This window comes from Heterocephalus glaber, unplaced genomic scaffold, assembly GCF_053883595.1.
Source record: "Heterocephalus glaber isolate CG9 unplaced genomic scaffold, H.glaber_assembly_v1.0 deba00001608, whole genome shotgun sequence".
Lineage (NCBI taxonomy): Eukaryota > Metazoa > Chordata > Mammalia > Rodentia > Bathyergidae > Heterocephalus > Heterocephalus glaber.
This window is the reverse complement of record NW_028258379.1, coordinates 40,525,195-40,593,742: the sequence shown is the minus strand read 5'-3', so window position 1 is coordinate 40,593,742 and position 68,548 is coordinate 40,525,195. Positions and strand designations below refer to the sequence as shown.

The 68,548-nt window shown below is 60.6% G+C and overlaps 2 protein-coding genes across 17 annotated transcripts in view; both read right to left on the bottom strand.

Moving 5' to 3' along the window:
- The window catches only part of Kif26a (kinesin family member 26A), a 32,490-nt gene extending 10,468 nt beyond the window's left edge, over positions 1-22,022 (bottom strand). The window contains exons 1-7 of one of the 10 annotated variants that reach the window (XM_087195626.1): positions 19,975-20,383; positions 19,461-19,706; positions 15,897-15,933; positions 10,384-10,540; positions 5,283-5,470; positions 1,640-1,708; positions 434-623 (exon numbers count right to left, since the gene is read on the bottom strand). In XM_087195626.1, the coding sequence (XP_087051752.1) occupies positions 434-623; positions 1,640-1,708; positions 5,283-5,470; positions 10,384-10,540; positions 15,897-15,933; positions 19,461-19,706; positions 19,975-20,368 (1,281 nt within the window). In that variant the 5' untranslated portion in view covers positions 20,369-20,383. Of the gene's footprint in view, positions 1-433; positions 624-1,639; positions 1,709-5,282; positions 6,510-6,977; positions 7,155-10,105; positions 10,541-13,633; positions 14,898-14,920; positions 15,859-15,896; positions 15,934-19,460; positions 19,707-19,974; positions 20,384-21,839 lie in introns of those variants that run through there. The other 9 variants (XM_087195628.1, XM_087195629.1, XM_087195633.1 and 6 more) reach the window with 9 other exon arrangements.
- A 15,399-nt stretch (positions 22,023-37,421) lies between these two features.
- Aspg (asparaginase) lies at positions 37,422-55,065 on the bottom strand. 7 transcript variants are annotated; one of them, XM_021243694.2, is made up of 17 exons: positions 54,901-55,043; positions 53,050-53,153; positions 49,339-49,447; positions 48,671-48,833; positions 47,202-47,327; positions 46,468-46,551; positions 45,857-45,983; positions 43,442-43,554; positions 42,740-42,922; positions 42,526-42,639; positions 42,184-42,306; positions 41,226-41,321; positions 40,920-41,083; positions 39,373-39,459; positions 38,205-38,304; positions 37,966-38,028; positions 37,422-37,664 (listed from the first exon to the last, which is right to left on the bottom strand). In XM_021243694.2, exons 3-17 carry the CDS (start codon positions 49,398-49,400, stop codon positions 37,644-37,646), a joined length of 1,626 nt encoding a protein of 541 aa, XP_021099353.2. In that variant the 5' UTR covers positions 49,401-49,447; positions 53,050-53,153; positions 54,901-55,043; the 3' UTR covers positions 37,422-37,643. The 7 variants fall into 7 exon arrangements, with proteins under 7 accessions (XP_021099353.2, XP_087051763.1, XP_004836931.3 ...); XM_087195637.1 differs by having other exon boundaries at positions 48,671-48,782; positions 54,901-55,042; XM_004836874.4 differs by lacking the exon at positions 54,901-55,043 and adding an exon at positions 53,581-53,598.
- Positions 55,066-68,548: the final 13,483 nt, after the last annotated feature.

Here is a 68,548-nt window from a genome sequence, read left to right as displayed (position 1 = left end):
GCAGCCCCGGGAGCCAGGCCTGATGGCCCACACTGACCACCTGTGCAGTTGAGAGCCCACGGGGCCAACGCCCACTGCACAGTGCTGGGCAGGCTCAGGCAGCCCCCACTCCACCACTCCCAGGGAGAGGTCAGGGAAAGCCCAGGGCACAACCTCCACCCTGGCTGCCTACGCTCCCCAACACCAGAGCCCGCCTAATGGGCAATCCAGTTCCCCGCCATGCAGGACTCAGAGTGGGTGCAGATACTTCCTGTGCCCCCACATCACTCCCTACCATCTCCCCGCCCCTTGGCGCAGCTCCCCCACACCTCAGTCCCCCCATGTGTACCCATGCCGACTGTCCTGGAGAATGAACCAGGCCCCTCTGCCTTCCCCACTTCTCTGATACCCCAGCTGCCCTCCCAGGGCCACCCAGCCTCGGCGCTGAGTCTACCTTTCCGAAGCCACCTGGGTTGTCCTTGGCCTTGGAGGCAGCTCTGAGCAGGCAGGGCGGCACCGGGGGCGGGCACAGCTGCAGGGTGCCGCTGAAGTCGGTGGGGTAGGTGGAGGCACTACGGGACGTGGGGGTGGGCGCCAGGTGCTGCTTCTTGCGCTTGGAGGCCAGGCTGAGCTTCTGAGCAGCCCTGGGGAGGAGAGAGGCTCAGCGGCCTGCCACACCCACACATCCACCAGGCCGTTCCACCCCCAGACTCAGCTAGCCATGCCACAGATGCTCTAAGCAAACAGCCAGGACTGGGGCTGCCCAGTCAAGCACACTTCTCAAAGTAGGGTCCCCAGGGCCACCACCACGCCCTTGCCCAGCAGCTCTGGCCAGCACATGGACAGGCAGGGGACAGAGGCCGGCAGACAAAGCAAGCGCCCAGACCGCAGCAGCCACTCACAGGCAGCAGGACCTGCGCATGCTAATTTAGCCTCCCTGTGCCTCAGTTTCCCCATCCCTACCATAGGGGCAATGTAACTCTCAGGGGCCCTCGGGTGTGGCCCCAATGAGCCGAATACGTACAAGGCACTCAGCACGGCACCTGCACACAGGACCCTAATAATGCTGCTGTCGCTATGAGTGCTCCAAATCAGGGCAGGGACCGCCTTGTCCCCAGACCTGGGACCTCTGCTGGGAACACGCCTAGCTCCCAGCACAGGCTTGAGGGGATGCCACCCACCACACACACGCGTGGGCGCACACACGTGAGGTGCACGTACACACACAGCCACACGGGTTCACCTGCACATTTGCACACACCTAGGCCTGCACACAATCCAGCCGCCAGGTGTGGGGCCTTCCTGCACGCTGACCTGCTCTGCTGGTCCCCAGCCTTTCTCAAGGATCTGCCAGCCCCCAAAACGCTCCTTCCCGATGCATGGAACCCAAGCTCTCCCGAGAGGGGACCCAGGGACACCGCCCATGTGAAACACGCACCTGTGGCACGGCCCACCCCTCTCCCTGGGCCTGTCACTTGGTTCCAACAGAAGAGCCCAGCCGCCCCCCTCCAACCCCACACCCCAAGGTACCTGCCTCGTCCTCCCTAGCCCCGGGAGCCTCTCCAGAAGGACCGGCCATGGGGGGCTTCTCTGCAGCCCCCTAGGGCCCCAGGGCTGTGCCAGCCTCCACCCCGCCTCCCACCGAAGGGGCGAGATCTACCTCGCACTTTGCTTAACTCCTCTCTTAAATAGGAGTTGTCTTTTAAGAGGCCCCAGGGACGGCTTCCTTCTTGCGAGGTGTCATCGAGGAGAATAAAAATAATCTATGATGAGCCTTTAACAGAGCCGTGGCGGGCGCTCCTGTCGTGGGAAGGGCCAGGTGGGGGGTGGAGGTCGCAGGCCAGGAAGGTCCCTCCCTCCCTGGTGGCGATGGAGGTGTCTGCACCCCGGAGAGCTCACTGGCCATCGTGAGCACACAACACCCCCACCCCGCTGCCTGAGCCGAGGGCTGCAAATCCCACACGCGGGCAGGGAAGCCACATGCAGACAGGCACTTCAGCCATCGCAGCAGAGGAGTCGAGGGAAGATGGGCCCCCGGAAGTGGTATGAACCCCCACGGGGCAGGGAAGGGGCAGTGGGCTGCAGTGTGAGCAGCGTCGGCCCAGGGGCTCTCCCAGACCGAACCCCAGCTTCCCCCTGGCTTCCCCGGCAGCCTCTGCGGAAGAAGCTACAGGCGGCCTCAGGACGCGAGGATGGGCAGGGCAGCCCCACCCTGTCCACCTGGCACTGCCCGGGCTGGGACCCAGGAGCAAGGCTGCGTCAGCAGGCGGGAGCCCGCGCACACAGCAGGACAAGGAGGCTCCCCAAGGAGGCACCTGTCTATAAATGGGGCCACGCCTGAGCCGGGCTTCAGGAAAGGGCACCCTTCCCGGTCACCCTAAGGCAGCGGCAGGCACACCTTGCCCAGGCCTAGCTAGGTCTGGGGTCCGGGCGCAGCCCCCCATGGAGCAGCACCCCTTGCACCCACACTCCATGCCCCTAATGGGGAGGGGACGCGGAGGGAGGTCGGGAGGACCGTGACTGGCCAGAGGCACAGGGGACCAGGGCGAGGTCCAGGACAGTGAGGGGGCTCTGCTGGGTCGGCCACAGGTGAGACCACAGCCAGCTCCGCCCCCTGTGCCCCCAGAGCCAGGGTCTGCGCACACCTCAGCCACACCGGGCCATCCTGGGGCCCCGCAGCAGGCCCCTCTGAGGCTCGGCTGGCCCAGGGGCCGGCATGGCTGATTATGGGCAGGCATCCGCACACCAGTCCGGCCTGACTGAGGGCCTCCTCCCTGGCTGTAGCAGCCCCGAGCGAGCGGCTGGGCACCACCCGCTCCCCAAGCGCCCGCCTGGCCCTCGGGCTGCTTTGGCAGCGCAGCACTGGGCAGCACCCATCACTGCCTTCACAGTACTTCCTCCTCTGACGGAATCCAGGGCGTGACGCTGAGACCCTGAGACCCTGAGATGGACTCCGGACAGCCGGCAGCGCCCAGCTCCTCGGCTGCCAGGGCCTCAAGGACCTCAAGGGGGCCAGACCTGCGGTCCAGGCGCTGCCTCTCGGGCTGCAGACCTCTGGTTTCCGAGCCGCGAGGTGAGACAGCAAGGCGGGGTGAGCTGGGCCCTGCAAGGGCAGAGCCTCCCAGCTGCAGGGAACGGGCTGGCAGCCGAGCCGGCTGTACCCAGCTCCACCCACCCCGGACCCACGGCCGCAGGACCCTAGGCCTCCTCCATACCTGCTGGGACCTCGCCTGGAGGCCTCGAGCTGGCACAGACACAGGCTGCTGCTTCCGGGGCTCACCCTGCCCTGCCCCTCTGGGCTCAGCCGGACACCCAGGCAGACAAGACAGCTCCACTGGGGGCTGCTGGAAGGAAGCCCCTCTGCTCCCCACCCCAGCCTGCCCTGGGGATGCAGCTCAGCCAAGACATCCCGATTCCGGGTCCCAGAAGGGCAGAAGGGTGGGAAGGCGGGCAGAAGGGTGGGAAGGCAGGCAGCTGAGTGGGGTGTGGCGCACGGGACTGGGGAAGGTCTGGCAGAGCCACCCCACCCAGGCACTGGAGGGCAGCAGTGCCCAGCCGCAGTGTCCCCAGGGCCTTGGGAGAGGACTCGGCAGCACGGCCCTGCTCCAGGTGGGGTCCTGCAGGGCCAGTCCCAGCCCTGCCCCTGGCCTGCTGCGGGCATCCTCGGCTTCCCCACACAGAGGTAAGAAGGCCCAGAGGCAGTGGAGGACAGGGGCATGCTGAGGGGGCCAAGACGCACCCCAGGACCGCAGGGTCCCAGAACCCCAACTTCTCACCGCACCCCCTCCACACCTGCCAACCTCCTACCCTACCCTCAAGGCCCACTCCACAGCCCACAGCACCAGGGCTGACAGAGCCCCGTGGCCATCAAAGGCCACCCCACATGAGCCACCCCCACCTGGAAACCAGCACACGTGCAGGGCAGGGGCTGGGCCCCAGGCCCTTCAGTGGCCCCAGACAAGCCCCTCCTCCCACGGCACCGCTGGCCGCCACACCCAGAGAGCAGCCCCTAAGCTCCCTCACCCCTCCCCAGGGGCAAGGACCCTGGCTCTGGACCCCAGCCCAGGCCCACTGTGGGCACAACGGCCTGCCAGGTCACCCACCCCACCGGGGCCACGCACGCCCCCCACTTGCAGCGTGACTCGGGGCACCTAACCAGCTGGAAGTGACTGCAGCGGGCAGGCCCACTCAAACTGCCTCTCCGGCCCTGCTCTTGTTTCTTCGTTTCTATGGCAACTTCCCAAGGTCAGAGGCATGGCAGGCAGGAGCAGCGCCAGCCTGGCTCAGACAAAAGGGCTGCTCCAGCGGCTAATGAGCCGGCTGAGGGCCCGCCCTCCCCGCTGTCCTCTCCTCCCTGATTAGACCCCCTCAGGCCCAGTGTGGCCCCAGGGCTGCTTTCTTTCCAGAGGACCCCGCACTTCTGAGCCCGGGACTCTCAGGGCAGAGTTGTGGAAATGGAGACACAGAGTGGGGGACACAGGCAGCAGCTTCGAGGTCTCCCCGCCCCCTCCAGGACACCCTGCTGGCCACCCCCGTCCCCCAGAGGCCCAGCTGGCTCCCTGCTCCTGATTGGGGTGGTGGCCGAGACCACCCCAGTACAGAGCACGCTCGGCAGCGACAACACCCTCATCGCATGCCCAGTCACTCCCCAGTCGCCCACAGTCCCCAGAGCCCTGCTGATAAGCTGCCCTCCTCGCTGCTGCTGCCTGTGACTCAGGGACCAGCTTAGCTTATCAGCATCGCAAGGCTGCTAATGGGACGGTGACCCACAGCTGCGCTCACCATTACCACTCATTACCGAGATTACATCCTGTAATCCTCGTCCCCAGGCCCCTCAGGGTGGGGAGGACGCTGGGCCCAGGGGCTGCAGCACTGAGGACTCTGTCTGCCAGCTGCTTCCCTCGGCCACACGCGACCCCACCTCCCCACCTCCCCACCACCAGTCCTCCACAGGACCCCGCATCCACGCCAGCCAATGCCAAGCACTGGTGCCTGCAGGGCCTTGGGCCAGGCACTGGGGCCCCTGGAGCATGCAGACCATGGCCCTGTCCCTCCCGGCACCCCAGCTCAGGCCTGGGACGGGGGCCCAGGGGACCAGTCTGTCCTCGAAGGGTGCCCAGGAGGAAGAGCACACAGGCAGCTTTGTCGCCACATAGCACCCACCCCTCCACCAGGCAGCAGGCAGGGCCACAGTTCTCCAGGATGACTTCAGGCCAGCAGAGGCCAGGGCCCCAGGTCCAAGAGGCACCCCATCCCTGCACACTGCTCACCCATGCCTTGACTAGAGCCCCCTGAGGACATACCTCATGAAGAAGGAGGCTGCGGCCGACGGGCCTGTAGAGCCCCCTGCTGAGGTGCCAGGGGCTGGGGTGACCAGGGCCGATGTGCAGGCCCCCACTCGGCCCCACGCCTTGGACACGCAACCAGGGCCCATGGGGGCACCATCTCGGACAGAGTCTGCCACCGCCACAGCAGCTACGGCTGCCTCAGCCTGGAGGGAAAGAGAATCCACGTGAGGCACAGGCAGGTGGGCAGAGGCCCCAGTGCCCCAGTGCTCCCCAGTGCTCCCAGGCGCTCAGGAGACAAGCTATGCCCCCAGAGGCCACACACTCCCCAGCCCCAGGGACCCCGCAGGTGTAGCTGGGAAGGCCCCAGAAATCAGGGCCAGGCAACTGAGGCGAGATGCCAAGACTCAGCCCTCCGGCTCAGGACACGGGAGGCAGGTGGACAAGCCAGGGCCTGAGCTCCCAGCCCGGCCACTGAGGACCCAGGACACAGTGATCACAGAGGTCCGATGGACCAAGGGGGCCCCACACCCTTCTGCCAGGCCACCTGGCAGCCTCCAGAGGTGTCACTGGACAAGGAGCCAGAGTAGACATTTGGCCCGGGTGCTAACTGCCCTCAGTTTGATAATGTAGGATGCTCCTGAGTCTGAAACACGGCTCTGTCATTTCCAACTAATTAGCTAAAATAAATCCCGGAAGGGAGACGCCTCATGATGAGCTCAGATGTAGAGAAAGCTCCCCAGGACACCACAAGCGAACTCCAGGCTGGTGTCCCTACCACACGACATCTGTCTGCCCCTTGGGGCTCAGACCCCTGGCACACAGGTGACCACCCCCTTCCCCAGGGCTGCTGGCCCCAGCCCTCCGAGTGCCCAGCTCCACCAGGCCTGGGATGGGTCTACGGCCAGGCCCAGGCTGCCCCTGTGTAGGTGGCAGAGGGGAGAGAGTCCAGGTCTAGTGATCTGGGGCTGCGGAGCCCAGTGTGCTCAGGGTCCCTGGGGACACGGCAGAAGCCCAGGGAGTACTGCAGCAGAACAAGCCCAGGCCCTGGAGGAACATCCTGAGGAGCCCCTTCTCCACCGGCAGCCGGCAGCTTCCCCCCTCCATGGTAGGTGTTGCTTTCTGGGCCTGTGGCCAGCGCCAGCTTCCAAAGCCCTCTTGGGACAGTAAGCAGAAAGAAGCCCGTCTCAGTGGATTCATAGCCAGCCCCAAGCCTGGGTCTGTGGGAGGCTGGCCCTCCTGGCCCTGGGCGATGAGAAGGAAAGGTCAGTTGCAGAAAAGGGCAGACCCACAGCTTGGGCAGCACACCATGTCCTCCGCCTGCCTGCAGGGCAGGAACCCCTGCACCTCTCTCAGAAGCCACCCTGACCCTGCCTCACCTTGCCCAGGAATTCCTTTCCCATCAACTCACGCTCCCCAGGAAAGACTAAAGCCCTGTGCAGAGCAGAGCAGCCTAGGAAAGGCTGAGTCCTAACATCACAACTGTAAGAACCCCTGGGTGCAGAGCGTGGCCGTACCAGTGGCTCGGGGCCAGGCCCCATCACAGTGGCACCTTGCTGCCTGCAGGTGCGCAACGGAGGCCAGAGGGGCCACGGCGGGTCACAGCCTCGCCCCTGCCCACTTCCCAGGCCCAGCCACCCGCCATCTCCTCCTGTGTCTCTGCCTCCAGCCCCCGCATGATGCCACCTGCGGCCCCGGGCCACCCGCACTGACCTGTCTCGGGAGTCCCGCACCAGCCGCAGCTCCACCGTCCCACAGCTCCGACCACAGGGACGGCCACTGCCAACTCCTGCCAGAAGCAGAGCCCAAGCATGCCAAAAGAAGCCATCCCAAGCGAGAGGCAGGGCAGAAGGGAGGGGACCACACACAGGACAGAGGAGAGGGAAGGTGGTCAACAGAAAGCGAGATGGAGGCGCTACAGCAGCAACGAAAGGAAAAGCAGGAGAGAGGACAGCGTGAGGCCGGCTGCGGCGGAGCCCAGTCAGGAGAACCCGCACCTGCTTACCGCCCCCGCCAACGCCACAGCCCTGCCTTGGAGGCCTCTCGATGCCAGCTGGCACCAGAGGCCTCGCTGGAACACTGGTCCTACGGGACCAGGCAGGGAGTCTGCACCAGCCGCACCCACAAATGCCTCACAGGCTCCTGGGGTGCTGAGGGGGCCAGGGCTGGGCCTACGGGCAAAATCACCCACTCACGAAGGCCCAGGCTCCTCACCCAGAGGCCTCCAGTATGGGCAGGGTCCCTGCAGCTCCCTTGGAGGAGGAACCATCCTGCCAACACCTACTCCACAGGCAGGGAAACTGAGGCCCACATGAGGGCCCCGGCAGAGGTCAGAGAGCCAGGCCCAGGCATGGCCAAAGCCCCCCCCCCCGGCTTCTCCCACCCCCACCAAGCCCTGGATGTCCGGCAGCCTTGCAGAGGCCCCCAGGCCCCCAGGCCGGTGCCACCCAAGTGCTATGGATGGGGACCCTGGTTCCTCGGGACCCTGCTGCCCTGGGGGTGTCCATTATGTCCCTGCCCACCTGCCGAACAGCAGGCAGTGAAGTGGCCTCTGTGTCACCCCCGCCTGGACATGCCAGCACCGACAGCACTGGGAGAAAGGGTGTCCCAATGCCAGGGCCAGGCCTGGGTGGGGGTCATGTGTCCCAGGCCTCTGTCCAGCATGGTCAGACAGGTGGGCAGGAGAGCCCTGCCATGCGACCCCAGGGCTGTCTGCACGCATAGGTGGTGGGACACCTAGAAGCCACCATGCTCTGCTCCTGGATGCAGCCATGGGCTCAGATTTGGATGGCCACGGACCGGGGCACCCAGACTGTCAACCCAAGGCCCCAGCAGGGCCACCCAGCAGCTTCCAACCTGGCTTCCGGCCCTGTCACCCGCCTCCCCTCAAGGACAGCCCTCTGGGCAGGCCTGGCCACTCCCCCTCAGCACTCCACTGGCCTCACGCAGAGGGCAGTGCCCACCAGGCTGAGCTACCACCACCTGCCGAGTCAGGGTCTGCCTGGGAGATTCCTGATGTTCATAGCGCATCTCTCCAGAAATATTTAATTCTAGACCAAACCAGGCAATATTCTAACACTCCAGGGCCACCTCTAACAATTGACATCCGGTCAGGGACATTTCCTCCTCTGAGTCCTGAAGTTCTATTTATGGTTCTAATAATCTCCCTATTGATTGCTAGACAGTTTCCTAATTACAAATCCATTCCCGTCTACCCAGAACACAATCGATGCACACACAAAACGGGGAGCGGGTGCCCTAAACACCTACGTTTTGTGGAATGCCAGCTGTCAACAGGGCCACCCCTGTGACCCCCAGGCCCCATCCTGCACCAAGACATAAGAGTGCCACATCAGCCAGCCAACTCCCAGCCAGACACGTGGCCAGGAGACAGGAGGGAGGGACACTTTGGGGCCAGTCTCAGGTCCCGGGCCCATCACCTCAAGGGCCCCTCTGGGCCCAGCTCAATGCCACCTCCCAGGATGGCACCGGCTGACTGCCCTGGCACACTCCTCCCAGGTAGCAGCGGTCAGGCCTCCCCAGGATGATAAACAGAGAGAGCTGTTCCGGCCAGGAGCAGCAGTGAGGCCATTCCCAGGGTGGAGCATCACACCAGCTGGAGGCCAGGTATGGTCAAGACTCCTCCCCAAGTTCCCTGCTCCCGGCCTGATGACAGTGGCTGCGAAGGCCCAGCCCCAGCCTGGGCAGGGTTAGGCCAGAGAGGGGCCAGCAGAGCTAGAAGCCAGGGCAGGGCCCATCCTGCATCTGGACTGCCCTGCACCTCTGCTCAGCCCCTGAAATGCCACCGGGCAGGGAGACCGAGGCCCAGGGCCCTCAACTCCTCTTAGAGGCTCCATAACCACAAGCCGGCACAGTCGGCTGCACGATGCTCGGAACGGGCACTGCCCACAGCCACCCACGGGCCCTCTGCCCCTGGGGCTCTGGGGGGCCATCCAGGGGCTTCTCCGTGGCAGCACCCGGCGCCCTCACCCTCAGTACCTCACACCTCCTGGCTCTGCCGAGGGTCCCTCTGACTGCTCACTCACCGACCCCAGACCTACAGCACAAAGTGCATGGGAGCCTGGCAGGGGGCACTGGTGGCTCGGCCTTGGTCCCCAGCCAGCAGAAAGCCACAGCCAAGGGCACAGTGCCACCTGGAGAAGCCATCTGAGCCAGGCGAGGCACGCACAGGGGGCTGGCTGGGCTCAAGTGAAGGGTGCAGGTCACAGCGGAGCCACCCACTCCCCAAACCCAAGCCACAGCTCCCAGCATCCCAAGAAGCCTCTTGGGATGGAAAAGAGGGGGTTCGGAGGACACTGAGGGGACCCAGCCTGCCACTCGGGTGAGGGAAGAGCAGCCATCTACCTGGACCCCTCCGTGAACACTGTGGGTCCCTGGGCAGGGCCACCGAGCTGCAGGGAAGTGGGGCCTCCTCAGGGACTCCTAGTGTGCACCTGGGGAAGGGAACTCCACTCACTGTCTCTTCTCCAAAGAGACCAGGCCCAGGGTGGGAGTGGGCATGAACCCCAGCTTCCAACAGAGGCCTCACCCTGGGCCCAGGCTCTGCCACCCACCACAGGCCAGTCTGTGCCACCTGGGCAGCGCCTGTGGCCCCCCGGTGCGGCAGGTCGCTCACAGAGAGCCCCTCCCTCCTGCCAACCCCGGCCCTCCATCCCTCCCTGTTGCACATGGTCCCCAACAGCAGCTCCCAAGGTCGCAGAGGGCCATGTCAGGGATCTGACACAGGGCCCCAGGAATGTCTGGGGACCCCGCCCGAGGACATCAGGAAGCCCCAGGCCCAGGAGGAGCCCAGTTCTGACCTCAGCGAGCCCAGCACTCACCAGGCAGGTGGGCGGCAGGAAGCTGCTAGCCCTCGAGACGTTCCACACGCCGTCCAGGCAGGGCTGTGCCTGGATGGTGACCGTGCTCAGCGCTCCGCCTAGGCCGGCAGGGGCCACCGACACCTGGACGCTGGGCCCGGCCGGCCAGGCCAGCCCCTTCCTCCTGTCAGGCGGGCCAGGTGGCTGTCTTCCCATGGGGCCAGGTGCATCCCTGGGGCTGGTCATGGCTCCGGGCCCAGGGGGTACAAGGCCTCCCCGGGAGACGTCAGGGTCCTCACCACTGGCAGGAGCCTGCAGCAGGCACAGCGCCTCCTGGGTGAGCTGGTGTAGGTGTGTGGCGCAGGCATCACAGTGGCTTTCGGCCTCGCGACGGCACGCAGGCGAGGCGCCAGGCACTGGGAGATTGTCCAGGAGCACAGCGGAGAGGCAGGGGTCCTAGGACACCAAAGGACAAAGGCACAGTCAGTGGCCAGCTGGGGCAGCCTCGGAGAGAGCCCGCTGTCCACGCCTCACCCGCTGCCACATCACATGGCCGCCCAGCTCCATCCATAACTGATTAATAAGCCCCACACGGCTTCCTCCACACGAGCCCAGCAGGAAAATAATTATGGACGCTTAGTAGTGAGGTTCGCAGTGCCCTGGCTAACCGCCGCCTCCCCCCACCATTAACCACACGGCTAACAAGGCTCCCCGACAACCACCCCTTGGCGAGTGTGTCCTGGGGAGAGGGGGGCTGGAGACCCTGCCCGCCTCTCTGGGTCTGCAGCCAGCCCTGGGTGGCCAGCAGGAAAATGAAACCAGGGGCTGCTGTGGAGCGCAGGAAGACTCCCCGAGGGGCAGCCTTCCCAAGGAGGTGACGCTCACGGGGAGGGGACCCCCGGCCACATCGGGCCAGCACTGCCCTGCTCTTGGAGGAGCCAGGCTGCAGCTGCGATGGCAGCCACGGGAGAGAGCACGTGTCCTGAGGTGGGGGAGGAGACCCAAGGAGAGGCGTGGCTGAGAAGAACTGCAGCTTCAGGGCACAATCAGAGCCCCCAGGTTACCGTTGTGGTCTGGATCCGAGGCCCCCGAGTCTCGGATTCGGAGGTGGGGTTCAGGCGACCAGGCACAGTTACAGGGTGGGTTTCCCTTTGAGGAAACTCGCTCCAGAAAACACTCCCAGCGCCTCAGGGAGGCACAGCACCTGCACAGGGGCCATGCGCGGCCCCAGCTCAGCAGGCGGCACCTCCTCCCGCTGACATGGTCCTCGGGAAGCCGGCCTGGTTACGTGGGCAGCAGCTCTTTAGCTTCCAGTACATGCAACACGCAATCCAGCCAGCCGCCGAGGGGAAGACGCACGTCCTAGGCGACCTGACTGGGGCCACCCCGAGACCAGACCCACTTCCAGCAGAGCCTCGCTGCCCCTCTCCACAGGGCCGTGCTGGCCTTGGCGTGCGCTGCTTCCTGCCAGTGCCCCACTGAGGGTCCTGCAGTTTTTCCAGTGACAAGAGCCAGGGGCCCTGGAACCCCCGTGGGCCGCGTGGGCCGAGGTCCCCAGCTCCTCTCAGGGGTCTCCTCGGGTCCCCCAGCCCGGGTCTCCCTCCCTCATTGGCTACAGGGGGTCCTCAAACATGCTCTGTTCTGCGCCGCTGAAGAAGCTGAGCCCACTGAGCCCTCAGGGCTCTCGGCTGCCCGGCTGCTCCCCCAGCCTGCCCTGTGGCCTGCTGCACCCTCCCCACGCCCAGGAGGCTCAAGGGGATGAGAGTCCTGGCCTGGAGTGGCCAGCACAGCAGGAGCCCTGGCCGCCTGTGGACAGGGCCCTCTCTCCTGGTCTCCAGCCCCAGCCCCAGGGATGCCAGGTCACGTGACAGGGTGACCCTCCTAGGCCCAGCCTTGTGTCAGCTGGGGCTTCACAGCGCCAGCTCCAGAGGCCTGGACTCTCTCCAGCTCTGAAGCACCTGGCAGGTCTGGTCCCGATCAGCAGCTCCCCCGAACCCTGCAGGAATTCACCGGCAGAGGGGCAGAGGCGGGAGGATCCCCCACCCAGGGCGGACTCAGAAACGCCACAGGAGCCCCCTCTGCTCTGCCTCTGCAGCCCAGATCCACATCAGGCGCCCGGCTCCCTCCCAGACAGCCACCACCAGGGCCCCAGCCCGAGGGCAGCCGGGCCAGCTTCTAGTCGCTCTGATTGCAGTGCTTTTTCCACTCTGCAGGAGGCTGTGAAGGGGAAGGAAGTCCCCCCCCACAGCCATTAACCCGCCCAGAGGCCCGGCCCAGCCCCCACGCCAGCCTCCCGGGCCCCGCAGCCTTTGTTCTGGGGCTGCCGGACAGCCAGGGAACCCGCCTGTCCTGGGGACCTCAGGCACGGGGGAGCCCTCTGCTAGCCTCTGAGGCCTGCACCGCAGGAGCCAGGGAGGAAGCGGGCAGGAGGCAGGGCAGAGGCCCTGAGGACGAGCAGCAGCTGGCCAGGGAGGGCGAGGGAGGTGCCAAGCAGGCAGGCTGCCCCAGCCCAGCCCAGTCCCACCCAGGCCCATCAGCGGCCCTCGGGACACAGGCCTGCGGAGTGCAGGGCCAGTGCAGCACACAGGGTAGGGCAGCCCTCGACACTCAAGCCCCACTGGGAGCCTCACAGGCTGCCAGTCACCAGCACGGGGCACCCTGGCCAGAGACCTACACCCCGGCAGCTGCACGGGCTCCCGGGGGGCTGGCCTGGGACCAAAGTCCACTTTCTTTCAGTACTGGAAAACTGAACCCAGGGCCTTCACACTGAGTTACATCCCCACCCCATTTCATTTTTTACTTTGAGACAGGGCCTCACTGAGTCATTAAGTTCCCCAGGCTGGGCTCAAATTTGCAATCCCCCTGCCTCAGCCTCCCAGAGTGTTGGGATTATAAGACTCAAAGTCCATTTTTGGGACAAGCATCTGTCCTGGGACAGGACCCAAGCCCAGCCCACTCCCAGTGGACACTAAGCCTGATCCCAGCCAGGCCACTCCCCAACCCTGGCCACACACCAGGACAGAGGCCCTCACACAACCAGGCAGTCGCTGGGGCACAGCCAGGGACCCAGGAGGAAAACCACCCAGCCCACACCACTTGACCAGCACCTCTGTGGCCAAGACAAGCAGAGCCCAGCCCGGAGACCCACCCTGAGGGTCCGGCGAGGTGGCCCCCACACCCGGCCACCGGGCCTCCTGCCCTGCCCAAGCTCCTGGACCTTCTTCGTGGCTTCAGCATATACGGCGGGGGGGGGGGTGTGGGGGGGGGGGGACAAGGGACAGCAAGGGCCCTTTGGAGGCCAGGTCGCCATCCCGGCCCTCCTCAGGGCACCCCAGGCCACTCCCCACTCTCAGGACTTGAACCCCAAAAGCCCCAGCACGAGGCTGCTCCACACCCTCCAAAACCAGTGCCTTCAGAAAGACGGTAATTACTCCACTGCAAAATATGACTTTTAATTTCTCCTTTATGGTCTAATTAAACAGATATTTTACTTGCATCTGGAAAAATGTTTTTCTTAATTTGATTCAATTTAGCACCACGCAAACCCACCCATCACGCCGAGGGTTTTCGGGAGCCTCCCTACTTAGAAATGATGACTTTTCATTTCTCATTTCGTTGCTGAGGTCGCTGAGCTGCTGTAAGTAATCCTTCCATTTTCTCCCACGCAGGAGGCCACTCCGTCCTCAGAGGCAGGAAAGACGTCTTCTCCCGACCCAGGGTGCCCAGCCCCGTTCAGGGAACAGGACAGGCACAGCCCACTCTGCCCCAGTGTGGGCAGGGGTCCTGCACCAGCTCTGGGGGCCCAGACCCCACTGCGTCAGAGCCTCTCTGAGCCCACTGCCGCCTGTCTACAAAGGCGACCCTGGCACCCGTGTCCAGGGCCCAGCAGGACCAGAGGCCCCATCTGCAAGTGGCTCTGGGACCCGGGTTCCCCAACCCTCGCGAGCGTGGAGCCCGTGGTCGCCGCCCCTCTGTCTCATCCTTTCCCTTCCCAGACAAAGCACTCTGGGCTGTGCCCCTGCCCCACTGTTTCCGGAGTCGACAACAGGTCCAGGAAGGGGCTGGCTGCTGGGCCAGGACTTCCCGAGTCCCCTGCAGCTGGGGGGGGCGGGGCGGGGCCCAGCCTGGCTCTCCAGCCTGGAGACTGGCAGCCATGCCTCGATGCCCACAGCCCCCTGCCCTGCTGGGCATCTCACTGCAGGCCAGGGCCCCATCCTCCAGGCTGCAGCTCAAAGCTCCCGTCCACCCAGCACCACCAGGCACAGCCCGGCTGGGCCACGTGGGCACAGACCAGTCCACTGAGACCCGCCTCCCTCAAAGGCCTCCCTGTTCACCGCCGCCCAGCAGGGCACTGTGGGCCTTGGGGATAAAGGCACCCACTGGAGGTGGCCGCGGCTCACAGGGACCCCAGCACCCAGAGGAGGTACTCAGCCAGCCACACTCCACGCCAGGGCCCCCACCAAGCCCCCACGCGGCCTCCACTCAGCTCCAGGTGGGGCCCTCTTGGCACAGTGAACACTGCCACCGTGCAGCTCTTCCTGTCTCTGGGGAAGAGCTCTGCACCTCGGCCGCCCCTTCCCGCGCTGGTGCACAGACTCAGAGGAGGGATCTCCACAGAGGCCCAGCCTCGGGGCTTGGACGAGAGACCCCGTGCCACCCTCGTCACTCGTGGGGACAGCGGGTTAGCAGGTGCTGGTGGGCAGGACAGGAGCCTCCGTGGCTCCCCAGCTGTGCCGAGGCTCCCTCCCCCCAGGCTCGAGGAAAGGGTTCCCTGAGGGGACAGCACCAAGCCCGGCCCAGGTGCCGCAGGACCAGGCCAACGTCCCTACTGGTCACCTGATAGCGAAGAGGTGGCGGGCGGGATGGCCTTGCATTGCCTTGAGAGAAACACGCCACTGCCGGGCCCCGGGCTCCTGCTGCCGCTGGACACCTCCCTGCCTCTGTGCAGGGACCGCTCTGCTCACTGCTGAGGTTCGGAGGGGTTGAGGCGCTGTCCTTCTGGCACTTGGCCTGGGCAGCGGAGCAGAGTCCTGACACTCGGCCTCTGCTCCCGGCCTTGCCCCTTGCCACCCCACGACTGGTCCTCTCCGGAGTCCCTGAGCTGACTGGGTACTCCCGGCCCCACCCTCAGGAGCAGAACCGGTAAGAAAGCAGGAGCCAGTCCCCGACATTTACTGAGGCCAGAGCAGGCGTCAGGCCAGATGAGGTTAGTGCAGAGCAGGCAGGGCTGGGAGGCTCCGGGACACTCCCTTGGGCCAGCAGGCCACCACCAGGACTGGCAGGAGGGCAGAGGGCTCTGTCTGGGGGGCCAAGGCTGGGGGCGGCAAGACCTGGGGGCACTGGCCCGCTCCACACAGCACCAAGCCGTAGCTCGGCCGGTCCACACCCAGGCCAGGGGCCACAGCCCTCGGTGCAGGACCTCCTCGTGAGGCTGGATACCATGGCGAAATGCCTGGCGCCCAACACAGGGCCCCAGCCCCTCACCCCATCCAGCAGAAGCCAGGCGCCATGGGGGGCGGGGGGGGCAGGCACAGGGCCACGAGGCCCCAGGCTCACCCTGCCCAGCCCACCCCGGGCTCCAGCCCAGGGGAAAGGGGTGGGAAACCAGCACTGGGGCTCAGAGGCAGACCAGGCCCCCAACCCGCCAGGCCCTGGCAGCCACACCCGGCGGAGCTCAGGTCCCCAGTCCAGGGACGAGTGACAAGCATGCCACACACTCAGGTCAGCGGGACTCCACTTATTCACTCTTCTTCCACAAAGATCACACGACAGCTTCCACAACTATACAATACAAATTAAAAACAAGACTTACAGGGCCGGGGATGCATGCAGCTCAGTGGTTCTGGCACCTGCCTCGCAAGCACAAGGTCCCGAGTTCGATCCCCAGTATCAAAAAAAAATAAATAAATAAGACTTACAACTAGAGACAGTCACAGGAAAAACACACAGGAATGATCAGTTCCCATGAGATGCATGGGAAAAGTCCCATGCACTCTTCCAGAGCTGCACAATTAGCTGTGAGCTTCCTGGCAGGCAAAGGGAAAGGGGAACTAGACCTTCCTTGCTCTTTAAGGCAGGAACCAGCTCTTCCACCTCCCAGCTCACTGCAAGGTCCTCCAGGACGCCCCGAGGAAGCTTCGGCCTCAGACCCCACCCTCACCTCTCCAGACCACCACAGGCCCTGACTGCTCCAGACGCAGGGTGACCAGCAGGGCCACCAGGGGCAGCAAGGCCGGACCACACTCACCAGCCCCACCCCTCCCTCATCAGGAGCTCGTCCTGGGCACCTGGCTCGTGTGCCAGCACTTGCCTCTGCCCAGAGGCCACACCCACACCCCAGCCCAGGGTCTGTGTGGCCCAGGCCCGCAGGCAGGTCCTCACCCACCCCTCGTCCACCCGTGAGTCCAGCCCAGGTCCCGGCCCTGCCAGCCGCCCTAGGGAGCTCTGGCCCTTCTCAACCTCGCCGGGTGCCAGGGATCACCAGGCCACCTGGGCTCCACCCTGCAGCGCCTGAGGCAGCACAGCGCTTGGCATGGCGGGAGCCCAGGCCTGGCTCCAAACAGCGTGGGGGGCGCAGCCACATCCAAGGGGTCCCCGTCAGACCCAGGGAGCCGAAGGCCCAAGGCCACAGTCCCAGTGTGACCAGAGCAGGCCTCAGAGGAGGCGACAGGGAAGGGAGGCAGCCAGGGCAGGCGTGCCACACCCCGAGTCGGAGTGCAGAGCACAGGCAGTGAGTGGCCGGGCCAGCAGCCTCGAGCCAGGCGGAGGAGGCAGGAGCCAGAGCTGCAACCGCGGTGGCCCTGTCTGCCTGGTGACAGTCTGAACAGCCACCCGGCACCACAATGTCTTGGAGCTGCCAGAGGCTGCGAGGATGAGACCCTGCCTGCATCAAAGGCCAAACGAGGATGGATCGCTTCCCCGTCCGAGCCATAATCAATGCAGCACCGGTATCGACAGCTCAAATGTCACCAGGCCTCTGGAGGAGGCGCTGCACTGAATGACGAGCTCGGGCAGCAGCTGGGATGGCTTCCCCCTCGGGACCCTGCCTCATCACACCAGGGACCAACCCTTGGGGGCCATCACCTTGGGGACACAGAGCCAGAATCCATCCCCAGACCCCTCAGGGTCACTCAGCCTGGCCGATCAGTCATCCAACAAACATTTCCAGGGAACCTGGAGCCCAGCAGTGGGAACAACGTCTGTTAGAACTTGGTGGTCACCTCACAGCAGCAGATGAGAACACAGGACAAGGAGCGGAATGAGGGTCCAGAGCGTCTCAGAGGCAGGGGCAGCTAGGAAGACAGTGCAGGGAACCAGGCCGGGGTGACACCAGGGTCCCCCACCCAGGGACGCTGGAGTGTGGGGAGGGAGCCTTGAGGGCAGAGGCAGTGGCACCGTCCTCGGAGCAGGAAGGACAACAGGGCAGGAAGCACACACATGCTCCCCATGCCCGACACGGCCCAAGGAGAGAGGCGTGGAGGCCACAGGATGAGGCCCCAGGCCCCGAGGAGATAAGCCCACAGGGCCAGGAGAGAGGGGAGGCTCAGCTCTGGGCCACCCCACGGCCCCCAAGGTGCGGCTCCGGACACTCAACAGCAGTGCTGCACACAGGTGGCCCCGTGACACCGAGCGGGGGGCCTCCAGGGCCTGCCAAGCCCCACACCAGAAGCCAGCCAGAGCGTGACACGACTAAGGGGGTCCACAGGTCCCTCAACCCCTAGACCTCCCCTTGCCACTGAGACTTGGCAAGAACCTAACAGGGCTCCAGGGGCCAGGCCCGGGTCCCAGCCCAGCCCCAGGCCCACCCTGGAAGAGTTCTCTGTCAACCAAGGAGCCTGTGTCCCTGCGGCAAACATAAGAAACAGAGCCCTGGGGAGACCTCAGCACCCCAGCCCTGGATGCCAGCGGTCACCGTGGCCTTGGGGAACAGAGGTGCACCCACTGGGCTCCAGCCAGGCAGTCACCACAGTCCCACTCCAAGAACACCCAATCAGCATGGCCCAGCCCCACAGCTGACCAGGAACCGCTGGGGTCCCAGGGTGGCAGGGCGGCCCCCAGCCCTTCCTCAGCCACAGCACCCCAAGCTGGACAGTACTCGCAGCACAGGCCTGGGGGCCACCGCCCCCACAGAGGCACGCACAGCCCTGGCCCGGGACCTGGGTCTGTTAGTGCCAGGACAGCCAGCGAGGGCCTGAGCTCTCCACCCTGGGCCTGAAGAGCAGAGGAGTCAAAGCCAAGCTCAGGGCTGTGAAGACAGGGGGCTCCCCTGATGAGCTGTCTGCAAGCAGAGGTCTCTAAGACACCCCAGATGGGGACCCTGAGTCCACCAGAACCTGGACCACAGCTCTGCCCTGACCCCCAGCCCTGCACCCAGCTGCCCACACCAGGACCAGGCCAGGCAAAGCAGGGCAAGGGACCAGCTGTCAGTAAAGCCCCTGCACTCCCTGGCCTGTCTCAGCAAGGCACTCAGGAGCCTGTCACCAGGGGCCCTCTGGGGCCCTCAAGGGCCCCTGCTGTCTCTTATGCTGCCACCCAGGACAGGCCCCTGGGCCTCTCCCCTCCCGGGGGAGCCCTGGAGAGAAGCCAGGACAGAAGCCAGACTGGCACCCCACACTGCCAGCCCGGAAGGGCGCTCAAGGTCTCCATCCCTGGCCCCACACCCTCCTGGAAAACTGTACTCAGGCTCTGTAGGGATTCTTCTGACTTCCCCAAGCTCCCCTTGCTGGACTGCAGGCCGATGCAGGCTTCCTCCGGAGACCCCCGCCTCCTGGCCTGCTCAAACTTCCAGGGGCATTGTTCCCTGAACAATGGTGCCTGCTCTCCCAGCCGGGCAAGCCCACTGGCCGGAAAGCCCAGCACAGCCCTCTTCCACCAGCACCCAGCAGGCAGGGCTAAGCCTGGGAAACCCAGAGGCCACAGCCGCTGCCCACACTCGAAGCCCAGGTGGAAGGCAGCATCCAGGAACCATTGGGAACACCCCAGGGGCAGGGGGTGGCCAACTCTCCCTCCACGCTGTTTGTGGCTGGTGAGCCACTCACTGCCAGACACCTGGTTCAGGACAGGGGCCCAAGAAGCCTCTGGCTGGCCTGGAAGCAGTCCTGCCCTGGGAGGGGCCCTCAGGCTGGCTCCCCTCCCCCTCCCAGACCCAGTGTGGCTCCAGCTGTGGGACATCTGCAAGAAACGCCTGCCCAGACCCTCCCACCTGCAGCTGGATCCCAGGATGAGCGGCCCCAACTCACACAACAGTGCTAGAGGGGAAACTGAGGCCCAGAGCCACAAGCAGCCACAAGACCAGCTAGAACGCAGCCTCCCTCCAAGTCCTAAGGGCTCCCAAGTTCCAGCGCCGCCTGCCCAAGCCTGGAGCGGGGTCACTTACCCGGAGGGGAGTCCCAGGCCCGCTGACCAGCTTCCACGCCTGTCGCTTGAGCTCCACCAGTTTCGTGTGGCAGTGGCGGCACCAGCCGCCCCCGCCGCCCGAATGGCTCTGCTCTGAGCCGGCCCCAGCGCCCTCGGGAGCAGGGCGGCTGCCGCATGGGTTCGACTCGGGTCCGGCAGGAAGCCTCTTGCGCGGGGACACCTCCAGCAGCGACAGCTGCTCGCGGGTCGGGCCACCCTCGGCCACCTGCGGGGGTGGGAGTGCGAGGGCACAGTGAGCCAGGGCTGCCAGGAGCCGCCAACCCAGGCCCCAGAGCAGCGCTCGCGCCAAAGTTAGGGCCCGGCGCGGACGGCACCTCTCCCCGTGCACCGCGGGCGGTCCGGGGTGCAGAGGGCGCTGCGCACCCCGCGAGCATCCTCGGCGTTCCGGTCTCCCCAACGAGCGCCGGCCGATCCCGCCGATCCCGCCACCCGCCACCCACCGCTCGCCCCGGGCCTGGCCGGGCCCCGCGTACCCCTGGAGGCGCCACACACTGCGGGGCGCCTCGGCCGCCCATGGCCGGGCCGCAGGAGGGGCCGCAGGAGGGGCCGCGCGGGCTCCCGGACCCCGGGGCTACGTGATCCGGCCAGCGGACGCCCCCATGGCCCGGCGCGCGGCTCGGAAGTTGGCGGCTCGGGCGAGTGGCCAGAGCGCGCGGTGGCGGCGGCGGGCGCGCTCCGGAGCGGGCCGGGGGCGGGGCGCGGGGCGGGGACCGGAGGAGGGCCACCGTACCCCACCCCACCGGGCTGCGCGGGGCGGGGTCCGGCCTCCGCGGCCCCTCCCACCCCGAGGACCCCCAACCAGTTAAGTGAGCGCCTGCCGGGGGAGGGGCGCCGGGGGCCCAGCGGACACAAGTTACACATGCGCATGCGCCTCTGCTCCCCTCCTGGGAGACGCCCAGCCGCTCTGCACTCTGCAGGCGGGGAAACTGAGGCCGCGGGGGAAGGTTTGGCCCAAGGTCACACAGCGAGATGAGACAAGGAAAAAGGCTGGGCCGGGACCCCCAGACTCCCAGTCTCTTTCCCAGTACATCCCATGCGCTCCGAGCGTAGCTGCCACCCCGGACTGTCTTGAGTGGGTGAGGGTTGCGCGATCTGCGCCTCGGAAGTGCAGTGCCAGCGCTTGTTGTGTCCCCGGGTACCACGCGTGCCTTTGCAGCCGCCCGTGTGCTGAAAGGAGGCGTGTGCGCTGAGAGCCCGGAAGCGGAGGCCCCGGGGGGCACGCGCGGGACCTGTTGTCGGCAGGCTTGGCAGATGGGAACGTAGCTCCGGAATTAATTGCCTTTTTGTCTCCGGTTGGGAGGTCGCCCCCGCCCCAGCGACCAGTTGCTCCCGCCACAAGGAGCCTGGCCTCGTGTTACCGCCGTCGGAGTTCGCCAGCGGCGTGGGGCCTGGGCTCCGCGTCAGCGCGAAACGGCGGGGCCAGTCGCCCGGGCTCCCCGTGACGCCAGCGCCCCCTACCGGCCGCTGCGCGCGTGGCTTCCAACACGGAGACCGCTGGCGCCCCGCGTGCGGGACTGAGAGGCACGTGCAGGGGTCCGGGAGGCCCGAGCACAAGCCATCCAGGTGGAGACCCTGGCCCACGGCGCCCAGCGCGGGGAAACGCCTTCCCACGGACTCGAGCTCATCAAAGCGACCCTTTCCGTTTCACCCACCCTCTTTAATAGGACAGCCCTCCACTCCACGCAACCCCACAAAAGTGGGGTGTGTGATCTCCTCCTGGCTTTCTAGGTCGTCTACGACCAGAGGGTTCGCACGGCGGCGAAGAGAGGAATGGTGGGCAGCGGCTCCCCAAAGCCCGCAGCCGCTTTCCCCCCAGCTGCGAGCTAGGAATCCTCCCCTCCAGGGCTGGCTGGAAGGGGGGCTTCGGCCCACGCGGGGTGCAGGTCCCCACAGATGCCGCCCCGCCCGCTGCTGCCCTGGGAACGTGCCCGTACCCGGGAGGCACGGCTCGAACAGCCTCCGCACCCCGCGTCCACACACCCTAGCCACACCGCGGCCCGTCCCGCGCCGGAGGAGCCACGCGCGCAACTTTAGCCTCCACGCGCCGCGGGCTTCGCAAAGCAAGCGCGCCCTCGCTACACCGGGCTCCCCGAGGGGACCGGAACACAGCCCCCGGGGCCCGGGGGTGCACGGGAGCCGGGTCGCCTTGGGTCTCGGGACCCCCGTCTCGCCCACCCCGGCCCGCTCTGCGCTCCGCGCCCCGGCAGCCTGCCTCCCCGCGCTCGGGTCCGCGCTCAGCCCTCACGGGAGAGGGAGACGCGGGCAGAACCGGCCGGGAAAGCGAGGCCGCCAGTCCCCGCCAGAGTCGCGGGACCCGCCGCCAGGGCCCTCGGCTCACCTTGCCTCGCCGCCGCAGGAGGTGGCTGGTGAAGCCCAGGATGATCTCTGAGTCCAGGCACAGCGCCCCCATCTCCAGCAGGCTGGGCACCTTGCGGGGCGCGCCGCGGGGCGGCTCGGGGGGTCCCGGCAGCGCCATGGAGGAACCGAGCGCGGGCAGCGGCCCCGAGCGCCTCCTGCCGCCGCGCCCCGCCCGCCCGCGCGCTCCCTGGCCGCGCGCCCGCCGCCCGCCAGCCCCGGGTCCTCCGCGCCGCGCGCCCACAGCGCCCCCTCCGCCCCGGCGGCGAGCGGGACCGCGGACCGGGTGGGGGCCCTGCTCTCCGTGGCTGGGGAGGGGGCGCCTCCCGTGCTTGGCCGGGCGGGGTGCAGGAATGCGGGAGGGCAGCGCTGACAGGGACGGTCCAGCCCCTTCCTCCAGTCAGCCCTGGACTCAGCGCCTTGGTGTCCCGGTCCCTAAAGACACTTAGGGAGCGGAGTGACCTCGTGCTCCGCACAACGCACAGGCCGCGGGCAGCAGCCTCCTTTGGCCCTGACCTGACTCCTCCCGGCGTCCCCCGGCGTCCTGGGGCCGAGGGATTCTGGCCTCAGCCACCAGACGCACCCGGAACGCAGGGCGTCGGGGTCAGCCCGGGATGCGCTGCTGTCACCGCGCGCCGCTCCCAGCCCGGACACCCGGGCCAAGAGAATCACCTGGGTGAAGTGGCCCCGAGGAAGGCCTCCGGGAGGCGGGGTGCCAGAGACCTGCCCAGGGAGAGGCGACGGGACTGGACGACTGGGCTGCGACCCAGCCACACACCTTGCCCTGCGCCCTCCACGCCTCGGGACAGGACCTCGGAATCCCGGCCGCCCCTTCAGCTGCCGGCCAAATCTGCTGTCACCGGGCGGCCCCGACTCCCCCCAGTGGCTGCCGGAGGAGAGCTGCTGTTCCATTTGTCCCCACAGGCACAGCATAAACACTTCATTTGCGGACCGCAGGGTCCAAATTACACCCACCAGTCGCCTGCCAGCTTCCGGTCAGGAGGGACCCGGGAGCTGCCCCCTGCCCCGGCCCACTGCACCCCTGGCTTGGGACAGAGAGCGGGGCAAGCCAGCGCGGCCGGGTCTCTCCCCACTGTAGGGCGCTGCGGAGAACCAGCCTGCCCGCTCTTCCTCACCCTATTCAAGGCCCGGGAGGCGTCCTAGTGCTGGGGCTTCTGGGAGGAGGCCAGCCACTGCCATCACTGCAGATTGATTAAAGTCATTGTGTGGATTTTTAACATCTAATTTACCAGGCCTGTGGCCTCGGTCAAAACCATCCCTGGGGAAATCTAGGCCAAGGGAGCAAAACAGAAAAACCTCCTGCAAGTGAGCAGAGCCTCCTCAGGATTCATTGCCCCGGCTCCACTTCCAATCAGACCGTGCAGCAATATTTCAGGGAGGCTGGGACAGTCAGGTTCCTGCACTGGGCCTGAGGAGCCTGACCCCCAGCCCGCTGAGGAGGGGTCCCAGGGCGCCTGGACACAGTGCACACCAGGCCCTCACCCCAGCAGTCCCCAGCCCCAACTGCCCTCTGAAGGAAGGGGCACCATCCTGGCAGCCAGCACTTGGCCGGCGAGGGCCTCACGGGACCGTGAACTCTGGGGCTGCCGCAGGAGACGTACCCAGTGCTAGCACTTGCTTCTCCGGGACAGGGGACAGCAGGTGGGAAGGGGCCTCCTGGGACAGTGGCCCAGACGGACGACACGCAGGGACAGGCCATCCCCGTCCTTCTAAGGAACATTTGTGCCCCTGGAGGGGATCAGAGAAATGGGACTGTTGCCTGCAGCCTGGGGCCCGGGAGGCATTTCCTCCGGGTGACACCTGCTGGCTCTCACTTTCACAGCTTGTTTCAGCCGCTAGTTTTACCCCAGCAACAAGGCTCTGAGCCCCACACTCGGCAGGACCCCACTCAGCCTCAGCAGACCCTGGCTCTTCAAAAGTGTGGGGTGGGGAGAAGTTCCCCTCACCTCCATGCTTGCCCTGGGGACCCCCCACTCGCCCAGTCCCAGGATCACAGTGAGGACAGAGCCCCCAGAGGGCCGGGAGCCTCTCCCAAGGAGGTGTCCCTGGCCGCCTACACCAGGGCCCCGTGACGGTGGAGACTGCCCTCCAGCTCTTCAGGGGGTGTCTGCATGCTCGGGGACGAGCCTGTGTGCTGTCCCCTGCCGGCACCAGCATGTACCTTGGCCGGGTTCTCCTTTGCCCACCTGGCAGTATCCGCTCAAATAACCCTCGCCAGTCCCAGGAGGCAATGTCACTGACCCCCAAGGCTGGGCTCCTCCAACCTGGGGCTGCCCCTCTGCCCCCAGCACCTGGCCTTAGGACAGCAGCTTGGTGGGGGCAGGCTAGACCCTGACAGGAGGCTCCAGGTGGGGAAGAGCAGGACAGTGGGCTGTGGGCCCAGCTGGGACTCTGGGGAGGACACTGGAACACTAAGTTTGTCAAGCAGGGAGATCAGCATGGCCCGGCCACTGCCTGTAGCATGAGAACCCTTGCTGGGCCCAGCCAGGCCCCTTCTGCTCCCTCCCGGCCCCCACCTTCCCAGCTGGAGCCCCAGGCCCAGAGCCCAGGCGTTGTGCTGCACCAGGGCTTCAGCACCTCGGCCAGCGCCGGCCGGGCCCACAGTCCAGTGGTGGATGGGCTGGGGAAGGGAATGCAAGGCGCCTCTCTGGCGTCTCCATCCTTGATTTGCTCATCCACTCACCGATTCAGTCGCCCCCGACTCCTGCCCACTCCCACCTCCCGGTGTCCCATCCACCAGGTCCTCGCGTCCCTGCCACCGCTGCCATACAGTGGCCATAGTGCAGACTCAGATGCCTCTTTTGACGCCACAGATGTATTTACAGCAGTACCCCTACCCACCGGGGCTCTGAGTCCACCAGCGCCCCTTCCTCTGGTCTCAGCACAGCAGCCAGGGGTGCCCTTGTGGAGGATTCTTGCTTCCTTGGTGGCTCAGCTCCCCCACCACCACTGGAGGGTCAGGCTGCCCAAACCTCTGTCTGTGCCCCCAACACTCAGACCCTGGGTTGGAGTCTGCCCAGCTCAGCCACCTCCAGCAGGACACTGCACTGGGGGCCAGCAGATGGCACACCTTGGCCACGGGCCCTGTGGCCAGAGCAAAAGTAAGTGATTCCCTGGTCCTGTGTCCGTCCCTGGCCACAGTGAAACTGAGGCCCTGCCACCTGGGCCTAAGAGGGCTGCCAGCTGACTGCCTTCCTGCATGCCTTCCATCCCACATAACAGGCCTTGGCCACCCCTCTATACCCCTGACTCCTTTCCTCTTCCTGCTTGCTCTCCCTCTACCCCTCCAAGACTGGACTCGGCTCTGCCTGGAGTAGGCAGTGTCTGGGGGACCACAACAGAAGTCCCACTGAGCTCCTGGGCACCTCGCTTCAGAGTGCCGTCAGGGAACCCTTGGGGGCCCCCCAGTACAGATGCATCATCTGGACAGCACGAGCATAGTGTCAGAAACGGCCCTGCTGAACCTCACACACAAGGCCTCCCACCTCTCGAAGCTTCTTTGGTCAGGGTGGAGCTCTACTGAGCTCCGTGTGTGTGTGTGTGTGTGTGTGTGTGTGTGTGTGTGTGCGCGTGCACACGTGCTCGTGCGTGCTTGCATGTGTTATACCTTCTAAGAGTGCACACTACTGACACACACGCCACACACAGCATGCTGACACCAGGATGAGTGAAGATGGGGTGCTTTGGGCTTCAAGGGCCACTCACCATGAGCACAGCTGCCCACTTCAGGGGTACTGTCCCCATGATGTCTCCAAAATTAGTCCTGTGTGAAGCTATGGGGTTTCCTCACAGAAAGAAGGTACTGCTTTCCATGAACTTAGGTGCAGATGAAATTCAGAAAGCAATGAAAAACCACTTGGAAAAAATTGATAGCAAAATAAAATTCAAGAGAAGGATTCAAAAATCAAGCCAAAGAAATCTCCCAGAAAGCAAAGGAAAAATAAAAGGCATTGGGAACAAGGGGGAGAAAATATTATAAGATTAAAACAGAAAGTACAACCCAGGCATGGTGGTGCATGCGTAAATACCAGGACTCAGGAGGCTGAAGCAGGAAGATTGTTGTGTGTTCAAGGCCAGCCTGAGCTATACAGTGAGTTCAAGGCCAGCATGAACTAAATAGCAAGACCCTATCTCAAAAACGAAAAAGAAAGTACAATTTCTGATTGATACAGAGAAAGAACACAGGAAAAATATGACTCAGGAGGTAATGCAAAAAAAAACCCATGAAGATCTAAGGCTAGGGGCCCAGGGATGTAGCTCAGTGGCCCTGGGCCAGGCTGGCAAGTGCAAGCTCCTGAGTTTGATTCCCAGTTTCAGATAAGAAAAGATCTAAGGCGAGGAATTTTCAATGCCTAACACAAAGGAAACAAGCATTCTGTCATAATGGCACATACCTGTAATCCCAGCTACTCAGAAGGCTCAGGCATGTTCGAGGTCAGCCTGGGAAACTTAGTAAGACTCTGTCTCAAATTAAAAAAAAAAAAAAAAAAAAAAAGAGCTAGAGATGTAGTCACTGCTCCCTGGGCTCAATCCCCAGTATTGCAAAAAAAGGGAAAATTATGTCAACATCTTTACAAAGTTTCAAAACAATACCAGATAAACAGAAAGGCTTCAGAGAGGAGGGAGGAGTTCACCTGTGAGGGACTAGGAAGCATATTGGCATCAGACTTCTCCATAGTAGCAATGGGTCCTAGAAGAAGATAAAGCAGTTTCCAAGGCTGAGGGGAAATGATCCTGCATCTAGAATTCTATACCCAGCCAAACTATCAACATAAAAGTAGATAAAGACAAAAAGTTAGCCTTTGATTTTCCCCTTTCTTGAATTTCTTGAAAGATGAGCTCCCCCAAAACAAAACAAACAAACGAAAGCAAGGAAAAGGAAGACATGGAATAAAAGAGATATGACCCAACAAAGAAAAGACATGTAAAGGGCCTTTCAGGCTGGCGTGAAGGGGGTTCAGGGCATCACTGAGCTAAGGTCCCCAGAGGTCCACACTGGATCATTCAGAGCACTCTACAGGAAGGCCTTCAGGAAAAGGAACAAAGTAATCCTCCCTCCAAAAGCCTAGGAGTTACTCAGAATTATGACTGTTCAAATTTTAAGATGTGGTTTTTTTGTTTTAAACTACCAGCAAGGGATGGGTCAAAAATGCTACAAGGTTCAGGTGCTAGTTATCTTTTCACGGCTCACGTACTGATGTAAATTCTGGATGTTAATTGAATCAAAATGGTGATCAAGCTAAAAGTTATAGGGAGAATTGGAGTGAGGGGGGGATAGAAAATGGTCAGAGAAATGAAATCCTCAGCTTCTATACTGTGTCTCTAACTAGTATGTAAAACAGAAAAATAAAACTGCAGAAAAAGGTTATTTGAAGCAGAGAAGTAAACATCAGGAGCAGCAGCTAAAGGGGGTTGCTGTCAAAGGGAGGCACTTGGAGGGAGGGTATATGTTCTCAAAAAGTCTTATAATTATTTGGATTGTTAAAGTATATAAATGTTTGAATTCCTGTTTTAAAAATATTCACTTATTTTAACTTGTAGGTAAAAGTAAGTGTCACTCTGGGTAACTCCAAAGTAAATTTAAATGGAAATTACAAAGAGAAACTAAACACAATACATCACCAAAGTGGTTCTCAATAGAAAATTGAATCCGTATATGTGGTACTGTATTAGTTAGGGTCCGCTAGAGGAACAGGACCCCTAGAAAATGTATGTGTAATTATGCAAGCGGATTTGTGAGGAAGACTCACAGGACCAGAGGCAGGAGAGCCCACATTGGCCGCTGCACACTGGAGAGCAGGAGGACCCAGGAGCTGCTCAGCCCAAGAGGATGGAAGCCACAAAGCAAGAGGAATCAAGGACGCACCAGTCCAAGGTCCGGCACCTGGAAGCTCCCTGGAGAATTGCTGTGTGACTCTGTGCTGGAGGTCGAAGAAACTGGAAACCAGCATCCAAAAGTGACAGCAGTAAAGCATGCACCCACTCCAGAAAATGAGCTCTTCAAAACAGGCACCCAGCCGCTGTGGTGGGGCAAGCCTGTGATCCCAGCACTCAGGAGGCGGGGACAGAAGGATCTCCTCCAGTTTGAGCTCAAGGCCAGCCTGGACTACATAGCAAGACCCTGGCTCAATAAAACAAAACAAAACCCAAACAGACAAAAAGGAAACGCTTCCTTCTTTACCTGTTTTACTCCATCCAGGCTACGAGCCTCTTAGCTGGTGCCACCCACACCAGGGTGGTCCTCCCCTCAGTTTGCTGGCTGACACGTCAGTCGTATCCACAGGAACACCCAAACTGTGCTCTACTAACTGGCTAGGTGTTTTTGAGGGGGTTTGTTGTTGTTTGGCTTTGGTTTTTTTAAGACAGGTTCTCACTATGTAGTTCAGGCTGGCCTCGAACGCACCGTGATCCGTCAGCCTCAGCCTGCAGAGTGCTGGGATCACAGACGTGTGCCACCACACTCGGCCGCTAGGCGTTTCTTACTCCAGTCAAGTTGACAATCACAATTAAAACATTTCTGTACGTTGCAGAGGCAGAAAGTGTAAAGGCCAAAGATCATAGTACACAGTCACATATCACATAGTGACATTTCCATGACAGGTCGCACACAAATGTGGCCCATAACATTCTATCATTGAGTGACACCATAGCCATCTTAGTTTGGGCTAGGACAATCTATGATGTTCACATAATGACAAAATCACCTAGGACACATTTCTCAGAACATGTTCCCATTGTTAACTGACATATAACATATCCACTGAGAAAACATACAGAAGAGTTACAGCTAGTAAGAGAGCAAAAGAAAACATGGAATTCTAAAATATTCACTCAATCCAAAAAAGGCAACAACCAGAAAAGGAACTGGAGAGCAAAGAACAGATAAAACAAAGAGTAAGATAATAGATCAAAACTCAAATGTATCAATACTCCCAATAAATGTAAATGGCCTAAGCATTCTAATTAAAAAGTAGAGACTGGGGCTGGGGATTTAGCTCAGTGGTTTTGCTGCCTGCTGCGCAAGCGCAAGGACCCAAGTTCGATCCCTGGTACCAAAAAAAGTAGAGACTGTCTAATAAAGGCAAGACCTAACTATGTACTAAAGAACATGCATTTAATGCCTTGATTAACCCACTGTAAAACTGAAAAACATAGGTTGAAGAGAGAAATGGGTTAAAAAGAAAAGGATATAAAAAGAAACCCCCACTGACTAACAAAAGCAAGTGGGAGTGGCTGTATTAATAACAAAAGAAGCAAGTTTCAGAGTGAAGAATATAACCAAGGATAAAAGGCTTATCCAAGAAGAGAACAAAGCAATTATAAAAGCTTATTCGCCAAATACTAGAGCTTCAAAATACATGAAGCAAAAGTGGAAATAACTGAAAGGAGAAATAGAGGGATCTACGATTATAGCTGGAAACTTCAGGACTCTTCTCTTGATAACTGATACAACAACTGGACAGAAAATCATAAGGACACAGTGGCCTGGATGACACTGTCAGCCAACTTAGCCTCGTCCACATGTAGATCCTCCTTGACTTGTAAATCAGTCAGGGCTCACTAGGGTAACGGGTTGAATACAAAACTACATAGCTAGATGGATGGATAGATTGATAGACAGATGGACAGACACAGATGCATATGACTCGCAAGGGAGGCTTACAATAGCCTCCTGCAGAGTCTGGTATGGAAGAAAGCAGAAGGGCCATCTGAGGGCCGGAGAGCTGAAGGATCCAGGCAAAGGTGGCAGGGCTGGAGCGCACTGCAGAGTCCTGTTGAAAGCCAAAGAGTCCATGTTGGAAGCCTGAAGACAGAAGTCCCAAGGTGATGGTGAAGACTGGAGCTCCTCCAAAGAAATCCAAAGGAGACATCCTTCTTTCCCCTGTTTAGTCCATTCAGACAACACACCTCTTGTTGGGTGTCACTCACACCCAGGATGGATCTTCCTTCTTTAGTCAATCCATTCAGTCACACCTAGAAATACCCTAATCCAATCAGTTGGACGTGTCTTAGTCAAGTGGGCCCAACCGTTAACTACCAGAGCCTGTGGTAGGGTTCTGTGTGTTTTTAGGGTTTTTATTTGTTTTTGGATAGGGCCTGCCTTCCAGGGTGCTAGAGTACAGGTAGGCATTCCCACACCCAGCTGCCAACAAACTTTAATAATTCAAACAATGCACAAGGCAGTCTCTAAACATGATAGAATTAAAGAATCAATATCTTTAAGATGTTCCCAAACATCGTGAAACTAAGGATACATTGCTAGATAACCCAACTGTCAAAGAAGAATTCAAGAGAAATTAGCAAGTATTTTGGATGCAATGAAAAGAAGCTAGATTTAAAGTATTACTTGGAGGGAAATTTATAGCACTGAAATGTCTATAATAAAAAGCTCAGATATAGATGAACTCAGCATCTATTTTAAGAAACTAGAAATTTGGAGGATGTGGGCCAGAAATCAGTTTCAGTGGGCAAGAGAAACTGGTTCATGCCATCTATTCTGCAGCACGGTGACTGCAGTCAATAACAATGTATTGAGGTATTGAAAAATGCTGAGAGTGTGCATTTTAAGTGTTCTACCACAAAAAATTGTGAGTGGATGTTATGGCTGTGTCTAGATGCACCCCCAAAGCGTCATGCAGTCTCAGATGGGGCTTTTTCAGAGGTGGATGAATTAGAGTGTGAGATTGATTCATGGTACAATGCTAGACCCAAGGGCACTAGGGTTAAGGGTGTGAGTATTGCCCACCCTAAATTGTCTGAATAAGGTGAAAGGGGCAGGCAGATGCTGTTAAGGTCTCTAGTTGCTTTTGCTACCTTGTGGTGCCATGAGATGTTCTCCTCTGCCATGCCCCTCTGCCATGTGCCACTCTGCCTTGGAGCCAGCCAACTATGGACTGAACCCTCTACGAACTGTAAGCTAAACAAACCTTTCTTCCTTTAACTTTGGGTGTCAAGTATTTTGTCTCAGCAACAAGAGAAAAGTAAAACGAAGGGCTGAGGATTTAGCTCAGTGGTTCCACCGCCTGCCAGAGTTCAATCCCCCGGTTCCAAAAAAGAAGGAAAGAAAAGTAATGAAGACAGTGAAGCAATACTTATCCTACTTATCTTGATTTAGCTATTCCGCAATGTATACTGATTTTGAAACAAGTTATACATTACAAATTATGCAATTTTTGTCAAGCAAGTTAATAAATGAAGTTTTTTTCAGAAAGGAACTAGAAAAAGAAGAGCAAGTAAAACTAAGTATGGAGGACAAGGAAGGAAATAATAAAGCTTTGAGTGGAAATCAGTGAAATAGAGAACAAAAATATAGAAGAAAAACAATAAAATCCAAAGACTTTTTTTCAGAAAATCAATAAAAATGACAAAGTTCTAGTCAGACTGATCAAGGAAAAAGGAAAGGAAACACAAGTCATCTATATTAAGAATGGGAGATTCAGGGGCTGGGGATTTAGCTCAGGGGCACCCGTGCCTGCCTCGAAAGCACAAGGTCCTGAGTTCAATCCCCGGTATGCCTCCCTCCACGAAAAAAAAAAGAATGAGAGATTGGACATCACAAATTCTATGGCTATGAAGAGATAATAATGGAATATTAGGCACAACTCTATACCAATAAATGTGACAATGTAGACTGAATGAGCAAATCCTTAAAAGGCACAGTCTCCTAAAACTCACCCTAGAAGAGACAAATAATCTGAATAGTCCTATACCTAACAGAGACACTGGAATTCTCATCTAAAACTCCAACAAAGAAAACCCTGGGACTGGGGCGTTGGAGCAGGCGGGAAGAGATCACAAAGGACACTCTGCCCTTTCGGGGTGAGGAGGGCCTGTCCACGACCCTGACTGGTGAGCAGTGGCTCAGGAGCACGTGTGTGTGGCAGCGAGTTGTGCACACTGCACGTGTGCTTTACGGCACCGCAATGAACCTTCTGACTGGAGGGCCCAGGCCCTTCCCCGCCCTCCTCTCCCCTGCCTACAGCTCTCGGGACCCAAGCAGAGGCACAGCAGCCAGTCCCAAGGACACGGAGACAGCAAGGAGCCACCTGCTGGCCTGCAGCTTCCCTCTGACCACCCTCCGCTGGAAGCTAGAGGACGCAGTGGCCCTGGAGCCTGCCCAGCCCTCACCCAGACCAGGCTGCGCGGCCCTGCATGGACTCAGACACAGGGCACTCCTGGGAGGGGCCGAGGCTCGGCTCCCCTGGGCAGGGAGGCACTGCCTGCCTCCCAAAGCCACAGGTGCAGGGTGGGCCCTCCTTTCCAAGCTCTTCTCCCTTGCCGCAAGCTGCTGCCGAAGACAGGCGCAGATTCCAGCTCCTCCGTGTTCCAGCCTGGGCCTCTGCGTTGAGTGAGTCACCAACTGAGCATACTGGCTGAGCAACTTTAATGACGACCAGGAGAATCGGGCTTCAGAGAGACAGGCTTTCCTCCCATGGGAAAGGAGTTGGTCAGTGTCTGAGCGGGGAGAGTGATGTGCACCATGCGCTAGTCCAGGGTGAGGAGGCCCGTCCTCACAGCTCACCCAGCACTGAGGAGCTCCCCAACGTGAGACTTGCAGGGGAGCCTCGGCAGACAGCTGGCCAGTCATCCAGGGCCGAGTAGGCTGATGGTGTCCCGGCACCACGAAGAGGGGCAGAGGAAGCCAAGTACAGGACGTCGAAGCCTCCCCCAGTCACATCTCCTAGGGGAGCTGAGTCGGTGGGGGCGGGGGAAGTGGACCCTGGCCAGGGTCTCCCTGACCCAAAGGAATGGACATGGGACCTTCCCCATCTTCTGTCTGGAGAGACAGGGAGGCTGGGCGTGCAGCAGGATGTGGTGCCCGGAAGTTCCAGTCAGCTGTCTGCTGAGTAGGGGCCGCCTGTCCTCCCAGCAGCCCCAGGGACCTCCAGGGCTTTCCAGTTTGCTTCACAGGGATCCTCCAGGCCCCTCCCTACTGACAGTCCCACCGCTAGCTCTGCCCCAGACAAGCTCTCTGCAGCCCGTGCAGAGGAAGATGAAGAGGAAGAGGAAGGTATTCCCAGAGCACAAGGGACTCGCCAGTGTCACCTGCTTGTGGGTGGCAGGGCTGGGGTTTGTCCCACTGTGGGCTCAGCCCCCAGGACCAAGGCAGGGAGGGAAAGTGGGGTGAGGTCTTCTGCCTCTCTACAGCCCCCCCCCCCCAGCAGCAGCCCACAACCTCCAGCCCGGAAAGGGCGCACGCAGCAGGAGGAAGCCAGAGCCACTGGAATGGGGTCCTTCAGTGTCTGGCCCAGCAGCCTGCTCCTGCCTGCACCCCAGAGGTGTCCTTCTCCCCAGCAATGAGAAAGCTGGCGGCAAGAGCAGAGGGACCGGGCACTGGGGAGAGTCTGGGATGCCCTCACATTCCTGCTTGTCTGGGGAGGGAAGGGAAGGGAGATTGGCTTGGGAGGGTCAGACCAGGGGGACGGCCCCGGGGGAAAAGCGCGACCGGTCGCAGGAACACAGGTTGCTGTGGAATGTGTTTATCTTCATCACCCTAGAGTGTACATGTCCGCACCATCTGGAGAAGGGACACACCTGTGAACCCCACCCGAGCCCCTCGCCACGCCGGCGAGGTACAAGGACAACATGGTGTGAGATGAAAACTGCCACCAAGGGCCCACAGCAGCCTCAGGCAGCTGGGCTGCATTGCTGCTGAGACCCCTGGGCACCAGACCACCTGGCATGGGCTGTGCTGCCCACGGCCCCAAGCTCTGCAGCCAGCGCCTGAAAGGTGACCACAGTGGCACTGCCAGGCGATGGGGCACCTCTCCCTCCAGCTGGTGGCCAGCACCAGGCTGCCAGCCTTCCCCAGATTCTGCGTATCATCCCATGGGGTGCAGAGGAAGAAGGCAGTGGGAAATGCCCTAGCAGGCCTCAAAGCCAGGCCTGTCCCCCTGCCCAGGTGGCCCACCAGCTCCCCACAACACTGGGCCAAGCTCCCAGAATCCCGGAGGGTGCAGCTGGGCCAGCGGGCAGTCAGCACCACGCCCAGGAGGGCAGGACATGGCTTGCTGGTGGTGAGGATACAATGGCCCTTTGCTGGGTGCCACCCAGGTCCACCTGGAGCCCTGCATCAGTCTGTCCCAGGCCTCTCCCGTGGGAGCTTCCCACCTACCAGGGCAGCCGGCCATCCCACGAGGGACTCCGGCCATATCTGGTCTGCAGGCCTGCGGGCTCCCAGTGTCTCCTCAGCCCACCTCTGGCCCTCGGTGGGGTCCTTCAACAGCACGCGCTGGCCCCCTGCCTCCCCTGGCCGCGCGCCCCGCATCCTCGGCGACAGGAGTGGCTCCTCGGTGGATCCCCAGTCCTCTCCGGAGCAGGAGGGCGCGGCCGTCCCCAGCTCTCAGGAGGCCCGGGGCGAGGAGCTTCCTTTACCCCGCTGGGAACCCAGCGGAGTTTCGACAGGGGTGGGGCCCCGGGAGGAGGGTGACGAGGGCAGGCGTCTCCAGGCCTGCGACGCTCCGGCGTAGGCGATAAGGCGCCCCCGCCCCGCGGTTCCCACAGCCCGAGGGGCCACGCCCGCTGCGCTCTGCTGTGGCTCTGGCTCTCGGGCGGCGCGTCCCGGTGGCCTCTCTCCGGTGGCCTCTCTCTCCGGCGCGCCCCGCTCCGACCTTGTGAGCCGCGAGCCGCCGCGAGCCGCGAGGAGGACGTCTGGGGGCCGCTGTCGCCGCCGCCGGGCGCGCCGGGTCTAGTGGTCCTAAACATTTCACAATTGCGCTACAGAACTGTTGAACTGTTAAGAACCACTGGACCCAGCGGGCAAGTCGGCCGACCTCGGCTGGCGCTGTGGAGAGAAGCCTGTCCGCCCTTGGACCGCGTGCGTCGCGAGAGTCGGGGCGACCGCGCCTGCAGGGCCGGAGCGGCGCTGCACACACCGAGCGTCCCGCGTGGCCCGACGGCTGCGCTCCTGCGCCGGGCCTGTGAGGCTTTTATGCGCCGCGCCCGCCCTCCCCGGCGCCGGAATGCGCCCGCGCCGCACCGGCCCGACCGGTTCTTCCAGGCCGGCGGCTCCCGGCCTGCGGCCCGCGCGCGGGTCGTCCGCGGCCCCGGGACCTCTCGGCCCGCCCGCGCGGGGGTGGCCCTGACTCACCGCCCAGCCCTGCCCGGCGCCCCCGCCTCCAGCCCGGGCCTAGGCGCACCTGGCCTGGAGCAGGCGCCCGGGACGCACACCTGCCTCCTAGCCCGGCCCGAGGCGCCCGCTCCCCGCCGCCCGAGCCGAGCCGAGCCGGGCCCGGGGCGTCTGGGGAGATGAAGGCCGCAGCGGGCGGGGCGGAAGGGCGATCCGCCCTTCCCGGGTGCGCCCTTCAAAGCGGCTCCGTGGGAGCGAGGATGAAGAGAAAGTGAAACTGCAGGAGGGGCGGGAGCGGCCCGCGGGTTTCTGGTGCCCGGCCTCCCGCTGTGGGGAGCCGAGTAGGGTCAGCCGCGGGGCGCAGGGCCTCCCGGCGCGACGCGCCCCCGCCCCCTGGACCGGGAAGAAGAGCAGGCCCGGCCTGGGGGAGCCCCGGGCCCTGAGCGTGGGGGACAGCAGCAGGTGAGGGGCCAGTCGTGTGTGCTGGGGCAGCTTATTGCAGTAATGCGAATAGCAAAAGGTGCGCTGTTTCTCTTTGCAGTTGGGGAAACCGAGTCTCAGAGGAGCAGGGAGGCCTGCGGGGTTAAACCGCTCTTGGCAGTGGAGAGGGGCTGCGGGCCTCTCGCTCCCAGGGCCTGGGCAACCATCACTGGGAGAAGGCTGGGAAAATGGAGACGGGTGCTCTGAGGGGGAGGTGTTCCCACAGATAACCCGGCCGAACCCAGTGGCGTGGGAGCAAGGCCGCCCTGCATGAAACTAGCAGGTGAGAGCGACGCGGCCCTGGGGGTTCTGCACCCCGGGGGCCCAGGGCACCGCCCACGCGCGTCTCACCCTGTCCAGAGATGGGGCTGGTTCTGCCTGGGGACTTGTCACCTGCCTGCGGCGGCCAGCGTGGAACCTGGATGCAGGAGTGTACAGCTCTGCGCTTTGGTTTCCTTACTGCAAAGCGGGGGGGAAACCCTGAGGGGCCTCGTGGGGACACCCAGCCACCCCAGGGCAGAATGTAAGCACCCAAGTGGCCATGTGCCCGACGCCACTGCGTCTGAGGGGTGGGAGCCCCGCTCTGTGCCCTCTGTCCCTGGCTACTGTCCTGCGGCTTCTCTTGTGACTCGGCAGACAGGCCTGTCCCCAGGACACCAAGGTTTCCAGAGCCGAGCCGCAGCTGCCTGTGGTGACGTGCTGCATCCAGCAGCGCACAGACGGCCAGAGTGGGCTTGGCCCCGCCTGCCCAGCTGCCACGTCTCCCTGCCAGTGGCCCAAGCGTCTGCTGAGCCGGTCTGACCCACTTGGGGACAAGCCATTGCGGCCAGGGTGCTCCCTGGAGGAGGGGGTGTGGGCGTTCCCACAGGCAGGTCGGCACCTGCTCGGGAGGGTCCTGCCGTCTGGGGTAACGTGAGCCACCTGCAGCTTTCACAACCTCTGGCTCTGCAGGCTCGAGAAGTGCTGAGCGCAGCGTGGCCACAGCGACATCCCTGCCCGGCCCTCGGCCCCTCAGAGCAGAGGGGCACTGCCCGAGCTGCTGGGTAGGGGCATCAGGGTGGGTTCAGCCCTGCCCACCTCCTCCATACCCCCACCCGAGGGCTCACCCCACCCTCAAGAGCAGGCCTCTTGGCTCTCAGGCCCTGTGCCCCCTCCTGGTCCCTGTGCCCCCAGAGCCAGGGAGGTCAGGGCTCCATCTGGGTGTGGGGCAAAGGCCTCCTGGGCCCTGCCATCCTTGTGTGGCATGGCCTGGTTGTGCAAGAGCAACGGCACACCTGTGTCTGAGTGAGGAGCTGGGAGGCTGCCAGCTGCAGCTCCTTCGGGGGAGTCTGCACCCCAGGGCCCAGTCAGGGCCTGGGAACCAGGCTGAGGAGCCGTGGCCTGGCCACCTAGGTGCCAAGTGCTAGCTCTTGGGAAATGCGTTTGTCCAGCTTCCATAGGGCACGTGGCTTCATGCTGTGCCCTGTCTTCCCACGGCACAGGAGCCAAAGGCAGATGGACAGAGGTAGAAATCCTGGTGTGGCACGGGCTGGAGGGGTGCCAAGGCCAGGGTGGCAAGGGAGGCCAGGGCCACAATGGCAGGTGGCTCCATCCTGGGGCAGGTGCTGCCCCTGCTGGGTGCGTCAAGCTTGGACCAGGAGCTGACCTGGGCCCGAGCCCCCGACTGCAGCCCCAGCCCGGCTCTGAAAGGCAGGTGGCTGCCATGGTCCCCCAGCTGGCACCCTGGGGCCTGAGACAGTCGCCCTTCCTCCCTCCCCAACAGCAGCTGGCTCACAGTCGGTGGGAGAGGGGCCGGAGTGACCGTGGGCAGCTGTCAGCCCCAGGAGCCCTGCGTGTCCTGTCCTGTGATGACAGGGTACAGGGCCCTGGGAGGGTGGCTTGTCAGGGTCCCTGCCCTGCCCACCCACCCTACCGGTCAGCAGTCTGGGGTGACTGCCTGTCCATCTGACCCCTCCTCGCACACAGCCAAGTCACAGCCCAGACAGACCCCCAAGCTGGACTTGGGACCAGGAGGAGACTGCCTCCGCAGCAACTTTATTGCCATTCTGCCTGACAGACCTTCACGCTTCATCACTGAGACAGCCCGTGGAGCTGTCCAGCCAGGCCCGGCCAGTGGAGTGCATCCTGCTCAGGCGGGTAGGCTGGGGCATGTGGCCCCGGTCCCTCCAGCAGGTTGAGGCAGGAAAGCGGCTCCTGCTGCAGCAGGATGGCTGGAGGTTAGACACCAGGCAGCGCTTCCTGCAAACAGGCAGTCTGAGAACTTGTGCAGGCCCAGCTGTACCTGGAGGCCGGGCTGTGCCGCATCTCTGCCCTGTGCTATGTATGGCCCCACCGGGCCTGAGGACCCAGAGGCACCAGATGGTGGACAGGGCCGGGGCAGCAGGCTACAGACTGGACAGGACACAGGTCTGGGCTAGTGCTCCCCACCGCCCCGGGTTCTCCCAACACTGCAGCCCTCCCAGAACCACAGGAGCCCGGCCTACTTCAGCCTCCCTGTGCCCATGGGTGCTGGATGAGGGGTGGGGGCGGGGGGACTCACATGGCCTGCACCCTCCAGGCTCTGTAGCAGGGCCACCACCTCCAGGTTCCCTGCGGCTTCCGCCTGTGGGGCACATCGGGGCTGCTCAGGGACCCGGCCCTCCCTTGCCTGCTCATGCACACAGGGCCCCCACACCCCCCACGGTTCCGGGCCTGGGGCAGGGACAGCAGGGCAGCAAGTGGGAGGGAGCTGGGGGCCGGTCAGGGTGGCCATCCTGCAGGAGGCGGCCGAGCACTCACGACACGCAGAGCACTGCGCCCGTCGTAGCCCGGCTGCTCCAGGTCAGCCCCGGCCTGGCACCATGCCCGCAGGCCTTCTGTATCCGCCCTGGATGCCAGCCTGGGGGTCGGGGAGCCGTCAGGGCCTGCTGGCCACCATCCACCCATGCGCCCCTGCTGCCCACCCCTCCTGGTTCCACACAGCCAGCCCCAAACGCACCGCCCTGGGTCCGGAGTCTGGGTGTGGCTGTGACTCCGTCCAGGCTCAGGGTGCACAGGATCTGGCACACATGACCATGCCCAGTGCCCCCCTTCATTTCACAACGGGCCCTGGGGGTGGGAGGCGGGAAGGCCAGGCCCCTCGAGGCCCGTGACTCCGCCTCATCAGGAGGCATCTGTCTACAGCGGTAGACAGTGGCGCCTCATAATTTCTGGGTGAATCACACTGGAAGGCACCACCCGCCCCTCCCAGACCCCCACACACAACTCCACACAGCCGGCTCCCTGCTGCACCCCCTGGAGGCCAGCCCACTCCGAAACAGGGTCCCAGATGATGGTTCCAGCCCGGCTCCCATGGACCCGGCTCTGCCTGTTTCTCAAGACTCCGAGGCCTGCCTGGGGTACAGCCCTGGACCAAGCCACCCCACAAATCCCTTCAAAGCAAAGGCCAGCTCCCACCCTTCTAGGAGCCCTGCACCCTCAGCCTAGCCCAGCCCCTGCCCTGCACATCACCCACACCTGGGGCACCGAAGACTAGGGTAGGGGGCCTGGGTCCCCCAACCCCACATGCAGGACTGGGGGCTCTGGGCCAGGTGAGGAGGGGTCCTCCCCACAGAGCAGGCTCCCACCCCGCTTCCCAGCTGGGCTGCCCGACCCCAGTCACCCACTCGCTGGGCCTGGGGCTCCTGGCCTCAGGGACATCGCGCTGGGCCACACACTGTCCCCCGGCACAGGGGTCTCCAGCCTCCGCCTTTCCCAAGTGCTCCACCCCTTGGGCCCTCACGCGGTGCACCTCTGCTGCACACACCCTACTGGGCTGTTCTCTTGGCCAGGACCCTGTAAGGTTCAGGGCAGACACCGCTGTCTGTTGGCCAGGCCAGTGCACAGCTGGGCACGGGCTGTCCTGCTTCAGCCCTCTCAGCAGGCCCGGCTCCTCCTCGAACCCTGTGCCAACTCCAGCTGCCCTCACCTGCACAGCTCTGTCCCTGCGTCCTCCAGGTCCTGGGGGGACAGGCAGGCCCCGGCTGCCCGCAGCAGCTGGATGACGCCCCAGTGCCTGCCATGGGAAGCAGTGTGCCAGCCATCAGCCCCCAGACCCCCCTGTGTCCCCTGCTTTCGGGGTCTCCCCTGAGCTTAGGGGCCCTTGGCCCTGGCCACGGGCACAGCTGCTGCTGCCCAGCCCTTTGCCCAGGCCCATGCGACTCGAGGTCCACTCTGGCCGAGCAGCTCCTCCATCCCAGCCGCACACCCACGTGGTGCCCTGGCCCATCCTGGGCACCGCACTGGAGGACAGTCCTCACCTAAGCCCTCTGCGCCCTGAAACTGCCAGGCCCAGGACTGGCTCTGGGGAAACCGAGTCAGCCATGCCCGATTCTGCCCTTGAGGGTAGTAGGGGACAAGGCACTGCAGACAGATGTCCGCAGCGGACCAGCTGTCAGGGACCTGGAGTGTCTCCTAAGGCGACTTCCGAAGCCAGGCCTCTTTGGGGCCAGTGTCTGCCAGGCGGGCACGGGCTGCAGGGGGCTCCAGCAGAGCCAAGGTCAGGGCGTGCCACGTACGGCAGGGTGACCTGCCTCCAGCACCCAGCCACTACCGTGCCCCCACTGCCAAGTGTCAGGGTGCACCGTAGGGGCTGGGGCCACCCTACTTTGAGGGAGCACGAGGCGGCAGGCTGGGAGGGCCCCTGGCCCTGGCCTCTCCAGTGCAGCAGGCCAGGCAGGCAGCTTCGGGGAGACCAGCTGGGCCCGTTGTGACAGCCAGGGCGGGATGGGGTGAGCTCACCTCACCTCGCCACACGCCCATGCCCAAGGAGTGCCAGTCCCAAATCTCCAGGCCACATCACCCCAGCCCAGTGCAGGGGTCACCCTGGAGCCCATCCTGCCATCCTAGAAGGAACGCTCGACCCTTCCCAGGGACAGGGCCCTCGGCTGGACACCAGGGCCCAGTGATGCTGGGCGTGGACACCCAGGCCTTCCCTGTGGAGCTCACAACAACCCCTTCCTCGGGACGGGGTCTGGGGCACCCAGGTCGGTCTGGATGACCTGGTCGCCAGACAGGTGTGACAGAGCCACGGCGGCCCGGCATGAGAGGTGGGGAGGGACAGTCACGCTCACAGGCTCCCCAGGTCACACGACGACGCCCTCGGCACCTCTGCTGCTCTGGGCCTAGGGTCAGGGGTGCCCGCTGAGGCACAGCAGTGGGCTCTCTGGTGGGGAGCGGCCCCCTTTCCCAGCTCCTGCCGCCTGCCCAGGGCCTGCCGGGACTCGCCACGTGGAGGCTCGGTGTCCCTCAGGGGCCGGAGCCCATCAGAGCCTCCATCTGCCTGCTCCGGACTCTCCCCAGGCACAGGCACATGCGGCCGCGCTTTGCCAGGGGCTCTCCTTTTCTACAACCTGGTTTTGATCTCCAGGACCCAGTACCAGAGAAAAACAGAATAAGCCGCGCCTGGATCACCCCTCAGTCGGGACCCCTTCTTGGTCTCTGCCCACCACCCACTGCAGTGCCCAGGCCAGGTACCTGCCCCGCACAGCCAGCAGCAGCGGGGTGAGGCCGTCCTGGTCGCGGGCGCTCACATCCACGCCCCTGCGCAGCAGCATGGTTACTGCCCCCACGTGGCCCCTCCGCGCGGCCGCATGCAACAGGGTTTGGCCGTTAGGGTCCTGCAGGCACAGGCCACTGCCCTGGGAGACAAGAGGGCACACCACCCGAGAGGGCTGGGCAGGGAGGACCCCGAGAGAGGGCTGGGCAGGGAGAGTTGGATGCACGGAAGACAGGGCCTGGCGGGGTTAGGAGGGCGGGAAGGGCTGGCACTGCGGGGCTCACCAGCTCCACAAGCGCCTGCAGAGCCTCCAGGTCACCTGCGTGGGCTGCAGCCAGGGCGAGGCTGGGCACCAGGGTGTCCCGCACGGCATCTGCCTCCTGGAGAGGATGATACTCTGGGGTCCCCGGCACCCCAGGGTCAAGGGCGGGCAGAGCCCACGGATGGGGAGGTGCTGGAACCTCAGAGCCTGGAGCCTCAGCCCCCGCCACCCCAGGCCCCTGTGACCCTGTGCCCTGGGAGTGAAGGTCTGATGCCAGTGGCTGTGACCCCAGCCTGCCCGCCCTGATTTCCTCTTCTAATCCTTGCCGGAGGGACTGAGCCGGGAGGGTGCAGGTTGGTGAGAGAAAAGGGCCGCTGCACAGCCCCCACCTTCCCGGAAGGCCAGCACTGGCCACCCAGGGGCTCCCCAAGCCCCCTGAAGCCTGGATGCTAGCAAAGGCCACCCCACCCAGCACCCATGACGCAGCCTGGTCAGGCCCAGGCCCGCCCTGATGATAGGCCACACAGCCCAGCCTTCTCATCTGGCTCCTTGGCCCTGGCAGGCAGATCACAGTGCTGCCCGGGACAGAAGCCCAGCAGCACTGGGCACAGTGCTGGGCCCCTAGCAGGCCTGGCTGTTGGCCCTCCTCCTGCTCTGGACACCTGGGGTGTGTGGGACGCTCAGAGAAGGGACCTTGTCTGCTAGGGAAGCAGTGAGGCGGGCACCAGGGGCTGAGTCTGGAGACCCCAGGCAGCCCACCTTTCACACCAGGCCCTGTGGAGGCAGTGCCTACTCCCCGCCACTGGGCCCCCCACCTCAGGCTCCAAAGGTCCCCTGGTTCCAGCTGCTGTGGCCCCTCACCCTCCTGGCTCCCAGCCCTGGCTGTCTGCAGCTGGAGCTTGAGCGGAATGACAGTGGCTGTGGGCTGGCTCATCCCTGCTGCCTCTTATGATCCTGCCCCTCTGTCCTCACTAGCATACCTGGCTGCCACTCAGACCCAGAAGCCAGGCAACACTGTGACCCAGCTTGCTGCCCTGCAGAGGGGACTGGTGCTTGTCCACGGTGGGCAACGTCATCTCCCCGCGAAGATCCTTGGCCAGCAGCTGGAGGACACAGAGGCACTGGGCTTGGCCCCTGCAGCCCAGAGCTCCACACTGGGCCCTGCAGAATCAGCACCTCCTGAGCCCCCATCCACCGCCCAGCAGCCCAAGGGCCCGGAAGCGGTGGGGCAGGAGGGGCATCTGGGAAGTGTCCAGGGTGGCTGCCTCAGGACTCGAAGGGGTCCTGGGACGGGGCCTGCCCTCGAGCCCATGTGCATGCACCTGCTTCCTGTCATCCAGGCTCAACCCCGGCCGGCCCAGGACATAGGACAGCTTGGCCAGGGCGGCCTCTGACGTCATGTCGAAGCCTGAGACGATGCCGGCTCCCACTGAAGCCTGCGGGAGGGGAACAGGGGCCACTGGGGCTTGCCCAGCCTGCCAGCGGACACCACGCTCCCTCCAGGAGGCGCCCCTGGCCTCTGTTCCCCAACCTCACCAAGCCCGCTGCATAGCCCGGGGTCACGGCCCCCTGAAGGCAGTGGGTGCAGTTGACAAGGATCAGGCCGCGCTCGGCCGCTGCCCGCAGCTCCTGCAGCAGGTCAGGCTTGGTGGGCCCATTGCCAGAACCGAAGGTCTCCAAGACCACACCCTTGAGAGGGGGCTGCAGGAAGGCCCGAACCTGTGGAGGGCGTAGGGGCTTTGCTTTCTGCGCCTGCCCTGCGCCTGCCTGGTGCAGAATGAGAGAGCCAGGCTCTGGGCAGGCACGGGAGAGCAGAGCTCCCCTGGGGGACCACGCATCCCCGTGAGGTGAGGAGACAGGCCCGTCGAGCTGGCGCAGGCACTGTCCCTCCCACAGCAGGGTGGGCGGGTTGACACGGGCCGGGCCGGGAGGCTTCCTGACACTGTGTCGGCCGGCACTGCCCCTCACCGCTCACATCCAGCAAGACCTAGAGCATGGCCTCGGGGCCCTGGCCTCTCAGAAAACAGGGCCCAGCCTGAGTCCCGGGGCCACCCCCAGCAAGCCTGGGGTCCAGAGCACAGATGGTCTCGGAGGAGAGTGGCCCAGGGCCCCGGACTTGGGGAGGGGCCCACCACTGGCCTGTCAGGGAAGGCCCGGGGCAAAGGGAAGCAGAGGCCACCCTGCCAATGCTGGATTCCCTGTGGGGGCTGACCCAGCTGGTAGGGCTGGGCAGCCTACCAGGGAGGCGGGGATGCCAGGGTAGAGGCGCAGTAGCCCCACGTTGTGCTCCACGCTGCTGTGCACCACCAGCTGGTCCTCCCGGCTGACCTTCCGCACCAGCTCCCAGGAGACTGAGGACGAGAGCCGAGGTGTGGGCCCCTCCTGTCCGCCCGCTCCCTGGGCCAAAGGCAGGGCCAGGGTGGCAGGGAGAGGGGAGGGGGACCCCGGCCAGGCCGCATGGAGGGTACGGGGGAGGGAACAGAGGGGCAAAGGCTGATGTGACGGCCAGGAGGCGAGCAAGCAGCCTGCCATGCCAGGCCCCGTGTCCCCCACCAGCCAGCTTTGCCTGCCCCCCCCGCCCCCCACACCTACTGCGCCCACTGCCAGCCAAGGTGATGAAGGGAGGAAGACTCTCCCGGACGCCCTCGCCTCGAGGAAAGGAAGCCTCCATCCAAGTGACGCGCAAGTCCAGAGGCCCCACGCCCATGCCCCTCCCTGTGCCCCAAGGGTGGCAGTGGGATCCCAGCCCTACAGAAAGTGGCAAGGGGCAGACGCCCTGGGTCAGCACCCCGTAATACTGGCCATGCCAAAGACCCCTGAGCTCAGCCTGCCCCCAGTCAAGGCCACCAGCCTCGGGCAGTGGGCCCTGGACCCCTGGAGCTGTGGCCCACAGCAGCCTGCAGCCCATCGCAGCCAGACACTAACAATTCCCCAGCACTACACGGCACCAAGGGGACCCTTCAGTCCAGCCCAGCCCAGGGAAATTGAGGCCCAGGGAGGCGCAAGATCCCCCTGAGGTTCGCTGGAGTCAGGCTCAGGGCTGGGAAGGGACCCCGGACTCCAGAACCCCTGTCAGGCTCCTCCTCCCCCTGGGTAATGTAAGTCCACTGCCTCTGGCCTCTGGCAGAGCAATTCACATTCATTAAGGAACAAGAGGCCGACCTGGACACACCTGGGTGGGGCCTCCATCAGCCCCACACAGTGGCAGCGGAGATGGCTTTAATCTAGGGACCTTGGAGGGGGGCATGGCTGATAGGACTGGCTGGGGGTCCTGCCATCCCCAAGACTTCCTGCTGCAGACTGGGGTGTCCAGGAGACCAAGGCCCGCCTGGTGGCCATCAGCTGCCAAAGAGACCATGAAACCCCTAGGTCTGAAGGCCGTGGTGGGGGGCTGGCCAGGCCTCAGCTCAGTCCCCAGCAGCCCCGGCCCCGTCACCTACAGCAAGGGAGCCTGCAAGGGCAGGGCAAGGGGGCACACACCCACACCGGCCCATCTGGGCGGGCAGTGGTCCCCTGTACCTCGGGGCACTGGGCGCTCCATTTGGAGGTGGCACAGGCTCAGGCCCTGCTGCAGTGTCCCCGGCAATGTCCCCCTTCCCCAGCTCTGCCACTGCAGCTCCCGTCGGGCTGGGCAGGCACAGCCTGGGGTGAGGACGTGTCTACATGCCCGACAGTGGGCACCTCCGGGTACCCCTCTGCCCAGAAGGTGGGCAGAGATGGTGGGGAGCCCTGGCTCCGGCCTCCACACTCCTCAGGGCCCCAGCAGCCACACCCTGGGCAGAGCCTGGGTTTCTCAGCAGCATCAGAGCCGGCCGGGCAGGCTGACCTCAGGGTGGTGGGCAGGGCGTGGGTTCCCAGCACGCAGAGCAATGTGGGGACAGTGGGCTCGGTTCGCGAGGGGCCGCCATGTCGGGTGGGGCCCAAGCTGCTGGCCTTGCATGTGGCAGAGGCCCTGGGGTCCAGAGCTTGGCCTCTCCGCCGAGGCGCCACTCAGCACCCAGAGCTGGCCGTGGGCAGTGCCACACCTGCAGCTTCCACTCGGCCCTGTGCAGCACCAGCTCATGTGGGCCTCCAGGCAGCTCCCAGGCTGCTCAGCACTCGACAGACGCAGACACCCCTGGAAGTGCTGGGAGGAGTCAGGGAAAGGGTGCAGGTGAGAGCCCCGGGATAGGAGTCAGGGCCCCCAGCGGCCCCCAGCGCCCGGGCTGCTGCCCAGCCGCAGTCAAACGAGAACCACTGCTGGGTTCAGAAGAGCAGCCTCCCTTGCTGCCCACAGGAGCCGCGCAGGGTGGCAGACAGGAGGGCAGGGCGGGCCCCTGGGCAGGAAGAAGAGACGCAGGCAGGGCTGGGGCTCCCCCCACGGGCTGGGAGCGCTACAGCCCTCAGGAGAGCACGCATGCACATGGAAGGCCAACGCTCAGGGCACTGCTGGGGGTCGCCGGGCTCCCATGGCCCAGGACGGAGGGTTCCCTGGAACTCCTGGGCACCAAGAGTGTGCGACAGGAGCCACAGCGGCCACTGGGGAACAGCCGGGCCACGGTGTGGGCAGCGCACCTGCGAGGCGGAGCCCCGGCCTCTGCTCCAGCCCCTGGAACTCTGCTCCAGGCTGCCCCTCCTGCCCCGCAGCGCCAGCATGGCTCTCCGGTCGCTCACCTGTGACGTCTGTGCCCACAGTGGCCAGCGGGGGCAGGTTGGGGGAGCAGAAGGCCCCAAACCTCTGGGTGTCCACCTTGGTTGCCCGGTTGCCCCGAAACAGCTGATTCTGGAAGAACAGGCAGACCTGCGGGAGGAGGAAACAGCCACATGTCTGCGACACACGTGTAAATATGCATGATGTGTGTCAGGGAGCAGAGACCAGGTCAACAGCACACTCTCCGGGTAGTGGCATGGGCGGCTGTCCTATCTGCTTTATTGCCTTCCCAAAGTTTTGTTTTTGTGGCACTGGGGATTGAACCCTAGGCCTTCGCACTGAGCTGTACCCCAGCCCTTTATGTTTTATTTTGGACAGGGTCTTGCTAAGTTGCCTGGGCTGGGCTCAAACTTGCGATCCTCCTGCCTCAGCCTCCTACAGTGCTGGGATCACAGGCCTGCACCACCACACCCGGCTCCAAGGTTTTTGCCAATGACCATGTGTTAGTTGTAAAGCAAGCCACAAACCTGATGGGACCCCTTATCTGTGGCCCCAAGTGCCACACCCACAAGTCCCGTGGAGCACACCCAGCCACAGCACCCACTCCCCCCCACGCGCCCCGGCAGCTGGGCACCTCGGGGATAATGTACTGGCCGGCCATGAGCAGCGCCCCCAGCAGGTTCTCCCGGCCGTCGTTCCACAGCGCGTGGATGGGCACCTGGGGAGAGGCTGGGGAGGTAGGCTGAGGCGGAGCAGCACAGGCAAGCTGGCTCCTCTCCTGCGAACCCCTCAGGACAGAGAGGCGGGGTCTGCGGGGAAGGGGAGTCCACCCACCAGGCCAGCAGTGGTCCGTGCCCCGGAAGCCTCAACCCACCCGCTTTGCCCCATGCTCCCTCGCCACCCCAATGGGCACCAGGACTGGCCCCTGTGAAGCCCCATGCAGGCCAGAGGGACCCCGGTTTGGCCTCTAGCAGGCCCTGATGTGTCAGGTCAGGGTGAGAGAGGAGGGCCATCGTGTGCCGGGCCACCTGGGGCAGCACCAGGGGTGGGGGGCATGGCAGGAAGAAGGAAGAGAGGAACAAAGGCAGAGAAGCGACCAGGGTCTCCCCAGTACCAGCTGTGGGCGGCAAGCCTGAGGCCCAGCAGAGGAGGAGGAGCCAGGTGCCACGGGCTGGGCTCCTGTTCCCCCTCCGATGGGCAAGGCCACCCCAGGCTGTGGGCCTCTGGGGACCAGCAAGGTGGCCCCAGGAGGCACAAAGGGCACCCATGAAACCTGCTCGGCAGCCCACAGCAGGAGCTGCCACAGGAGCTGCTCAGCTGCAGCACGGAGCAAGAAGCCCGGTCCTGCACAGCCCTGCCCAGGGTTACCTGGGCACCAGTGAGGATGACAGGTTTGTGCAGGTTTTCCAGCACGAAGGACAGCACGGAGGCGGCGAAGGCCATCGTGTCGGTGCCGTGGACGACCACAAAGCCGTGGTACTGCTCGTAGTGTCTCTGTGGGAGGGGTGTGCTCAGGGGCGGCCAGGGGGCAGCAGCAAAGAGCCCAAAGCAGATGGATGGGCTCAAGGCTTCACCTGCAGGCCCTGGCTGGAGCCCAGGGCCCGAGAATGTCGGTCCTGGGGGCTCCTGACACTCCTCAAGGGCAGCAGCACCCCCAGACTGGCAGCAGCACCTCCAGACAGGGCTGGTCAGCAGGACGCTCCCCAGAGACCCCAAGTGGGAGCCTCAATGTCCAGTGGGAGGGCAGTGCAGATGCGGCCCATGGCAGGTGGTCTGGGAGGCTGCGTGGAAGTGGACCTGGGCAGGAACTCTGGCCGCCACCTCCTGGCAGGCAGCTGGCAGCTTGAAAGGCCTGGGACCTCTCCCCACACCAGGCCCTGCGGGCATCACCTGCCAGGGAACAGTGGGGAGCTGGGCGGCACAGTGGGGCCGTGCGCCCTCTGGTGGCCATGAGAGGACAGATGCAGGCTGAGAAGGCCACAACGAGGTGGCCTGGACCCTGCAGCAGGGATACAGGGCATCGCCCAGAGCTCAGCAGAACAGCCTGGCCTGGTCCCAAAGGAGCCAGTCCTGGACCAGCTCAACCCAGGCCTTGTCGACAGGCGTACTGGCCGCCCCATTCCCAAAATGGAGACAGGCCCTGGGTCACAGGTTGTTCCAGGAGGGTCCCAGCTGGGGTGGAGCCCAGCGTGTGGGTGACCAGGGCTGGCCAGGGAGGGGAGTCTGAGTGACCCCATGGGTTCTTTTCACTAGGTTCTAGGGATTGAACCCAGTGGCCCTTTACCACTGAGCTACACCCCCAGCTCTTCATATCTTTGGAGACAGGGTCTCTCACTAAGTTGCCTACGCTAGCATTGAGCCTGTGATCCTCCTGCCTCAGCCTTCTAAGTAGCAGACGGCAAGGGTTTTAAGGGGCTGAGGGGGTGGGAGACGGGGAGCCAAGGCTGGGCTCGTGTGGGAGCTGGGACCGGAAGGCGGAGAATAGGGAGGAAAAGCGCTGCAGGGGCAGCCTGGCCACCGCACAGTTCCGCAAGCTGCTAGGCCCCGAGTGGGTTCCTTGGCCTTAAATCCACTAAGACTGCAACGAGGACGGGTTGAGGGGTGGGGGCCGAGGCCAGGCTTCCAGAGCCGGCCAGTCCTCCAGGCAGTGGTGCACACCCTGTCCCACACGGACTGGGCCAAGCCAGCGGTCCGGCTGCCCCTGACAGGGAACCTGCACTCAAATGGGGAGAACCCTGGAGCCTGGCACCAGCCCGTGGTCCTGCCGTCCCGGGGACTGCAGACCCCTCCTCAGTGAAGAAAGAGGCTTCGACCCTGCCCACAGTGCCAGCCCCTACCTCCACGATCTGGGCAACCTGAACCCACTCCGTGATGGTCATGTCGCTGGAGTCCAGGAGGGGCTGGCGCTCCAGCACTGTGTAGATGACCCTCTGGTCAGGGCAGGCGGGGCTGCAGGAGGTGGAATGCAGGCTCCCTGTCTGGCCCTCCTCACGGGGTTTCCTGGGCCAGCAGGGGCTCTGATGCAGCAGGCTCTCAGCGCCTGGCCACAGGGCCTCCCTGACACCTGCAGGTCCCAGATGCAGGGCCACGTCCCCAGGAGGGGTGGTGATGTGGGCCAGGACAGGCTGTCCCCACGCACCTGCAAGAGCCGTCTGGGACCAGCCCCGGAGGAGGCTCTCGGGGAGACCCGTGGTGGCAAGGACAACTCCCAGCCCGCCTCCCACCTGAGGGCCGTAGGCCAGCACCGACACACGGGAAGGGAGGCTCTGTCTGCCAGGGTGCCCTCGCCATGCTTGCTGAAGCTGTCACCCCTGTGCCCGGGGAATGAGGGCCGGTAGGAGGGACGCACATGGGCCTGGCTCGGGGAGGCCACCGAGGTCACCCCCACAGCCCTGAGGAAGCAGTGCCCACCCCTCCGACCCCACGGGGCTGTGCACCTCAGGACCCGCCCACCCTGGCCCTCAGGACAGCTGGCGGCACCCGCCTGGCCACGAGCCCCACTCACGGCAGCACCAGGGTGTCATCGGGGAGGCCCCAGGCCCGGGCATGCGCCTCGTCATGGAACATGGGCAGCGTTCGCAGCACGGCAGCCAGGTCTCGGCTGGGGACCAGCACTGGGCAGAGACGGGGAGCGTGCGGTCAGGGCGGGACACAGCGCTCTGTCCCGCATTCCCACTGGGTGCTGCCAGTCCTGGCGACCCTTGGGAGGCCGGCAGCTGTCCCGAGTCTGGGAGGCTGGGCCTCATCCCTTGGAGCGATGCCGACTGCTCATCTGGAAGCCACACAGCCAGGCCCCACTCTGCCCACGCCCCATCTCCAGGGTTGTCCAGGGTTGTCCATGCTTCCGGCAAAGCCCAGGGCCTGGCCCCTCCAGCTGGCTCACGAGGCAGCCATGCGCCCACCTTCTACCCCCACCCCAGGGACACACTGCGCCCGGGGTGCTGCCCGAAGGTACTTCTCCCAGCAAGAGCTTCAGGACCCCACTCTGGGCCCCGCCCAGGAAGCGCTCCCTCTGCCAGGCCGCAGCCCTTCCCACGGGCTCTCTCGCAGGCCCTCGATCCTGATCCCCAAGTGTGACCTCCTCAGCTCCTGCCCGTGTCCCTGCCCAGCCCTTCAGCAGGCGGATGGGCACAGAGCCACCGCCACCCCACCCCAGCAGCTCCTCCACCCGCAGCCTGGGGGTCTCAGGAGCTGCTGTATGTTAAAGGCGCCCTCCCAAGAGAGCCCTGAGAGGTCACAGGCATTTCCGGAAACACTTCCGGGGGGAGCGGGGACCAAAGCTCTGTGCCTGGGCCATGGGCAGGTCGGCCAGCCTCTCCCGGCCCTTGCACTCCTTGCAGTGCTCTGTGGGCTGCCCACGTGCCTGGGGACCAGGACACAGTGGCAAGGACAGCAGCACCCGGGGAAGCGTCCTCTACCGAACACCAGGACCTCAGGAGAGGCAGTGGCTGCTCCGTCCTGGGAGCTCCAGCCTCCCTCCTCTGCGGGTCAGCCGGTCCCTGTGGCTGCAACCTTGGCACCTTAACCCCTTCGGCCCCTTCCCGTCCTGGGGTGAGATGCTGGGGGCTCGGAAGAACCCAGTCCAGGCCTGGTCGAGGTGCCTGTGAGCAGTGGCCAGGGCACCCCGTCCTCAAACTCAGGCCTGTCCTCTACCCGGCCTCCCCAGACTTCCTCCTTCATGGGCAGCCAAATCATAATCCTCCACCAGGGCTCCACAGACTAGGTGGGGCCACCTCAGTGACCAGCAGCACCTCCAGTTGGGGTCAGGAGCCCGACCACATCATCCAACCCCTTTCTGTGTCACATGGGGTGCAGTGGGGGGCACAGGGAGGAGCAGGCACCCCTGAACACAGGCCTGGAGGTCACTGTGGAGTGGGCCCGGCCAGGGCCCTCCTTCCATGCCCAACGCTCTGACTGTAACAGCCTTCAAAGTTGCTGCTGGTGCCCAGGGAACACGGGGAGGGGGACAGAACCAGCCATACCCCCAGGGCAGCTGGGAATGCCCAGTGGCCTCACGACTTAGGTGCTGGCCTTGCTGCCCCAGCCTCAGTTTCCTTGGCCTCTATGAACATCACCTTTCTCCTGCCTGGGGCCAGGTTCTGTCGGCCGTGGGTACTGCTGGTCACACCCTGCATTTCCTGGGGTTCAGCAGCTCAGGACAAAGCCCACCTCTCCCCCCAGCTCCTGCTGCAGGCCTGTCCCCACCGGCACCACTGCCCTTCTGGTTTGGCAGCTCCTGGCTGGCCTGCAGCCCTTTGCCGCTGCCAGCTGTACCCAGTTCCCGGGTCATGAATGGGTCACAGACTCTGGATTTACACATTGCCCCTTTTTGTCTCCCCGATGCAAGGAGTCAGGAGCCTGGCAGGCATCGGAGCTGGTAGGAGGGCAGCGTTCCTCACCCACCCTGCCACCTTCTACAGCTCGAGGGCCGTCCTCCCATCTCCATCTGCCAGGCACCCGGCCCAAGCCCCTCCCCTGCCCCAGACGGTCTCAGGCCCATGGGACTGCGGGTGTTTGTGGCACTGTTTCCCCCACCTGAGACCCCTGGCCCTGTCCCCTATCTGGCGCCAAGACCCCGGGCACCCATAGGGCTCTGCCAGGAGCAGCTGCTCACCAGTGTCCACTCGTAGGCAGGGAGCACATGGGGAGACCAGAGCCCACATGTGTTTGGCAGATGACGCCCCGAGTGTGGCCAGGACATGGCCTGCCTCCCCGTTCAAGAGCCACCTACCACCCAGCACTGGGCCGTGTCCCTGCCCTACCCGTGGTGGGCTGAACACGCACGTGCCCACATCCCAACCCCAGGACTGTGGATGTTTCCTTGCATGGCAAAGCCGTTCCAGGTGTGCTTATGCCAAGGAAAATGGTGAGAGGTCCCAGATTTCCCGGGTGGCCCCAAAATGCCATCACATGTGTCCCCACAAGGGGAAGCCAGAGGGAGCCTAGATGCACAAGGCCTCTGGAGCAGCCTTGAAGATGGAGGGTGTGGCCACAAGCCCAAGCCACCAGCAGCCACCAGGAAGGGGTGCAGCCCTGCCCACACTTTACTCGGCCTCCAGAGCAGAAAACGGATTCCATGGCGTTCAGTCACTCAACACCTGGGAATTTGTCGCAGCAGCCACAGAAAACTAAGACACAAATTTTACCCTCTAGGTCCCATCTCTGCAGGGTGTGTGTGGAAATGTGAAGACGCACTTCCGGGGAAGGTGAGGTGCATCTCTGATTTGGGGTGGAGGACACGCTCACACCGGGCAAGCACCTCTGTCCACCGCCAGGCTGCTCTAGCTACTTCCAGGGGCACGGCATGGGAGGGCAGCCACAGGGGCCTAGACCCCGGCACCCCTCGGCAGAGCCAGAGAAGGCGCCTGCTGCTTCCATGCCTTCCGCCTGGGCAGACCGCTGCCCAAAGGGCCGGCAGTGAGAGCCGGGAAGAACATGCAGGCAGGAGCGGGAAACCGCCCAGAAAACAGCAGGGTCACTAGACACGACTGCTCCACGGACTGCGGCCAGGAGGCCCATTTCAACTTGTAATTTCTTTTATCACTGTAAGTAAATACCAGCAAGTGTCACTCCCAGCTTTGATTTAATGATTGCATCACTTTTCTTCGAGGAAACCCCTGCAGGCAGGTGACTGCCCAGAGGGGAAACCCTGGGCCCTGTCCCAGGGTGGTTGCCTGGAGGGGATTGTTCCTAGGACAGTGGGTCCCCATGGAATCGCCCAGGGCAAGCTTAGGACGGGCAAATGTGAGCTGGAGCCTGAGGAGTCACCTCAAGGTGGGAATCTGGATGGTACAGATGCCATGGGCAGTGGCCAGGAAGCCATGGGCACCACTCCAGCTGAGGCCGTTTGGCTTCTGGGGCCATGAGCAGGAACATGCCCTGGACCCCCTTGCCCCAACGCTGATGTTCCCGCAGCATGTGCTTCACGGAGCCAGTTCCTGAGGCGGTCACCCAAGTCCCTCGGATCCCGTGTGGCCTCTGCTTCTGCTTATCAGGTATATGATGTCCCGTGATTTGTAACAACTTTGCTGAACTCCTAAAGGTGTGCCAAGGGGTGAGGCCTGCCGCCCTCCCTGAACTTTGACAGGGCTTGGTCATGCAATGTGTGGTGCCCTGTAGGCCCTGTTTATCCTCAGGCACAGAAACTGTTACAACAGCGACAATCCAAACAGTTTTGCTGTGGCTGAAGCCACAGCTCCCAATCACTGCTCCTTACCAGAGGCCAGTGCCCCGGTCAGCAGGGTGAGCAAGTTAATTATTGGTGCTCGTGGGGTGGCAGCTCCCTCGCAGGTGGGGCTGCAGCCTTGGGCTCAACGACCCCTGCAGGGCACAGAGAGGGTGGAGTTCACCTGAGGTCTCAGGGGCTGGACCCCAGCCCCAGGCCTGGGCCTCCTGTCACTCCCAACTTCTCTGGCCTGTGGTGCTTCCCTTATTTCTGCAAGCCTCTCCCTTACACACATTTTTAGGTACAAAGGTCAGGGAGCTGGGTCCCCATCTGCTTCTTCCTCAAAGCACTTCACTCAGCTACACATGAGGGCAAACAGGCTGGGGCCTGGCCTGCCTGGGCAGTGTGAGGACTGCTCCTTCTTGGAGGTTAGCCGGGGTCCTCTGGGGGCTAAATTCCCAGCTCCCTAAGGCCTCTCTGAAGAGGACCAGGTTGGCACTGCAGATGGCCTGGGGCAGGCTTTGTCTGGAAGCAGCTGGTCTGGGGACGGGGCCCCGGCACAGAGCCGGGAGACCCACTCACCAGTGGCACAGGCTCTGCTCTGTGAGCTCCAGGGTGACAGCCATCCAGGGCTCAGAACACAGCTCCGTGGGGTCTCTGTGAAAGTGGACACCCACCCATCTTCCAGGAGCCAAAGTCTGGCTCGCCTGGCAGATGCATGGCTTCACAGCCCCCTGCAGGAACGTAGCACTCGAGCTTGAGAGCCCAGGAGCTGCTGGGCCAGCACCAGAGCACAGAGCACAGCGCGCCTGCAGGTGGGACCCCGGCAGTGTCCACTGTCCCTCAGCATGGTCCACTGAACAGCCACGTGCTGACCCAATGGAACTGCAGCTGGCCACAGGCCAAGCGGAGGGCAGCAGCAAGAGGGCAGGACGGACTCCAGACACAGTGCTCCCACAGCCTCCTCTCTGCTCCTGCCTGGCCACTCCCATGTTGGTCCCTGAGTCCCCAGGGAGGCCTCTCCTGGCAGCCCCAATACAACCACACATGCCCACACTGGCACTGGCCCTGGCCCTGCTGGCACCCCTGGCATGGAGCCCCCTGGCCGAACCCGGCCTCCTGAGACGGGCTCCTTGGCGTGTCATATTTGAATGTCAGCCGGCTCTCTGTGAGGCCCACACAGAAGCCCGCATGATGGCCGCTCATAGACAGCTCCTGGAGGCACTCCCCAACCTGGGAACGGCTGTGCCCCAACCGGAGGTGGAGAACTGCAGCACCGGGCGGCCCCCAGCAGCCTCCACAACCATGTCCCCGATGCCTGTGCCCCCGCAGGGCAGGCCCACTTAGGGCCTGCGCCCAGGCTTGGCACGGAGGGGCCGAGAGGTGTGTGCATTGATCGAGCTGATGCAGACCAAATCCGCAGGACGACTGAGAAGCCGTCCCCAGAGCACAGAGAAAGTGGCGGGCCCTGAGCGGCCGCTCCAGTGGAAAGGGTGGCCGGGAGGCGTGTCTGCCGGGGCCCGAGGCCACAGAGGAGGGGAGAGAGGGGAGAAGTGGCTAGTCGGCAAGGCCAGGACTGCGGGGCTGGCTCTGAGGGGCTTGGCCAGGCCCAGGGAGGAGGACAGGCAGGGGGCGCTGGCTCCCCTGGTCCGCAGGACCGGAGGTCCGGAGTGGAGGACGCACCAGGGAAAGGCACCACTCTCTGAGCTGCGGCGGGCGCGCCTGGCTGCCCAGGGCCTGGGTGGAGAGGGAGGGGAGGGGAGGGCATCTGGCAGCAGGGGCACCGGCTGAGGGTGCCCCGAGGGAGGGTCTGCAGAGTGAGTCCGGGCCCCTCTGGGCCCAAGCAGGGCCCGGGCTCCAGGGGTGGCCGAGCACTGGCCCGCCCGGCGCGCGGCGACTCACCCCCGCCCTCGCTCCGCATGCCGAGGGTGCCGCCGGTGTAGACGACCAGCAGCCGGCGCTCGGGCCCCGCGGCGCGCGCCATGCCGGTAGGGTCCTGGGGACGCGGGCTCGAGCGACTCGCTGCGCCCGCAGGCAGCCGGAGCGACGGCGGCGGGGCGGGGCCTCCCCGGGCCAATCTGTCCCCAGGCAAGAAGAGGGGTCAGGCCGGGTGGGTGGCGGGGAGGGTGCCCGTCCAGGGGCGGGGCGGAGGCGGAAGCAGCAAGGGTCATTTTGGCTCCTGGTTTCAGAGGTTCCGGTTCCCGTCCTGGCCCACAGCTTTGGGCCTGTGTTGAAGCAGAACGCCAAGGCAGGGGCACCTGGCGAAGCAAAGCTGCTCAGCTCACAGAGGCCGAGAAGCTGAGAGAGGGCCTGGGGACCCAGGGTCCCCTCCAAGGGGGACACATCCGGGGCACTGGACGTCGTCCCACCCCTTCCAGCAGAGCTGCAGCCTCGGCTGTGCCTGCAACTTGTGCCAGGCCTAAGCCAGAACCGCTCCTCAGTGTGGCCGGAGAGAGCAGCTGGGCGCAGGGGATGTTCTTCCTCGACTGAAAAAACCCGGGGCAGAAATGGGTTCTGTAGAGCCCTGCAGCCCCGGCTGCTTCCCCCACCCCGGCCCATGTTCTTGCACTCAGTTATACCTGAAAGTGCAGCCCCAGGCCTGCTGACTCAGAGGCCCCAGGGCCTGGAGGAGGGTGCGTGGCAGCCCTCCTGGTGACTATGAAAGTGCCAGTCTCAGAACTACTGGTCTTACCCAAGGGCCACCAAACCATGGTTCAAGGGGAAAGCGTGGCCTCTTACTTTGTGAATAATTTGAATCAGAACCAGGAGTCAGGCAGTGGTCAGGGCCTGGTGGCCTCCAGCAGGGGGCGCAATGGAGTGAAGAGCAAGCACCCCACACCCATGCAGGTTCTCAGGGGTCATCTCTGCCTTGAGGATTCCCTTCTCACAGGTCACCAGCAGCAGAGACAACCTGGCTGCTTCACACCCCAAGGGACGACTCCTGAGGCATGGAGTTGCCATGTGTCTGTCCGTGCCACACACAGGTGCCCCCTCCCCACAGCCGTCACCAAAGCTAGACGGAAGGTGGCCCTGACCGGTCCTGGATGGTGGATGGAAGGTGGCCCAGGACCAGCCCTTGTAAAACAACCCCAGGTCCTTGGTGCCAGGGCTTCAACTCCCACAGGCTTCTTCGTTTGCCATCTACTCTGCCCCCTCTAGTGTCTCCCTGGGCCAAGCTCTCTGTGAATGTGGGCTCCATAGATGCTCACAGTCCCCTTGGCAGGTGAGGAAACTGAGGCTCAGAGTCCCTCAGCAGCGAGTGGCCGCTGTTTCTGGGGCACAGGATGGCTGCTAGGCCCTAGATCTGCGGCCCAACTGCCCACTGCTAGAAGGGAGTGAGGAGGGCAAGGGGGAAGTGGGGTACGGGGACTTGAGGGGGGCCTGTGAGGCCTGGGTTTGCAGCAGACTTGGAGTCTGGTGGGCAGCAGTTGGCGGGAAAGCCCCCCCTGCCCCCAGCTCTGTGCAGCAGAGGCCTCAGCACCATTGCTCTGGTGCCTGGAGGTGCACAGTGACCCCATGCTGAGAAGCAGTGGGGAGCAGCTCTGCAGACCTGGGCCCTCCGCCTGGCCCCCTTGTCCACAGGACTTCAGGGCATGCTGAGCTGTCCCACTGAGGCAGGACAGGAGAAACAAAAGCCATAAAAGAGACGAGGAAATTGTAACTGAAGATTGTACTTTTTGTTTTTCTTTGGTAGCGGGGATCGAACTCAGGACCTTTCACTTTCGAGGCAGGTGGCAAAACCACTGAGCTACATCTCTGGCTCAGAAAATCATACTTTTAAGAAGACTGTAGCTTCCAGGACCCAGCAAAGTTTCCCAGGGTGATCCACATTGGCATTCCTTTGGGTAAATTCAGGCTCCTGCCCGACCCGACCCAGCACAACCGATTCCTCAGGAGCACTGAGTCCTCATGGGCTTCATTGTTAAGGGCAGGATGATCCTGAGATAGAGGAGTAGGCAGAGCGAATCCAAAGGACGCTTTAATTACCTACCCCCCCCAAGACTGCCCACACCTGTAGAACAGGCCAGTGCCCTGGGGGTGGGTGCCTGCTGCAGGTTTCCACCCCTCCAAGAGCAGCAGAGCTGGCCCTGCCCCAGGAAACAGTGCATCTCAAGTCTCGTTTCTCTGAGCACTTCACCGCACTCTTGAGTGGTCCCAGATCTGCCTGATAAACCCTCTGTACTTCTTACTGATGCATCCTGAAAACTCTTTCCTCGGCAGGAGTCAGCGAGCCTGGGACCTCTGCAGAAAGGAGGGTTGGTTCCTTACTTCCACCTGAGGAGCTCCTCGGACCCACCCCAGTGACACCATGACATGGTAGCGGCACTGATCCAGATGAGTCGGTAACTGCACAGGAGCTTCCTTGGGAGGACAGTGTGGTCTCAGCAGAGCACTGTCTCTGCAGCAAGAGAAGCCCCAGATCACTTCTCCGCCTTCTGGCTAAGATCAAGTGAGAAGCCCCCAGAGGTCACAACCACTGAGGGCCGCTGCCCAGTAGTAGCTCCAGCAGCAGAAGGGAGCACCTCACTTCTAGGGGAGATCCAGGCACATCACAGTGTCCACCACACTCAAAGTGGGGAGAGGAAGTCTTCTCAATAAACCATGCTAGGACAGCAAGATGTTCACACAGAGAAAAATAAACTCTGACCCTCATCCCACCAGACACAGATGCGAACCTGAGGTGAGTCACAAGCCCAAACCGAAAATGCTAAGGCTATCAGGGTTCCAGGAGAAAACATAGGAGAGTTTCTTTGTGGCCTGAGTAGACAAAGATTGCTTAGTTATGCTAGGCAACAGCCATAAAACAAAACTTAACAGTCAACAAAACAGACTGTCAAAACCCCAAACTTCTGCTCACCATTAAAAAATGAATAGACCATGTACAAAAACTAACTCCAAATGGATTAAAGCCGCTGGGCATAGTGGTGCATACCTGTAATGCCAGCTCGTGGGAGACAGAGGCCAGAGGGTTGGGAGTTAGAAGCCAACCTGGGCTGCACAGCAATACCTTGTCTCAACAACCACCACCACAACAAGCGAAAAGCATTAAAGATTAAATGTAAGACCTAAATAGCATCATTACAGGGGACTTTATAGGTATTTCTACCTTAGATATGACAACAAAACCATAGGAAAAAACGCAAAAAAGCAAAAACACACAACTTAACCTGTGTGCACCTAAGGACACAATCGACAGAGTGAAATGGGCAAACTACAGATGGGAGGACATATTTGCAAATCATTTACTATTTGATAAGTGGTGAACTCCTAGAATATATGAGGGATTCCTGTAACTCAACACAAAAAATCAACCAAATTAAAAAACAGGCAAAGGACTGGATATGTCTCCAAAGATGATGCACAAATGGCTAACAAGCTCATGAAAAAACAGACATCACCAATCATCAGGTGATCAAATCAAAACCACAATAAGACACCACCTCACTCACATCTTTAAAAAACAGAAAAGTGTTAGTGGGGATACAGAAAATTTGGAACCCTTGTGCACTGTGGGTGGAATTGTGAAGGTGCACACTCACTATGGGAAACAGTTTGGAGATTCTTCAAAAGAATTAAGATTAGAACTGCCATAGGGTCCAGCAATTCCATTTGCCTATACGTCCAAATGAACAAAAGCAGGCGTTCAAGATATTTGCACACTCATGTTCATAGTGGCACTGTTCACGATGGCTAAGAGCTCCTGGAAGCAACCCAAGTGTCCATCCCTACATGAATGGATAGGAGAAATGGAGTACTCACATTGAAAGGAAGGAAATCCTGTCACTGCCACAACACAGATGGCCCTGAGGACATTATGCTGAGTGACATAACCAGTCGCAAAAGCAAAGGGCTATGATCCCACTTATGTGAGATACCTGGGCACTGTGGTCTGAATGTATCTTCCCAAACTGACGTGTTGGAAACTTAACCCAGTGCAACAGTGGGGAGGAGGGCTTTGGGGAGAGGACAGGAGGGCTCCACTCACGCTCAAGGCACCGTCTTGGATGCAGGACATGGCCCTCACCACACACCACACAATGGCCACTTGATTTTGGACTTCCCCATGGCTTTGAGAAATAAATTTCTGTCCCTTATAAATCATCCTGGCTCAGGTACTCTGTTAAACCCAGAATGGGCCAAGACCCTAAAGTAGTCAAATTCATAGAGATTAGAATACAGTGGCCATCGGGACAGGGTAGAGGGGGGAATGGAGGGAGATAGTTTAATAGGATTGCCAGATCTGCAAGATGAAAACCTGAGGATCTCTTTCACACAATATGAATGCACTTAACACTACTGAACCGTACACTTGAAACAGTTAAGATGGTAAATTTTATTTTAGGTAGTTGTCACCGCAGTAAAAGCTGTGGACAGGCAAGGACAGTAAACAAACGTCCACCAAGCATGTATCTCAGGACTTGAATTCTGAATAAAGAACTCACTACGATCTGCTAATAAAAATATAAGCAAGACCCCCAAATGGGGCACAAGACTTAGACAGACACTTCACAAATACTATATGGGTAAATGTAAAGGATAATTAACTAGTAAAAGCCAATGGACTACCAAGAAGGGGGAGAATTCTACAGAATACGGGACAAGATGTGAACCGTTACTACCTCTAGGACTATTGGTGAGCACCCATGGACCATCCCCCACCTCCACCAGGGCAGGCTCAGGCCTTGACACAGAGAGAGGGAGGGAGGGAACCACAGCCACGCAAGGCTGAGGCGCAGAGGCCAGACTCGCAGGTGGGAACTGCCTACCGTGGAGACTCCCCCAAGGAGCCTCTGCCAGCAAAAATAAAGGCACCAGCCCAGACAGAGGCCCCTTCTGCCCTGCAGGGCCTGGCACTGCATAGCTGGGCCCCAGAACCACTCAGGATGGCAACACAGCAGATGGGAGCAGAGAGCAGAAGCCCCACTAACAGAGGCACTGTTACCCTTCAGGAGACCGGTGGCTTCTTATAGGTTAAACAACCTCCCGCTCTCTAACCCAGCTACCCCACAGCTCCCGGCAGTAATCCAAGAGAAATGCAAACTTGTATCTTCAAGGACTTCTTCACAGCAGTTTCACCCCTGATAAGCAAAAAGGAGAAAGAATCCAAGCACCCCTTAGTAGGAGAATGGACAAGACAGTCACATGGCAAGCAGTGCATAGTATAGGGAGAAATGACTGACCTCCAGAGAGCCAAAAAATCTCAAAACCATTTGGCCAAGCAAAAGCAGCCAGGCACAAGAGCATTTCCTGCGCGCCTCCCTTTTTGTCAGCTCACGCACATCCACCGAAACTCCTCCACAGGGAGCTGCCACACAGGCTGCTGGGTGCATGGGTGTGTGGCTGCGGGGAGGCACTCACTGTGCACCCCTGAATGCAGGGCAGACCGCAGACAATTCCAAAGGGGCGAGCGCCTCAGATTTCATGTTTGGGGGGAAAGGAGGAAGCAGTAACAATCAATGCCAAAGTTCTATTTCTCCCCCAGTGTTAGTTTTCTATCATCCCAAGTCAAAAGTTACTTCACTATGGTTACTTACGCAACCAATACTGATACCAAACAACAAAAGTAACCCAAGGCCTCCCAGCTCTTCATGCCCTGCTGACAGGGCCGGAAGTCCCGCTCTGTGACGCCATGACATCTCTGGTGTCTCCTCCTTCGACTCTGAGGTCCAGGCTCAATTAATAGTCTGCACACCAATAGGGAGGAAAGCCGCTCCTTGGCCCCAGAGACGCGGCAGAGGCTCAGCCTGCCATTCTTGGGGAAGTGGGCCAGATGGCAGTGCAGCTCTCCCAGCGATGTTTCCGTTTGTGAGAGAGAAAAATGTTCCTCACAGTGGTTCACTGAAATCCAAGCAAAATCGCTCACTGGGAAACAGTTTCAGCAGAAAACATTGTGTGAGAGACAGCGTGCCACTTTCTAATTGCAAGCCTTCAAAAGCAGTCTAATTTCAGACTGCTCCAAAGTCTTTGTCTATGCTCTTTGAACTTTACACTGCTTCTCTGATCAATGGCATTTTCCTCTTCTGCTTAAGAAAAGCCTTTTCAAGTTAATGTGCTAGGATAATTATTCCAATACCGAAGTAAATGCAGAGTCCTCAAGAACATGCCTAAAAGCAAGGCACACTTCTGTGCCCAATTATCCCATCTCTGCTTCCTTCAACTTGGTGCCAAGGGTGGTTGGACACTTCCTTTGTATTCCTTAAGTAGGGGTGACCGCGTGGTGGAGAGAGGAAGCTCCGGCTTGGAGACCACATGTGCTCTGATGCCCCAGCTGGCTGATTCTGTGTGGAGTGGTGAGCCGGTCTGGGTAGAGAGTTACTCTGAATTTAGGCTGGTCTGAATAAATACCTGGAAGCAAATGTTCACATCCACACTTAATCTAGAAGGTCCCCGTTTGCTCTGCCCTCTAATTTTGACTTTTAATCTTGCTTCTGCAGCTTAGTACTTCCTTAGCTGAATTGTATTAACTTTTTAAAGTGTATACTGTATCAAACAGGAACTATGTTTCGCTGCTTGGAACACAGACCAAAAATAACAACAGCTTGCAGCCAGATTCTGCCATCATTTAGGAGTGGCTTCCATCCTCAAGGTGCCTGAGAGTTGAAGACAGCTGCTGAAGCCCCAGCCATCATGTGTGCACTCCAGGAAGAAAGCAGCAAGGAGGCTAAAAGAACAAAAGGACCCGTACCACCTCTCTGCCTCCTTTTAAGCAGCATCCCAGAAGATTTATCTAGCAGCTTCCTGCTTTCACCCATTGGTCAGAACTAGTCACACAGCCATATCAAGCTGCAAGAGACTCAGGAAATGCAACCTCCTAGCTAGGTACACTGCTGCTTTCTCAACAAACCAGATTCTGTTATTAAAAGAGAAGAGGGGGAAAATATAGGCTGGACTCTGCTGCAGTGACGACTCATGAATCTAAGTTCTTCTAGAGTGGATAAATGTAACCCACACATGCAGTGCTAGGGTTTGCTTCCCTGTCTCCCGGCTCCCACCCCAGGACAGAGGCTGCCATTCAGAGCATATCTGCCCCCTTTCCTCCGTGCCTTCACAGCCACACGGATCCATATGTGTGAACTTCCTGGCTGCCGCTGTGCAAATGACACAGTTTGCATACTTCTGTCTCCTGCCCCACGTGCCAGACCCTGTGGAAATGTCTCCTGCTGCTGTACCCCCACCCTTCCACAGCTGCGAGGCAGGGATGGTGATGGTGGCAACCTGTCTCCTCCGGGCACTCAGCATCACTGCTGTTCAGCATCCCCTGCATAACGGTCCTTAGCTCTCTGAATCAAGAATATGCCTGCTTTTAATTTTCACTGATGTTGCCAGATCTATTTCCAAAAGAGGCTAGAACACTCCCTGTCTTTACCTGCAAAATATAAGCATTTCTTCCCTCCAACTTTCAGTTCATGATGCAGCTCTTTTTAACTCCTGCCAGTTTATGGATACAAAGCTCATTGATCTGTAATTCTCTTACTATTAAAATTACTATTTAATTTTACTATTTACTATTTATTAAAATTACTATTTAAAATTTACTATTGGGAGCACTTCATGTTTGTCAGTATTTTCAGCTAAGAATGGCTCTTCTATGGACTACCTATGCATATCATTGGTCTGTTTTTCTACTGATTCTTGGGGGTTTTTCCCCCAAATAATTTTTTAAAGGCTTTCACGTAGTATATTTAACCCTTTGTCATTTGCACTAATTTATCCATCCAATCATTGGTTCTATGTATTGACTGGTTATGGTATCTGTTATGGCTTGTATCTAGATGTCCCCCAAAAGCCTCATGCAGTCATAGGTGGTACTTTTTGGAGGTGGCTGGATCTAGGGTGTGTGATACTGGGATCGAGGGTGTGTGGTTACTAAATTAATCCACTGATTGGTTTGGCATAGTTCTGGGGATGAATAATAGGAAGGTCTACCCTAGGAATGGATAATGAGAAGGTCTACCCCTGGACAAAATAAAGGGACAGAGAGAGAGAGCAAGTGTGCTTGTCATTTGTCACTTGCTGCTTTGCTGCCTTCTGCCCACCATGAACTGTTTCTCTCTGCCATGCAATGCTGCCTTGGAGCCAGCCAACTATGAACTGAAACCTCTACAACTGTGAGTAAATAAATCTTTCCTCCTTTAACTTTGGGTGTCAGGTATTTTGTCTCAGGAATGAGAATAGTAACTAAGGGAGGCTCTTTGCCATACAAAGTTTTTTTGTTTTGTTTTGTTTTGTTTTGGGTTTTTTTGGTACTGGGGATCAAATTCAGGACCTTGCACTTGCGAGGCAGGCGGAGGAACCACTGAGCTAAATCCTTGGCCCCATACAAAATTTTTTTAATGCTTAGTCAGATATGTTTATGTCTTCTTATACAGCTTCTGAGTTTCAACCTAGGTCAATACACTGAGAACATACCACAGCAAGATCCTATCCTGATACTTTTATCCAGTTCCCAAAAGACACCCTGTTGGGATTCTCATTGGAATGTATTACATTTGCATATTAACTTGGGAGAACCGACATTTTTTAATGGTATGAAATCTGCTCATCTGTTTTTTCTGTTCAGATTTTGCTTTCCAGTAAGATCTGTGTTCTCCACATAGGTGCAGGTCGTTGGTCTTCACTCCAGAATGCTTGCGTCTTGTCACTATATACATGAGTTGCTCCCCATTACTAGATGCTTATCGCTGCAGCAGACGAAGCTGAGCATTTTCCCTGTGGCTTGTACCCAGAAGCCTTCTTACTGCGCCTTACCTTACTAGTAGGTCCTCTGGGCTCTGCACAGAATTTGAAATTCAGGGCCCCTCTTGGCAAGGTCTGCTTCCAAGGCTGGTTTTTAGGAAAGCTCTCACCACCCTCTACTGCAAGCCTAAAGTGTTTGTTCAGACCTAGTGGTTCATGTTGACCTGGATGCGCTTCCTGGCAGAGAACACTTCCACTACACCAACTCGACTTCCTGAAAGAGCGCGGTGTGGCCACTGGGAGAGGACCCACCAGGCTTTCACCTGGTTTTTTTTGGACTTTATCCTGTGTGACTTTTCCCTTTTAAGTTTTTCTTTGTATCTTCTGCTGGAGTAAACCTTAACCGTGAGCACCGCTACAAATCAAGTCCTGAGTCCTCCTAGTGAGTAACTGTGCTGGTGGTCCTGGGATTCCCAATGTGTAGGAGGATCCATTCCCCTGTACTAGTCAGCTCTTGCATTGCTGAGACAAAACAGCTGACACAGGCATCTTAAAAGAGGAAGGTTTGGTTTTCCTTATAGTTTCAGGGAGTTCAGTCCATGGCTGCAGGCTCCAAGGCAGAAGGGCAGAGCAAAGCTGCCCAGTTCATGGTGGCCTGGAAGCAGAGCAGGGAAGCAGTGCCAGAGAGCAGGGAGCCAGGGACCAGATATAGTACTCAAGGTCACGCCCCACGGCCCACCCAGACTCAGGAGTGTGCTTTGCTAATCCCCTAGGCCAGCCAAGGCCAACCTTTAGTTTTCAGTGATAACAAAGGCCGATGCAGCACGTGAGCTGTAGGAGCACCACCACTGCTCCAGGTGTTTAATCGAGTCAACGTGAGCTGAACCGTCATGGTCAGAAAAATGTGCATCTTTCTCATCTAGCATTGTCAGTTGCTTCATGCTGTTTTACTGCACTTGCTAGAACCTCCCAGCCACTGTTAAATCACAGTGACAGCGGACACCCTTACCCAGTTCCTGAGTTTAATGTTTTGCCACGTGCGAGGGCCTTTGCTGTTGATCTCTGACTCGCGAGACATTTCAGGACAGGCACTTCTGACTCGGCACTCGCCACAGCTGTGCTACGCACGTTTCCGTTACAGATTCACTAAGAAATGCTAGGACCCCCCCCCATGAGGGCTTAGATCTACATGTCCCCCCAAAGCCTCCTGTGTTTGGAAGTGACTGGATCACGGGACACTACACTCGCTGGTGGATTAAGGGCACTGAGTCTAGCGCCTGCTGCAGAAGGCGGAGCCTGACCCGGAAGCGAGCACCGCCCCTCCCACCTCTCTGCTTCCGGGTCACTATGACGTAACAGCTTTCTCCGCTGTGCCCTCTGCCTCCCTGATTTGATCAGACTTGTGAGCAGCATATTTTTATGGAGCCAGCATTTGGATTTATTTATCTTGATTAATTTCTATTTCCTGGTTCTATATATGTAATACCTTTCTACTTCTAGAAATTATTTTTTTTCCTAATTTCTTAGGAACACCTGGTGGTTTTATTTTTAGTTGTTCTTTTAGTCTGAGCACCTCACAGTTTGTAGTAATAAAGTCTTTACTGCCCTGTGGTAGTTTGGGGGTTTTAAAATTTTATTATTTTTTAAAAATAAAATTTATTGGGCCGGGGATTTAGCTCAGTGGTTTTGCCCCCTGCTGCACAAGCGCAAGGACCCGCGTTCGATCCCTGGTACCCAAAAATAAATACATACATACATACATACATACATAAATTTATTGCCAGGAACAACACATCAGAGATGCATTTTTATGTTGGTGTAATATTAACAGGACAATACAAATTATCTTCACAGTTTCAATGATGAATCAACAAGATTACTGTTTTATGAGCCTTTTTGATCTTAAACTGTAATAGCACTTTGATTTCCTCACATAAGGCAGGCAGTGAACTCTATGGCAAATCTAAACAGTAATCTTGTGGTAGTTTTTAATTATACCCTTTTAATTCCTGTTTGATACAAGAGTTATCTAGGTTCATGTTTTTGCTTTTACCTTCCAAGCAGTAACATTTGGTAGGGGCAGATCACCTTTTTATTATATACACCTAATTTTAATGGATTATAACAAAATGATGTGGCTTTTAAAAATACTCTCACCTTAGAAAAAATGTGTCTCTTTCTAGTCAAGCACAATCTATTTGTGTAAAGATAAAAACAAGAAAATATAATTTCAATTAAAGGGACACTGGATTCTATCTATATATTAAATCAGCTTTACTTGCTGCATTAATTCCTGCATCCTAACTGGTCAACTAGAACTCTTGAAGAGAGGTAGCTAGTGAGATTACCCATGATCTCTGTCTATGCAGTTCTCCTTACACTTTTGTGTACACTGTTCATCACTGTGCTGCTTGGTGCACACGTGTCCCTAACACAGGAAGAGAACCAGTACCCTGAGTCAGGTGTTCGGAGCAGAAATTCCCAGGAAGAGGATGCAGTACTGCAAAGCAGACAAGAACGTGACCCACCCCTGCCTCCTTGCTCCCTTGCCCGCCCCATGGCCCACAGCCCACCCACACCGCCTGGTCCCACACAGCAGCTTTCCCAACGGTCTCCACGCACATTGTTCAGATGGGCCACAGTGCCCCATCCTAACCACTTTTCACCTGGCCCTCAGTCTTCCTTCAGTGCCTGACTGAAGTGCCCCATCTTTGAGGAAACACCTGGGAAAGGTAGACCAGGTCAAAGCCATGCCCAAGACTCCTGGGGCACCATCTGCCCCCAGGACTGTGTCCACTGCCAGCCACCTCTGTAGTCTTGCAGGCCCAGCTCCTGGCTAAACTGTGAGCTCTTCGAAGCAGCAGGCTGTCATTTCTGTCCCTCGCACTTGTCCACTAACCTGGTACCTGCTGCATACTCATCATGCAGAAAGTTGTTTTCTATGAGTATATATTTACATTATAGTAATTTTTTTTCTGAGACAGGGTCTCACTATGTAGTTCAGGCTGGTCTTGAACTCACTATGTAGCTCAGACTGGCCTCAAATTCATGGCAATCCTCCTGCCTCAGCCTCTCGAGTGCTGGGATTACAGGAGTGTGCCACCACACCCAGCATATAGTAATTTATTTCCGCACTTGTTAGTCATTGTACAATGCTGTCATGCCAACTCAGAAATCCACTTTATGTTTAACAGGTCTCTCTCACATCTCCATACAGCACTTGGCATCTCCATAGCAACAGGCTCCATGACAGCCAAGGGAGGCTGGGTGAGGCGTGCAGGGTTGGAGAGGCCTCCCTCACCCTCCCGGCAGGTTGTACCGCTTCCCCCACACCAGAGTCCCTGCTCCTAGACACAACAGCTCTCCACTGCCTCCTCCCTCCTGACAGACGCCCACACAGACCAGTGATTCCCTCCCCAGCCACTGTAGATTCTATTCAAAACTGTATCTGCATATCAATTAGTGTCAGGTACTTGAGATTCAGAATTAATGAATACAGATTCTGCCCACCAGATCTTGTAACACAATGTGAAAATTACTATCCTAGGAGGTTTAGCACTGGCTGAGGGGCTAGGGCATTCAACTAGGAACCCCTGCCAAGCAGTAAAAGGTGCTGCTGAATAAATGGGTCCCTTAAGCCTGGTGGCATAAGCAGATTCTGGTAACGCAGGAAAAGTGCTTGATTCTCTCCAAGGACAACTTTGCATTAGAACTGACCTTCATCAGGGCTTGATGAGAAAGAGGATTCACTGAGAGCCTAGAAGCCGGGGGTGGGGGGGAGTCCAAGGGCCCTTAGGGAGTGTAGAGAGCACAGAGGAGTGGACAGGAGGCCCAGACACCAGGCGGGGACAGTACAGCTGGGGTCGACCACCCAGGCTGAAGCAGCAGAAGCAGCCTGGGCTGAACGGATGTGCACTGACAAACAGAAGGACACAGCCCTTAAAAAGTAGGTTGGGGAATTTCAGCTACAAGGCATATTGCACTTCCAAAATCCTGCCCTGCCGTTTTGACAAAGTGTTTGTAAATTTAAAATATATTAACTAGCCAGCCACAGTGGCACAAACCTGTTATCTCAGCACTCCAGAGGCTGAGGCAGGAGGATTGTAAGCTTGAGGCCAGCCTGGGCTACATATTGAGCCTCTAAAAAATGAAATAAAAAACAAAATATATTAACCAACACTGTAGCAAGGATTAGTTTTCACTGAACAAGTATTTTTCTGAGATGAGTCTAAATCCGTAATAATTTTTGCTCAGGTTCCTGAGCAAAGTAGCTTCCATCTTTTTTTTCCTTTTTCATTTCTTGTTTAAACGTTCTAAAGGATTTTTCATCAGATTGATGCTCTTTCAGATAATTTTGGGGGGTGAGTTTCATTATTTATAAACGAGTCTCTGCTACAGTGGATTCCCTTCTGGGATCACTGTCCTCCCAGGCAAACCTCCAGAGAGGATGTTCATTTAATGGTAACAACAGTCTCGAGGTGCTTTGGGACTGACTTCTGGCTGTTCACGTTTTCCCAGGTGACAGACGGCGGCTGCCAACATCACCAGTTAGAGGCAATTCTTCAGTTCTTTCTCTGTGGTGCAGTTGTCTGCTGCTTCCTATGTTAACACATTCCTAAATTAAGTCATGAGGAGCCACACCCCCAGGTGATCCATGAGAGGGCCACAAGCAAGGCGCGCAGTGCCTTCGCAGCCAGGGAGCAAAGGAGCCTGGGTCTCTGTGCAGCACCTGCCCTGCTCGCACCCCGCCAGCCAGGCCAGCTCCTGGCCGTGTTCATGTGCTCATGCTACAGGAGGACCAGGCGGAGGACCTGGGCTCCCATGACCCCAGCTTTTTTCAGCACATACTTTGATCTCTAATGCAAGGTCAGGT

What these genes read in the sequence shown, in the direction of transcription:
- Aspg (XM_004836871.4), bottom strand. Translation starts at nt 54,982, where the DNA reads ATGGCGCGCGCCGCGGGGCCCGAGCGCCGGCTGCTGGTCGTCTACACC. An exon ending in TGTGGGCACAGACGTCACAG is followed by an intron (nt 43,555 to 45,856) that starts GTGAGCGACCGG and finishes TCTCGTCCTCAG; the next exon opens with TCTCCTGGGAGCTGGTGCGG. An exon ending in CTGGCATCCCCGCCTCCCTG is followed by an intron (nt 42,923 to 43,441) that starts GTAGGCTGCCCA and finishes CGCCCTCCACAG; the next exon opens with GTTCGGGCCTTCCTGCAGCC.